At 35.9% G+C, this 72089-nt stretch overlaps 2 long non-coding RNA genes and 2 pseudogenes across 4 annotated transcripts; 2 read left to right on the top strand and 2 right to left on the bottom strand.

Annotated features, from left to right (window-relative positions):
• Nucleotides 1-21838: 21838 nt before the first annotated feature.
• LOC114255752 (flavonoid 3'-monooxygenase CYP75B137-like) lies at nt 21839-24160 on the bottom strand (annotated as a pseudogene). Its single transcript, XR_014344911.1, has 2 exons — nt 23164-24160; nt 21839-23044 (listed from the first exon to the last, which is right to left on the bottom strand). The product of XR_014344911.1 is annotated as a flavonoid 3'-monooxygenase CYP75B137-like (transcript).
• Nucleotides 24161-25427: 1267 nt separating this feature from the next.
• On the bottom strand, nt 25428-47728 carry LOC114255751 (flavonoid 3'-monooxygenase CYP75B137-like; annotated as a pseudogene). Its single transcript, XR_014344904.1, has 2 exons — nt 46750-47728; nt 25428-26311 (listed from the first exon to the last, which is right to left on the bottom strand). The product of XR_014344904.1 is annotated as a flavonoid 3'-monooxygenase CYP75B137-like (transcript).
• Nucleotides 30589-31739, top strand: LOC145802983 (uncharacterized). The gene is made up of 3 exons (XR_014344905.1): nt 30589-31077; nt 31159-31224; nt 31316-31739. It is a non-coding gene; the product is annotated as an uncharacterized LOC145802983 (long non-coding RNA).
• Nucleotides 39279-41435, top strand: LOC145802984 (uncharacterized). The gene is made up of 3 exons (XR_014344906.1): nt 39279-39827; nt 39909-39974; nt 40066-41435. It is a non-coding gene; the product is annotated as an uncharacterized LOC145802984 (long non-coding RNA).
• Nucleotides 47729-72089: the final 24361 nt, after the last annotated feature.

The following is a 72089-nucleotide window of genomic DNA, read 5'->3' as shown; positions in this document are numbered from 1 at the left end:
TAAAATTAAATATTTGTTGTAAATAATGTTATCACGCAAATTTTTTTTGTATCTTGAACTTTCAAACCACATAGGATTTTTTTGGGTATGATTTATTTTTTTGATTTATTGCAAAATACGTGAAAAAAAGAAGAAGAAGAAGAGATGTGATTTAATAATAATAATAATAATAATAATAATAATAATAATAATAATAATAATAGTAATAGTAAGTCAATAAGTAACTTATTTGAGGGTGTCCTCAAAAGAGGCCATAATTTTCATTTTATATAAATTCATTTTTTTAAAAAATAAAATTTACACATAGTCATCAATATTTATTAAATAAGACTAATATAAAATTGTATTTTACAATTTCAAATTAAATTCTATGAAGAGATATCGGTCTGTATTGTAATCTAACTAATTACTATCTTGTGCAAAAAATAATAATAATGATGAAATGAACCTATAGGACTATTTTGGAAAGATTGTTAAAAGTCAACTTTTAGTTTTTAATCCATTTTGGGTCATATTATCTCATATTTTTTACACATTTTTTTTAAAAAGCTTAAAAAGTCAAAGAAAACAAATAATTTTTAATCATTTTTCCAAAACCATCCATAAAAGATAATTGTAGTAAAAGAAAAAAAAAAGGATTATTATTATTATTATTATTATTTTTTGGTAGGTAAGTAAGTCATAAATTAAAGATAAAGGAATACAAATACAAGGGGCATACCCCAGGCCCTACAAAACAAACACTATACTACAATGAAAAAGAAAACAAAATACAAATGGGCAACACCATAGCACACCTATTCAAAAAAAGCAAAAGGAAAGGGGCCCACCTGATAAACAGAGCAAAACGTATAGAACAAAAATAAGGCACTAGAATGATATGTTCATGGGCCCCATGGAGAACATGAGGACCATGAACATACATATAAGCAGATGGTAGCCTAAAGAAAAGAGAACAAATAACCCTACACAACCCGCTAAAGAAGTCCCCAAAAGCTTGAGAAGTTACCTAAGTTCTAAACAGAAATATACATGTCAAGAGAATACATCCTCTTCAACCCAAAAAAATGCTTCCAGCAGCCATACACCGAATTTATCATACATCCAAAATCTGATGCATAGACTGCTTTCATGTATTCCAGCAATCACTAAAAATAACACCATGCTTCCCCCAACTAGGTTGTGGTACTTTAAACAGGTTCAGGGGACTCATACAGACAATATGAGGACCATGAACACATGCCGCAACCACAAGAACCTAGTACAAAAAGGAGGCAAATAGATTTCCCTTGCATAGCCCGTAAGCGTAGGCAAAACTAGCAAAATTATACAGTTTGAATACAAGCATTTTTCACAAATGGGTCCAAAAATTCACCAAATTGCATGCTACTAGCGTCCAGAAAACCGTAGATCTGCCAGCATCAACAACAGCTGCAACACTCATCCACAAACTCAGATGATTAGTAAAACCTATCCAAGTGTGAAGATAAAATGAGAACAGCCAAATAGAGAACTGCATATGCCCAAGATACAATAGTATGTGTGTGAGTGATTTTTCGATCACACTACTAACTTAGTATTCAGCTGGAGAGTATTGGCAGAATAGATAACACCTGGCTGGCTTGCAATAGAAAGAGAAGAGTCCGGTGGTGGTTCGTCTACCCGGGGGCACTCCGACGATCAAGTCACTATATTTCTCAAAGATAATCAATAATGCTAAACTCATTGTTCAGAATATAAGTTGCGTACCTTAGACCCATCGAGAGTGCCTTTCTTTTATAGTTACCTCACTCCTAGTCCCCATAGAAGCCTAGCTTCAATGGACTTTTGCTTAGTCCTTATCCTGGACTCTTCTATAGATAGAGATAAACTCCCTAAGAGTATTATCCTTGTCCACACTAAAGTCCTTCCTTATTCTAGGACTCTTGTGCCTTATCCGCTTATCTCAGATTCCGATATCTTCGAAGATAACCTCGGCCTAACTGAGATCACCTCGGCATCATAACCTGCACACGTGGCACCTCGGCTGACACGTCGGCGTCACCTTGGCCACGTGTTGGGACTCAAAAAATACATCCCCACAACTGCCCCCTAGGTTCTATTACCTCGGCATTTTGAGGTGATGGAACCTATATCACTACTTCCTGCCAGTATGTCGGCTTAAAGTCTTTTAGCCGAGATCAACATATAGGCTGACATGCCTTTTACAGAACAAGAATTTCCATTGAACTCCTTCACGCGTATGAGCTGTCATGCATCACAATTCAACCGTTTCAGCCACGTGTCCTTCTCTTACTGGATCGTACTTGGTACGTGCTTCTAAATCGTCTCGCATATACGTGCGCCGTCTGACGCACACGTTTTAGGCACATTAATTCTGTTTTGCCGCCGTTTTAAGTTTTAACAAAACTTTATCCCTCTCTTCGTCGCTTCACTTTTTGTTCAATCCTCTAGCTTTTTCTCTCTCTAGCTCTTAGCTTTCTCAAACCCTCCATTGTTTAAGCTTTCTTAGCTTTGTAACTTGCTCCGTTCACCACTTCCGGCGAGATTTTCACCGATCCTCTGCCTTTACAACCGTTGTCAAACTTCGGCAATCCCCATTCTGACTTCTATTTTCCTGGTAAACCGCTGTTCCTTATTATTTTATTTCTTGCAGCTCTCTAAGAAGTTTTACTTCATTATTTTGGTCGTCATTGCTGTTTTACTCAAGTTTTTGATTTATGAATCTTGTATCTGAATGTGTTTATTTCACAACCTAGCTCTTTGCCCATATCTTGAATACACACACTGTTCACAAATTTTTTGCACTTTTGCCACTGTTCTTGACTTCATACCCTTCGTTCTTGCGATGTTCTTGATAGCCCATCTTTGTTCTTGAATCTGAATCGTATTCTTGTTTCTGTTTGCCGTGTTTTTCCTAGATTCTCGTCTTCAATCCTTGCTTCCATAGATCTAGGTTTGGGATTTGTCTGTAGAACCCACGAATTTTTAGGAAAAAATGAAACGATTCCCACACATTCTTACCCCAGTATTTGCTTAAGTTTTTGCCGAGGTCCCAATAACCCTCTAGAATACTTTCTTTTGAAATCCATCTTTTCCTAGTTAAGCCGACATCATGGGTAAGTGGAAACATAGGGTAGATACCCCGACCAAGTTATATCACTTTAGGCGTGAGTTTGATATCCCTGCCGACGTCCATCTGAGGTTGGCTGGGGAGGAAGACTCTATCATGCCCACAGCTGATTCCATTCCCCTTTTTGTTGTAGCTTTCATCGAGTGCGGACTTCAGCTCCAACTCAATATCCTTTTTCGCGAGAGCATTCACTACTATAAGTTGAACCCAATGCAGCTTGCCATAAACTCCTACCGAGTTATTAATGGCATCATAGCCTTAGCCAAACAAGAAAACGTTAGGGTTACCTTAGCCAATATCCAGTTTTGCTATACCATGTATGGCCGTAAAAAAGATACAGGCTACGTTTACTATCTCAAGCTGAGATCTACAGAGTACAAAATCGTAGCCGACCTCCCAGACTCCAACAAGGGAGCTAGAGACGACTACTTCATTACCTCGGGGAACTGGGAGTTCGCACCAGATGAGGACCTCCATCTTTACCCTCTTCCTCGAATCGTTTTTGTAGAGGGTAATTGTAAGAGCCCTGTGTCCATATTACTTGTTTGTTTCAAAGTCTTCGATACTCTATTTGTTTCTAATGTCTGTTTTTCTTGCAGCTCTTCCTCAGCCACGAAAGGGCTTCCGTCAGTCTTTCTTTCCCAGCAAAAACTTGAGGAAACTTTTGGATCTTCCAGTCCACAAACGGAAGGCCCCTCTTCTGCTTAATTTCACTCCTACGTATAAGTCAGCTCTTCCCGACGTCTCCAAAAAGAAGAAGAAGAAGAGTCTGTCTCCTCCTTCTGCCACAACTCCTCAGACTACCTCTACATCTCAGCAAGATCAAGGATCGACCTCTGATCCAGCCGAGCAGCCGTCAACCTCGGCTCCTTATCTGATCCCAATATCCCAGTGCCAACGTCAGCGACGAACTATTTTTGTTGCTGAAATGGGCTGCCAAAAAGAAGTTACTAAGGATCTCTTAGCCAGCATTCCTGATTCTGTTGATGCTCAATCAGTGCCAACCCAACCTCCAAAGCCAAAGCAAAAAAGGATAAAGAAGGCTCAGCCGAAAGCAAAGGTGACTCAGGTTGACACTGAGGACACCTTGCCGATCTCCAAACTGGCTGAGAGTGATAAGTCCTACTCTGCCATGGAGAAGAGGCCTGCCGAGGCCCATCCATTCGAGTTTGCCCGATTAAAGAGGCCGAGGTCATCCGCTACAACCACCTCGGGGTCTTCAAAGCGCGATGTCCCCGGGGCCCCCCAAATTACATTGGAAGATAAGCCAGTTATGGCTAGTGACAGTGCCGACGACATTAATGTCGCCGTCGCCCTTAGTACCGCCCTGCTCATTCCCGGCGATCTCGACCGAAACGCTGAGATGAGCGAATATGAGAACTATGCTCTGATGCTCCAGCACTCTGTTCAGGTAAGTCTTTTTATTAGGAAATTTTTCTTTCTTTCTCTTCATTACATACAATATTTTCTAATAACTTCTGTTTACTTTCAAGCCATCTAACATGCTTATTCTTTCTCAGTACAGTCTTTCGAGAACCGGGAGAAGCTGGCCGAGAAGAAGAGAGAAGTTGCTAGTTTGCAAAAGGCCAACAAAAGCTTACAATAAAAAATGAAGAAGTTGGAAGACCAAGCCGAGGCTGCCATTAAGGCCCAAAATGTCGCTGAAGAAAAAGCAGAATCCGTCGAGGCCATTAAGAAGGTTCTTGAGTCTGAAAAGTGAGAGGCCGAAGAAAAAATGACCCAGGCCCAGAAGGAACTTCAAGACGCCCTGGCCACAAAAGAGGCCGAAGTCAAGGCCGCCGACGAGAAGGGCTATAACGAAGGGGTGGCCGATGTCACGGTAGAATACGAAAAGCAAGTGAAGCAATCATGCAACAAAGGTTTCACCCTTGGTTGGATGTCTCTTCTAAAAAGGCTTGAAGTCCCAGAGGACTCTCCCTTTAGGAATGCCGACGCTATTCGTCTTCCGTTCCCTCCAACTCCAAGTCAATCCGCCGACGAATCTGAGTCCGAAGAAGAGACTTTGGTGAGGAAACCAAAGGAGACTGCTGGGATCAAGTCCCCTTCTTTGAATGAGCAGGTCCTGACTCAAGATGAGGAGGGTGATGAGGTGCCCAAGGAAGCTACCCCTGAGCAGGCATCATTGGACGTGCCTCTTGCCGACAAAAGCCTTGATCAAACTCTTCAAGAAATCGATGTTGAGCTTGCGGCTGAGAAGGCGGCCGGGATGTGCTCCCAGTAGTCTTCCGAGGTCCAGACCCAGCTTGCTAAGGAGCCTGAAGAATCTTAATTTTGGTGTCTTTTTCCTTCGTTTTTCGCCTTTTGTATTTCTTTGTTTTTGGGACAATGTAAACTCTTCGTATGGCCGATATGCCTTCTTATGAATACAACTTCCTTCTTTCTTGAATGCTTGTATGTTTGTCTTCCCTTTATTGCTCTTGTATGACTTTCATACTTAGAATAATTTTGTGACTTCAAAATGCTCCTTAGTTTTGTGCAACCTTCTCGGGGTGAAACACCTCGGTAATACAAATTGATGATTTACCTCGACAAGTACCTAAGTATCTTTCATGGTACAACCTTGGTTTCACTTGTAAATTTTTTCATAAAATTTCAACAAGTGTTTAACCTTAGTCTAACTTCAACCTGTAAAACTTTTCTCAAGTTTCAATAAGTGTTAGACGTTATCTCGGTTTAACTTCAACTTGTAAATTTTTTAAGTTTCAACAAGTGTTAAACATAATCTTGGTTTAACTTCAACTTGTAAACTTTTTAAGTTTCAACAAGTGTTAAACATAATCTCGGTTTAACTTTAACTTGTAAACTTTTTAGGTTTCAACAAGTGTTAAACATCATCTCGGTTTAACTTTAACTTGTAAACTTTTTAAGTTTCAACAAGTGTTAAACATCATCTCGGTTTAATTTCAACTTGTAAACTTTTCTCAAGTTTCAACAAGTGTTAAACATCATCTCGGTTTAACTTCAACTTGTAAACTTTTTAGGTTTCAACAAGTGTTAAACATCATCTCGGTTTAACTTCAACTTGTAAACTTTTTAGGTTTCAACAAGTGTTAAACATCATCTCGGTTTAACTTCAACTTGTAAACTTTTTAGGTTTTAACACGTGTTAAACATCATCTCGGTTTAACTTCAACTTGTAAACTTTTCTCAAGTTTCAACAAGTGTTAAACATTATCTCGGTTCAACTTCAACTTGTAAACTTTTTAGGTTTCAAAAAGTGTTGAACATCACCTCGGTTTAACTTTAACTTGTAAACTTTTCTCAAGTTTCAACAAGTGTTAAACATAATCTTGGTTTAACTTCAACTTGTAAACTTTTTAAGTTTCAACAAGTGTTAAACCCATTTTTCTTCTCTCTCTCTGCCCCCTGATGTGAACCTAAGTTCCACTTGGGTTCTCATTATACACGTATTCTAGAAACAACGTTATGTATTTTTATCAGTCACAAGTGTAAAAACAAGCTAAAACTTTATTTATTTACTTCGGCAAAAATGACAAAAAATTCTAATGCTAGAAAAATTTCCAATTGCAAGTGTTCCAAGGCCTTGGCAACTCTTTGCCCTCATTATCTTCAAGCCGATATGCCCATTGCCCAATACCGAAGTGATTCTGTAGGGTCCTTCCCAGTTTGGGCCAAGCTTGCCCTCCCTGGGATCCTTCTTGTTGCCGACGAATTTTCTCAAGACTAGGTCGCCGACTTGAAACTCCCTTGGGTTGACTCTTTTATTGTAAGCCCTGGCAAGCTGCTGCTGGTATGCTGCCAGTTGAATTGCAGCTCTCTCCCTTCTTTTTTTCTAGTAGGTCCAGATCTCGGGCTAAGAGTACGTCATTAGTCCTGTTCTCTACTCCCTGGGTTCTGATCCTAGGGAAGCCGACCTCCAGCGGAATGACAGCTTCTGTGCCATAAGCCATGGCAAAGGGGGATTCCCCTGTTGATCTTCTCAGCGTAGTCCGATATGCCTAGAGCACACTTGGTTGTTCATTCACCCACTTTTCCTTTGCTTCCTACAGCCTCTTCTTTATCCCATCCAAGATAACTTTGTTGGATGCTTCTGCTTGTCCATTACTTTGAGGAAAGCTTGGGGTTGAAAAATAATTCTTGATCTTGAATTTTGCACAGAAGCTTTTGATTAACTTGCTGTCAAACTGTGTTCCATTGTCAGCAACTATTGCTCTCAGAATCCTAAATCTGGTGATGATATTCCTTCCTAAGAACTTTTTCATGCCCACATCTCCGATTTTGGCTAGGGACTCAGCTTCTATCCACTTGGTGAAGTAATCTGTTGCTACCAGCAGGTACTTCCTTTGTCCAGTTACTTGGGGTAGTTGCCTAACGAGATCCATGCCCCATTGGGCAAACGGCCAAGGACTGGATACTGGGTTTAGGTCTGCTGCTGGTTGGTGTATCAGTGGTGCAAACCGTTGACATTTTTCACACTTCTTGACATAGGCCTCTGCGTCCTTCTGCATGTAGGGCCACCAATACCCCCAGCGTGGCTGCCACAGATTCCTTCATGTATTTCATATAGAAAATCTTCAACTTGTGAAGGATGTACACACCTCAAAAGGGGTCCAGTGAAGGATCTTCTGTAGAGATGTCCTTCTGCTGTCAGACTGAATCTTGCCGACTTCATTCTGATCTTGTGAGCCTCTTTGTGGTCATCTGGCAGCTTCCCTTCCTTTAAGAATGCTATAATTGCATCCATCCAGCTTGGTCCCATATTTACACACATTGCTTCGTGCTCTGCGATCGGTGGTTCAATGCTCGGGCCCGATAGGTATTTGACCATTATCATCCTTGCTTTTCTAGGTTGTATTGCACTAGCCAGATTGGCCAGTGCATCGGCGTGATTGTTATCATCTTGGCTAACCTGATGTAGTCGACAATTCTGAAATAAAGCCACTAACCTATTGACTTCCTTTGCGTAGGCTAACATCCTTTCATCTCGGGCTACAAACTCGCCCGTTGTCTGGTTGACTATGAGCTGGGAGTCACAAAAGACTATCACTTCATCTGCTTCTGCTACTACTGCCAGCTTTAGTCTTGCAATCAATACTTCATACTTTGCTTCATTGTTTGAGGCCTTGAACCCCAATCGAAGGGACTGTTCCAATCTATCTCCATCTGGAGATACCAGTACTACCCCTGCCCCTGCTCCTTGTCGGTTTGAGCTCCCATCGACAAACCGTCGAAAGGAGTCGCCGATATAAATGCTGCAGGGTCTGAGTTTTTCCTTCTTCCTTTGTTCTGTTGCATTTGGCCGGGCTTCTCCCCGCTTGCTTGGACATCGTTCACTTTGGCTCAACGGAGCCCGATGTTCGATGGATCCTGGTGTGAACTCGGCCATGAAGTCGGCCAAAACTTGGTGTTTGATTGCTGTTATGGGTCTGTACTCCAAGTCATACTGTCCCAAGGCCACTGCCCATCTGATTATTCTTCCTATCAGGTCTCCTTGTTGCAGCATGGACTTCAAGGGGTGTTCAGTTAGTACCACAATTTTGTGGGCCTGGAAGTAATGGTTCAATTTCTTTGATGCCATTACTAAAGCTAGTGCCAATTTTTCTAAGGGTAGATACCTTGTTTCTGTATCGGCCAAGGTTTTGCTTACATAGTAAACAACCTTTTGCTCCCATTTTTCTTCTCGAATTACCACTGCGCTTACTACGTGTTCGGAGACTACTAAGTACAAAAACAACTCCTGTCCAGGTTTTGGGTTTAAAAGAACTGGAGCCGTGGTCATATACTTCTTTAGGTTGGCCAAAGTGGCTTCGCACTCCTCGGTCCATAGGAAGTCTGTGGCTTTCTTCACTAAGTTAAAGAAAGGTTTGCACTTGTCTAAGCTTCTGCTTATGAACCTATTCAGGGTTGCGGCCCTTCCAGTTAGCATTTGCACCTGTTTTGCCGACGTCGGGCTCTTCAACTCCAGGATGGCCTTAATCTGATCTGGGCTGGCCTTAATGCCCCTTCTGGTCACCAGGTACCCCAAGAACTTACCAGATCCGACTCCAAATGCACACTTCGATGCATTGAGTCGGAGCCAATATGTTTTAAGGATTTCAAATATTATTTTCAGATCGGCTAGATGACCTTCAGGTTCCTTGGTCTTCATGACCATGTCGCCGAAGTAAACTTCCACTGTTCGGCTAATCAGGTGTTTGAACATCTTGGTTACCAATCTTTGGTAAGTTGCTCCTACGTTTTTCAACCCAAAAGGAATCACTCTATAGCAGTATAGGCCTTTTGGGGTGATAAACGCAGTCTTCTCCTCATCTGAGAGATATATGGCTATCTGATGGTATCCCCTGTAGGCATCCAGGAAGCTCATCCTTCCATGCCCCCAAGTGGCGTCTACCAGCTGGTTGATCTTTGATAGAGGAAAACTGTCTTTGGGATAGGCCTTGTTCAAGCGGGTAAAGTCCATGCAGACCCTCCATTTACCATTCTTCTTATTTACCACCACTATGTTTAATAGCCATGTTGGGTAATTTACCTCTCGAATGGCCTGGCTTCCAGAAGTCTGTCTACTTCCTCTTCTACTACTTCAACGTGTATCAATGTCGATCTTCTTGCTCGTTGGATTATGGGTTTTGCCGACCTATCAACATTCAGTTTATGGCAAGTGACTTCGGTGTCAATGCCAGGCATCTCATAAGGTGTCCAGGCAAACACCTCAATATTTGCTCTCAAAAAAGCTTCTAACTCTTTTTCCTCTTCTTTGGCTAAGCCTGAGCCGAGAAGAAAGAAGCGTTCTTCATCCCCCTCCTGGACAAGGATTTTCTTCAGTGCCTCTTCACTCTTTTCGGCTGGCTTCTTGCTGACATCCTCTAGGACCTCCACGTCCTCGTCTTTGAACTCTGCCTTCTCTAGTTCTCGAATGCTGCAGGTGGATTTCATTGCTACCATGGAGCAATTCTTTGCCTGCAGCTGATCTCCTCTGACCTTTTCAATCCCATGCTCTATTGAGAACCGCAATAGTTGATGCAATGTTGAGGGAACAGCCCCCATTGCATGCAACCATGGCCTTCCCAAAATGATGTTTTAAGGGGAGGGTGTGTCGATTACGGTGAACTCTGTTGTTATCTTCTTGGTGCCTGCCTGCACCTCCAAGCTTGTTATTCCCAGTGGCCATGTCGGTGTTCTATTGAACCCGACCATTGGGCTATTGGATTGCTCCATATCGTCTGGGTGAAGACCGAGCTCCTTGTAACATCAGACATACATGATGTCACAAGAGCTACCTTGGTCAATCAGGATGCGCTTTACTTGGCATTCCCCAACCTAGAGGGATTCTACCAAGGCATCATTATGCGGATGCTGCACTATCTTAAGGTCGGCTTCGGTAAAGGACACTACTGGTCCTCGGCACTCTGCTGCCTGATGTCTCTTCTCCCCGACTTGGTAGACATGCTGCAGGTGTTTTACTTTCTGGGCCTCTTCCCAGATTTCGTTTTCGTTAACCTTCGAGTGAATTACATTAATTACCCGAGATCCTCCTACTTGAGGTTGCTGTGCTGGGGGAGGCGGAGCTGCTAGCGCCTGAGGCAGTCTTGCCTGTTCTTCCCTTGTTTTGGCTTCGTTGATAAGGTCTCTCAGATGACCTTGCCTCACCAAATCTTCTAAGTGTGTTTTTAGGGCCCTACAACCATGGGTCATATGCCCATCTTTATTGTGGTAAGCATAATGCCTGCCAAGGTTTCTCCCCATAAACTCTCCAGGTGCCCTCGCTGGTGCTCTGAAATAGGGTTGGTTCTGAATTCTATCCAGGACTTTGTGAATTGGGATTCAGAACACAGTCATTACTGCCTGTGTAGCCCTCAGTCCCATCTCTTGCTTGCTGGATCCGTTGTTACCTCGACCTCGCTTCGACGAGCCGTTTCCTTTTTCTTGCTTTGTCTCCTTAGTCCCCAATGTATCTTCCTCGGCTCTGGCATACTTCTCAATTCTTGCCATGAGATCTTCCATACTTTTTGGTAATGTCTTTGCCAAAGATTTTCGTAGTGGACAGTCGTCTTTTAGGCCATTCTTGAAAGATACGACCGCTACCTCTTGATTACATTCTGGTATTCGGTTGAACACCTCATAGTACCTTTTTGCATAGGCCCTAAGGCCTTTATCCTTACTGATCTTCAGAGCCATCAATGCGTCCACCCTCAGTGGCTGCAGCTTGTTTGTCACGAACCTGGCCACAAGCATCTCGGCCAAGCCTTCCCGAGTCTTCACGCTTCCCTTTGGTAATTTGTGGAACCAATCTGATACAATCTCCCCAAAAGATGAGGGGAACACTTTGCAGAGCAACGGCCCGTTCCCATTATACAACGCCATTGAATTCAAATATAATCCAACATGAAAGTTGGGGTCTGACTTTGGAACCTCGGCATACTGAATCTCTTCGGCGCCTCAAACTTGTCCAACTCCACCGAGAATTGTGTCCTCGGTTTATCTGGGGAGGTTACCTCGGCATCGGCATTCTGTTGCTTCCTCTTGAGGTAATCTCTCAAGTCCTCATTTGTCCGCCCAGGAGCTCGGCTATCTCCCGACTTCAGTCTTTTCGGCATATTACTCTCAGCTTCATTGTGCGCCCTTTTCGACCTTTCTCCATGAGTTGTGTCGAAGCACAGCTCCTGCCTTTGAACGTGTCGATGTTCTCTTGGGTCTGCTTCTTTAGTGCGATATGTCCTCCGTGATTCTTCTCTCCTCGACTCTCTTTGCCCGACCTCCTGGAAGGCCGGTGAGAGTGTTTTTCACTTCTGGTATGCTGAGGGGCTATTGGGATTTGCTTCTGCCCTCCCTTCTGGGCATTGGCTGTTGGAATCGACCTGTCCTGCAGTGGGTATGGTGGCTGCATGACATTACTTTGCATAATAAAATTGACGACCAATTGCAGGTCTGCCAATTTGTTTGCCATCTCTTTCACCTCTTCATCCCTCCACAGGCATCTATCCTTCCATACCTGGAGGTCGTCATCGTTGTAGTATCCGCTTCTATCTGGTTTCTTTGGTACGTCGCCATCCTGGCCGACGTCTTTCTTGCCGTGATTCTAGTTCTGAGTCTCCTCATTGCGATCATCTTTCTCCATATTAGGATCAACGTGTTTACCGTTCCCAACAAGGGTTTCGTCCCCAACCTTATCCTTATGTCCGTCACTGGCCATCTATTCTCCTTTCTTTCCCACAGACGGCGCCAAATTGTGTGAGTGATTTCCGATCACACTGCCAACTTAGTATTCATCTAGAGAGTACTGGCAGAATAGATGACACCTGGCTGACCTGCAACAGAAAGAGAAGATTCCGACGGTGGTTCGTCCACCCAGAGGCACTCGGATGATCAAGTCAGTATATCTCTCAAAGATAATCAATAGTGCTAAACTCACTGTTCAGAATATACGTTGCGTACCTTAGACCCATCGGGGGTGCCTTTCTTTTATAGTTGCCTCACTCCTAGTCCCCATAGAAGCCTAGCTTCAATGGACTTTTGCTTAGTCCTTATCCTGGACTCTTCTATAGATAGAGATAAACTTCCTAAGAGTGTTATCCTTATCCACACTAAAGACCTTCCTTATTCTAGGACTCTTGTGCCTTATCCTCGGATTCCGATATCTTCGGAGATAACCTCGGCCTAACCGAAATCACCTCGGCGTCATAACCTGGACACGTGGCACCTTGGCTGACACGTCGGCGTCACCTTGGCCACGTGTTGGGACTCAGAAAATGCATCCCCACAGTATGATATATATAATATAGGAACTAACATCACTCAACCCACAATATATAACCTTACACCACTTGGCAATAGATAGATAGCACACAATATGTAACCTTACAACACTTAACCCGCATATATGGTTTCCACCATGCACTGGGAAACTGATTAGACACCTGCAAAAACAATAAGAAATATATATATACAGATATATGTAAACATTAGAAGATTCTCTCGCTTTGGATAGTAGGAGGGATGGTATTTGTTCCTCACAAACTCAACCCACAGTGGTATATAGCAATCCTCACACCAGTTACGAAGAGATTGCAACAATAACAAACAATTAGAAACACACAATATCTACTCACTTCCACTCAACCCACATTTTCTGAACTCACAACACTTAAGCACCAGCTGCATCCACCATAAAACAAAAAAATGAAACAATAAAATGATATGAGACAGATACAGCCAGCAGCACGGCACAATTCTTAATCTTTGATCACGGCACGGGGTTACAATAGGATATGGTCACAACAGTGACACATTGCTAATATAGACGGATCCAGAGTACTAGTTTTGGAGGGCTAAAACACATGTAATTAGGTGTGTTTGGTTTGAGTTTTTTGGATTAAATTATTTGAAAATTGAATTTTTTGATTTTTGTGTTTTTTGGTTTTTAGTGAATATTTTTCAAATTTTTAACAATTTTTTTTTTTTACTTTTTTAGATGCATCTTACTTAGATGTATCTAAAAAGTAAAAAATTTGTAAAAATTAAAAAATACATAAAAATATAAAAAATGTACTGAATTCTCGTATTTTTTTTTGTATTTTTGGTATTTGTTGAATTTTTAAAAGGTTTTTTTCACATATTTTTTATTTTTTAGCTATATTTATGCTAGGCATGTCTAAAAAATAAAAAAAAAAATTGTTAAAATATTTAAAAAATCAGTAAAAACAAAAAAAATACGGAAAACAAAAAAAATAGAATTTTCTAAAAAATGTTTTTGAAAAACTCTGACCAAGCAAATTTTTTTTTTTAAATTGTTGAAAAAGTATTAAATATAAGAGAAAAATTAGTGATAAATTTAATTTAAAGAGAGTGTATGGTATTAAGTCCAGTGCATAGTTTTTTGTTGATGAGAAGTTTACACTTTATGAAATAATTTGATCAGAAGTCCTAAAAGATATTTTGTTTCTAATTTTACCCCTTAACTTTTTTTTTATCTATCTGACTTTTCGTTGGCGATCTATTCAAATTTATATCTGTCTGTTTAAATTTTTTGTCTATTTGTTCAAATTTATATTTATCTGTTCAATTTTTTTCCCGATCTGTTAATTTTTCTCCTAAATGCTATCTATCTATTCAATTTTTTTCTTAAATTCTATATGTCTATTTAATTTTTTCCTACCTATTGAAAATATGTGTCAAATTTTTTGTTTATCTATTGCAATCATCATCATCAACATAAAAAAAAAAATTTCTTCAATTCTGTCTCATACATAAAATGTGAAACAGTAACGAATATATCTATTAAATTTCCAACAATGTCCCAATATCAAATTATTTTCTAGCACCCACCAAATTACTAAAACAAACATCAATATCACAATTACGGTGCCCCAATATCAAATCATTTTCTAGCCCCAGTATCAAATCATTTTATAGCACCCACCAAATTACCAAAACAAATATTAATATCACAATTACGATGCACCAATATCAAATCATTTTCTAACACCCACCATCAAATCATTTTCTATAGCACCCACCAAATCACCAAAACAAACATCAATGTCACAATTACAATGCCCCAATATCAAATCATTTTCTAGTATCCACCAAATTACCAAAACAAACATCAATGTCACAATTATAATGGCAATATTAGAGAGAAGACATTACAGGGTTACAACATAATCACGATTCATAACAATTTAGTGTTTTTACATATCCGAAATCAACATATAGAAAGCAAGCTCAAAATATTCTCCAAATATTTAACTCATGAATCACAATTTAGCTCATTTGGAAATCAACATAAATGTTCTCCAAATATTCTCTACAAATTAAAAACCATCAAAAATGCAAAATTTAGGGGAAAAAATTCTCATCCATCTGTTTAAAAAATACAAAATCTCATCTATCTGTTTAAAATTTCACAAAATTGCTTTACATCTATTGGAATTATCTACTGCAACAGCACAACAACAAATCACACAAAGACAAACACAAATACACACACAAATAGATATATATATATATATATATATATATCAATATATTTTTTAGAGCCATTGAGCTTTCTAGGTCTTGGAGTTCCAGGAGACAAAGATAGCACTAGATGTAAAAAAATATCCAAACATTTAGATTTTTTGACGATCTAGATGTAAAGCTAGCACAATTAAAATTTAAACATATTGAACAACTAAATGTCTAAATGTAAAGATCTAGCTGTCAAGATTTTGCAAAGACGTACTCAATTTTTCATCAAATGCTTGAACAAGTAAAGATCTAGATGTAAAAGCTAACAAATGCTTGGAAAATCTATTGAAATTCTTGGAAAATCTTTAGAAACTGATCAAATGCTTCAAGATTGTCATCAAAATCAATCATACATCTAAGATCTTTGCATTTTTAAAGATTTTCCAAGCATCTAGATCAATTAGATGAGATCTATCAATTAGATGTCGTCGGACGTTGTCGTCGGAAGATGAGAGATCTGGATCTAGATTTAACGTCAGCGAAAACGGAGAGCGGAGTAGCTCTGACGGCAGTGATGATGAGAGAGAGAGAGAGGGCGAGGCAGCAGTGGCGAAGCCGCGGGGAGCCCGGCGGCGCTTCTTTCTTCACTCCTCCCTCGTCTCCGCCGGCCGCGAAGGAGTCTTCAACAGTGCCGAATGCGAAACCACAATGGCGGCACCACCGCTGATCGGCGAAAATGAATAAGGAAAGAGGGAGGGCCAGAGTGTGAAATCGCCGACGGTGATGAGCAGCTACGGGCGGCGACAAACGCAAGAGAGAGAGAGAGAGAGAGAGAGTAGAGGGAAGAAAAAGAGAGGAGTGAGATTGTAAGGGTCACTGGTCTGTATATTATACATATATCTATATAATAAAACAGAACAGTTTTTGAAAATGTATAAAATGTATCAGAGATGCAATTCATTTCAACGGTTGAGATGATTTGTTTTTAACCGTTGAGAGCTGAGATGCTTTGTGATATTTTCAACCTACTGCCAAAACAATCCCCTCTCCTTCGTGTCCCACCCACCCCAAACATTATTTGCATACTTCTCTTCATTTCTCTCTCTCTCTCTCTCTCTCTCTCTCTCTCTCTCTCTCTCTCTCTAACTTCTCAGGTCTCAAACTCTCTATCCTCAAAGATCTCTCTCTTCCTCTCCCTCCTCTCCACCGTCGCGCCGCCTCCAATCTCCTCTCTAACTTCTCAGGTCTCAAACTCTCTGTCCTCAGAGATCTCTCTCTTCCTCTCCCTCTTCTCCACTATCGTTCTGCTTCCACTATCGCGCTATCTCCATTGTCGCATCGTCTCTGATCTCTACCGACAGCAACTCTTCATCTCTTCTCCCTCCAAAATATTAGATCTCAACCCATTACGGCACCTTCGTCCTCCGTCCTCCGTCCTCCGTCCTCCGTCGTCGAGAGCACTATGTCTTCCCAAAGCAAACGTAGAGAAACTGTAAATCTCCATTTTTTTTTTCTTCCATTTAATTTATTATTATTATTATTATTATTATTATTATTATTATTATTATTATTATTATTATTATTATTATTATTATTATTATTAATTGTTGGGTTTTGATTGTTGTGAAATAGGATGGTGAGTGACTATAAGGTGGAGGCGATTAATGATGGTATGCAAGAATTCTGTGTGGATTTTCATGGGTCCAAAGACAGTAAATCATCTATACCTATCTCTGATTTTTATTTTTAATTTTATATTTTTTGAATAAGGGAGAACAGTTTTCTTTTTTTTCTTTTTTTTTATTCGTAAATTTTACATTTCGTTTGAATGGTTGCCCATTTTTTTTTCTTCCATTTAATTTATTATTATTATTTTAATTGTTGGGTTTTGATTGTTGTGAAATAGGATGATGAGTGACTATAAGGTGGAGAAGTTCTATGTGGATTTTCATGGACCCAAAGACAGTAAATCATTTATACCCATCTCTAATTTTATTTATTTATTTTTTAAATTTTATATTTTTTGAATAAGGGAGAACGGTTCTTTTTTTATTTTTAATTTTACACTTCGTTTGAATGGCTGACATTTTTTTATTTTTTATTTTATATTTTTTGAATAGGGGAGAACGGTTTTTTTTTAAATTTATTTTTAATTTTGTATTTCATTTGAATGGCTAAGATGATTCCTAATCAATATCTAACGGTTGAAGTATGTGCAGTAATTTTAGGATTGGATCTATGTTCTTCTTGCAGATTAATTTTTAATTGTTGTTGGTGTTGTGATGATCTGGGTGCTGTGAGTGCATATTGTTGTTGTTGTTGATTTTAGGATTGGATCTGTGTTCTTGCTGATTAATTTTTAATTGTTGTTGGTGTTGTGATGATCTGGGTGTTGTGAGTGCATATTGTTGTTGTTGATGATGAATGATGATGATGTAGATAAGATACATGTATAAGACTTGATTTGTGCAAAGTAAATTTTTGTAGCTAAAATTTATACATATAAAAGGCTCTGATCTATCCAAATTGATGATCATGATGAAGAGGTCGAAGAGTGTGGCAAAGAGGTCGAAGAAGTACTTGGAAGAGGCACATACAAATCTGTTTTATTTTTAATTTTTTATTTTTTTTTATGATAATGATGATGAACAGATAGGATTTGGTGATTATGTTGTTGTTGATGAACAGATAGGATTAGGTACGTGTTTGGGTATGATTTGGATTGGTGTTTGTGTTTCCAAATTGGTGAGCAACTTTGTGTTTGTGTTACGAATGTAAGAATGAAAGGAGATGTAAAGTTGCTAAACATTAGTAAAGCAACTTTATTGAAATATTTAGGTGAGTTGAAAGAGTAGTTTTTTTTTTTTTTTTTTTGACTCATTTTGTAGTATGGTATACAAACTGATCATTGGGTCTGAAATAATAATTGATCCTCATAAAATGGTTTTTAAGTTATTTTTAAGTGATTTTTCAAATGGTTTTCACTGTTTCATTGTGTTGGATTTGTGTTATTTTATTTTTATTGTTTTTGTTGATTAGGTTGTGTTTCAAAGATTTTGGTTTCGGTTTGTGTTTGTGTTTCTAATATTTATGTTTCTAAGATTTCTGTTTGGGTTTGTGTGATTAGATTTGCATTCAATGGAACCATAGAAAAGTTGGAAACAAAGCTTAAGAGACACAAAGCATTGGAACAAAGCATTGAAAATCATTATGTTTCTTTTCAATCAAAGCAAAAGAGACACATCAATTTGGGTTTGTGTTTCTAAGATTTGTATTTGTATTTGTTTTTCTAAACATTAAACTGATGTGTTTGTGTTGGATTTGCGTTTCTAAACCTTAAACTGATATGTATTTGGGTTTCTCTTTCTTTTTTTGTGTTCTGTTTCTTTTTCATTTTTTATTTATGCAGCTTTCAATTTATATGGGTTGGTGTTAAGTTCTATTGTTTATTTGGGTTGGTGTTTCTAAACCTTAAACTGATATTTTTTTTTTTTTTTTTTTTGTGTTGTCAGGCGAGGGTCGTGACATTGGTTTGTGGGGGCTGTTGACATTGGTTTGGGTCTCAACATTTTCTTTTTTCTTTTCTTTTTTTTCTTCAACCTCGCATGTCTCTCACGGGTCATTATTTTTGTTTTATTTTATTTTATTTCTATAATCCAATTTAAATTTTCACTCATAATTCATGGACTATTTCTTTATCTCTGTTGAAGACATGGTGAAGAAATTGAAAAGAAACAGAGTAAGGAAAGAGGTAGTGGTCGGTTTTCTTAATTGTGCTGCGCATTCAAATGCTTGGCCACTATCATATCTCTATTTATTTTATGTGCTATTCAAATTGTGTTGATATATATATATTTTTTTTCAATAGGAATGCAAAATGTGTTGATATATTATTATTTTTTTCAATAGGAATGCAAAAAAATATGTGTAAGATAGACCCCGTAAAGGACTGATGGCTACTTCTTTCTACTGACAAATTGCTTGGATTGCTAATGGTATTTATTTATTATTTATTATTTAGTAAAATACGTAAAAGATTTTAGATTGTTTAGATTGAAAACATGCAAATAGTTTAGATTGAAAATAAATCAGAAATTTAATATTTAAATTTATAAAATTATAAACTCAATAGTTTATTTTGTTACAAGTATTAAATTCTAAGTTTTTTTGGGGGGGGGGTAATTTTTCCTAAGTTTTAATGATACCTAAAATTATTCAAACAAGATTGGCTTATGTGTGGTGGCAGCACACAATGTTTCTAATATATTCATATTCCCCATGATTAATTAAATGTTGAGGATGCATTAAATTAATTAATTAATTGACATTATATGTAGAAATTATAACTACATTTTAATCCCAACATTATTTATCTCGAACATTATTTACACCGTATCTTCAGGCACGGACATACACTAGTATGTATATATATGACTATTTTGGTCATCCCATTTAAGTTTGTTCTTCTGAACAATATATTTTAGAGCGTACATTTTTAGCCAAAAAATATAAATTTAGATTTATGATATGAGTGGCCTAAATATAATACTATCAATTTTTACGAAAATATAATGGAAAATGACAAGTCTGCTTTCTAAACTTATTTTTTAGACCTAATGATTTGTAAGTGATATGATTGGTTGGAAATTAAAAATGATAGTATGAAAGAGTATTGCCTTTAATATCCTAATTAATTGTCACATATCAATGAGTTTGAAAATTAAATCTAATTTTTAACCTTGAATAACAATACTAAAATGTAATTATATATTTGAATTTGTTCTGGTTTATGCATTAATTTACACATTCTCACCTCGCCACTTGTTAAGGGAATTAATTCATGGGGGATTTGGTGATAGCCCCCTCACTATCTAATTTGTCTTTCAAAAGGACAAGAATTATATAAGTACTTTCAAAATCCTCTAATATTTTTAAACTTGTTTCTTTTACTATATTACCCTCATATCTATCAGCTTTCCTATTAAGCCATCTTCACTGTGCATTTCAGAGTAAAATTTTACTCTGTATAAAAGTAAAATTTTACTCTGAATAAGAGTAAAATGTTACACTCTGAAACTAAAGTAAAATTTTACTATGAATAAGAGTAAAATTTTATACTTTGAAACTAAAAGTAAAATTTTGCTCTGTATAAAAATAAAATTTTACTCTGAATAAGAGTAAAATTTTACACTCTGAAGCTAAAAGTAAAATTTTACTTTGTATAAAAGTAAAATTTTACTCTGAAAAACAAGTAAACTGTGAGACTCTGAAGCTAAAAGTAAAATTTTACTCTGTATAAAAGTAAAATTTTACTCTGCTTCTGTCAACTGAAAAAAATATAGCAATAAAACCAGAGTAAAATTTTACTCTGTATGAAAGTAAAATTTTACTCTGAATAAGAGTAAAATGTTACACTCTGAAACTAAAGTAAAATTTTACTCTATATAAAAGTAAAATTTTACTCTGAATAAGAGTAAAATTTTACACTCTGAAACTAAAAGTAAAATTTTACTTTGAAAAACAAGTAAACTGTGAGACTCTGAAGCTAAAAGTAAAATTTTATTCTGTATAAAAGTAAAATTTTACCCTGGTTCTGTCAAATGAAAAAAACAGAGCAATAGAACCAGAGTAAAATTTTACTCTAGTTCTATCAAATGAAATTAGATCATTCACAACCACTGTTCTTCTGTTTCTTCACAGTTACTTGCCTCTTTCGTATCACCTCTTTGGCTTCTCTGTTATCTATTACATATACACAATCCATATTGCTCACTCACGACACAAAAATTTATCAAAATCAAAAACAATTTTACAACAAAAAGTTGAGAGAACATAGTAATAACTCATCAATAGATCAATTTAAGAACTTAACAACACTATCCAAATGAAAAATCTCTCTCTCTCTTTCTCACACACACACACACGCGCACACACACACACACAAACACACACACACATATATATATATATATGAAAAATCTGAAGAACTGTATTCAAATATGAAAATTTTGAACAGTCGCGCGATTCGTCTCTGTACTCTTTCACAATTCGAATTCTTTGTCGAAAACTTGATCTAACAGGTCTCTCTTCTACTAAAAAATCATTCAAAACTCCAATCTTAAAGACTCAAAACATATATATATATATATATATATATATATATATGTGTGTGTGTATCGGTGCGATTTGCAGGAACTGTGTTTGATCAACGGTTGCGGATGAGGGATTCGCCGATTCTACAACGGTTCACGTAGGTCGATCTCAGGAGATTAGAGATCGGAATCGTTCATGGTGCACAGATTTGAGTTGAAACCCTATGTCGAAAGAGGGAAGAGAAGCTGGCGGAGGCTCTGGAGGATGATGAAGTCATAGAGAGGTAACGGTCGAGGACGAAGTCGACGGAGGGGTTGCCGACGGCGAAGGTGTTGCCGGCGTTGGAGAAGGTGATGACGGCGGCTTCGGTGCCGCACAAGTTGCAGAGCTTGCCAGTCTTCTTAAAGAGGCCATATGTGGAAAGGAAGAGAGTGGGGAAGAGAGTGAGTATAATAGTCATATAAAATATTTAAATAATAAATTTGTCTTTTATGCAACACTTTATAATTATGAGGGGGTTTAGAAAGTATAATTTTTTTCTTAGTCCTTTTAACAATGAAAGGAAGGTAAAGGGGGTTTATAGCCAAATTTCCCTTAATTTTCATTAGTATGTGTTAATTGTCACGTGTAAGTTCATTAAATTTTTTTTTAATGTAATGAACAGTTCAAAATTATAAGGAAAAAAAGTCTTTGAAAACAAATGAAATAGTCCTTTCAATGGGTCGATTTCTTTTGGCATTTTCATATGTTCGAAAGCACTGGCTCAAAAAATATCTGCAATGTTTGTATTCAATTTTGTCCCTAGTCTAAGTTCACGAACCCAATAAAACAAAACAAATGAGCTAGTTTTGATTTCTTTTGGCCTTATTTTCACTTTGAAAGATATATATCGAAGTGCCTTTTCTTATCAAAAAAGAAAAAAAGAAAAATATCAGAGACACCAAAAAATTGATGGCCAAGAGAACACAGTGCTTTGTTATGGTAACAATGCTGAAAAAATAATAATGACAAACAAGATAACGCTATTATATTTTAATTTTTAATTAAAGTATAGCATTATTACAAAAAGAATTGCATTAGACTTTTAAAGTGCAACCAATATTACAATATATCATTTTTACTTTACTAGTAGGTTGAATTCATTTATTTCACTCTATGTACTATTGTCGGTCCCATATTCTTCTAATCTTTGTTTTTAGTTACATGGGTAATATGTGATAGACATGAGACAGAGAGTGAAACAAATAGATGATCGATGGTCGTTCCTCACTTACTCGTAAAGTGTAGGATTGGATAGTCTGGGTGTTGAGATTGCCATGAGAGGCACTTTTTTCTTCAACACAATCCCAAACTTCTCTAAAAGGTCTAATTTCTCTTCCTCGGGCAATTTCCAGTCAAATGAGTGCAAAATTAAAGCCAATGAGAACAAGAACATTCTCTCAGCCATTGCTATGCCTGCACACATTCTTCTCCCAGACCCAAATGGGAAATAATTAAAATCAGCTCCTTTGTACCCTATTTTCCATCCAAAAACCTCTCTAGACGAAACTCCAATGGGTTTTCCCAAATCGAACGGTCCCTATGAATTGCCCATACATTGATGAAAACCCGAGCGCCTTTTGGAATTTTGTAGCCACCGATAATGCAAGTTTGGCTCGAGCAGTGAGGCACCATGAGAGAGAGGACAGGGTGCAATCGGAGGACCTCTTTTAGTATGGCCTATAAATAGGGGAGTTTGTTTATATGAGACTCTTCTACTATGCTGTCTTTGCCTACTACTGTCTCCAACTCTTGTTGTGCTTTTTTCATGACCTCTGGCTTGTTCATCATCTCTGCCATGGCAAATTCTATAGCATTGGAGGTTGTTGCGGTTCCACCCAAGACCATATCCTATACTCACAGATTGACATTTCGTTATAACGCAAAAGAAATTAGCTATTATTTTGTATTACTAAATGAATTTCATGACTTGCCATAAAGAATTTAAATTGGAAGAGACTAAAACATACCATGAACAAGACCTTGAGATGGGTCATGGTGAGAGGTGTTTTGGCATCTCCTTCATTCTTCAGCTGCAACAAAACCTATAAAAAATCCTTGGTCTGTCTACTACCCTTCAATCTTGGTCCTTTATCAGTTATTGCATCAAAAATCCTATTGAACCTCATAACTATCCCCAACGATTGCTTCTTCAGCCCTTGCAAATCAAACCGGGCCAAACTTGGGAAAAAATCCGACAAATTGGGCTTCCCCAAAAGCCCCATTGAATCCGCCACCACGACCTAGAAATCCGCCTCAATGCTAGCCCTTTCTTGCCCCTGAACCATTACACCCCACAACATGCTTGTTATTGCATTCAAAGCAGTCAGAAACATCTGTTGACCCACATGAACTGGAGACCCGACCCTGCTGTAGAGATATTTAACCGTATTTCAGGTCTCTCGTCAGCGGAGTTAGTAGACAGAGTCAAGGGTGGCGCTTCCGAGCACCTTCCGGACGCAAACCTTCCTCAGCATCTGTGACCCGGGCCCATACGGGCTAAAAACTATATCCGAATCACCTTTTGCCACTGCAGCATTGGCCAACTCTGGGACGTCACGGTTGGCGAAAGTGATGTCATGTTCCCGGAGCATTTCCCTGTGCTGCAGATGGCGAACTGACCATGATTCCCACCTTTGTGCCCATCGGGAGCCTCATGATCGGACCATAAGTCTGACTGAGGCTCACGAAACATGAGTGGAGCTCAAGGTCAAGGAATGGGAGTATTCCAACCACGGGTAGACCGCGTGGGCCTGGTGGTAGCGGTGGCTAATTCTTTTTGCTATTGTTTGTAAAGATCCATGTGTACCATGTGATTGCAAGGACGATGAGAGTGAATGGAAAAAGTACATTACTGGTGTCCCACCACCATGACCAAGCACCATAGAAGAGAGTGCATAGTTTGTTGAAGATATAGGTGGTGAGAAACATTGTAAATGAGCATTCTTGAAGTTGCCACTGTTGGATTGTTTTGAGCTTATAGTAGTGTGCACAAATCTATTTTACTAGACCACTGGTAACGACTCTCATAATTTTTCGTAACATATTTATTAATGTGTTATTATAGCTTATTAAACCAAGTTTGGCATTGAGTTACAATATGAATTCAATTGTTTTGGTTAGCAAGGGATCCTCTTATCTCCTCTCTTCTTTGTACTAACGCACTTTTCTATCATACGATTATATAATCAAGTGAAAGACATTCTCCGTGTGGTAAAAAATAAAAATAAAAAGATCACACAAACAAAGGTATGAGGTTATTAGGTTATCTTCAGATGATGTGCTATTTATTTAAAAATAAAAAGATTCTAAGATCACATAAATCAATCATAAAACTATAACTTTTTCACATATTTTGTGGGTCTCACACCTAGGTACAAGAGGTTGTATTTAATTCTGTAATTAATTTATGTATAAATAGAAAAACTGTTTATGAGTAAGGCTAGAGACACTAAGAGATTTATCAGTATTTTTATCAAATGTCTTATATGTGTGTGGATTCCACACAGGTGTGGGTCCTACACCATTATAAGACAAGGAAATGATAGTAATAAATTTTTTGAGATCCCTAACAATTTTCATCTTATTATTAAGGTGTAGGTGTTGTGGCCGATTAAATTTAAATCACCAAAGAATGAATTCTGATATCCTGTAAATTTTTTTAAAAACATAAAATTCAAAACCAAATGATAATGAGTGAACAAAATAAATGGAACAGACTTTGCGAAAGGTATGTTCAGGTATGATTTATTTCCCTCCTTGGCTTAGCAGTTCCAAATTGTTCAACATATGATAATACTCACTAACATTACATCTTGGCTCCATAATTGGTTCCACGTTTTAAAATGGACAATAACAGGCCATGTTGATTAAGAACATTAATGTGTCCAAAAAGATAATAACACATGATATATATGCCAAGCACATATGACACAAAAAAATAAAAAATAAAATACTGCGTTGATTGCGATCATCTACTAGCATAGTTTGCATTTGAGCTAGTAATTTATTTGTCAAGATCAAAATCATCATAAATTGCAATGGCATTACGTAATAATTTTCTAGATGGAATCTTTATAATGAATCAATTGCTTCTCATTTTTTCCTTTTTAATATTTAAAACTTCCCAAGTCAAGACAAGTTTGAATACATATTCTGTCTAAAAAATATATTATATGAGATGAGAAAAATAGACTTAGATTGAGAGTTATTCTGTCTAACAAAATAACAACACTTTAGTATTTGAAATGCACATTAATTTCAAAGAAAAGTCTGTTTACATAGGCATTGGACAATCAGCAATTCATTTAGAAAAATGAAAATTCAAGTGTAAAAATGAACATGAAGTTCTCAACTTTTGGGTAATTAATACAACATGCAATTGCATCGTCCTGGGACCTTCATTCCAAACATGGAACCTGCATCAAGCACCAGAACCTTTTTCTCTTATTTTCTTTCAGTTTTCTTATTTTTAGTAACAATCTTCTCTGGATTTTACTCATATAGCGCTGGGTCAGATAACCTTGGCGTTGGGATTACAACAAGAGGTACCTTCTTCTTCAACACAATACCAAACTTCTCTACCAAATCCAATTTCTCTCCTTCAGGCAATTTCCAATCAAAAGAGTGCACAAGCGAAGCAAGCGAAAACATGATCATCCTCTCCGCCATTGCAGTCCCTGCACAAATTCTTCTCCCGGACCCAAATGGGAAATAATTGAAGTCATTCCCACTATAATCCCACTTAGAATCCCCCAAAAACCGCTCTGGATCAAACTCCAATGGGTTTGTCCAAATTGAAGGGTCTCTATGCACAGCCCACACATTAACAAAAACACGAGCACCTTTGGGAATAGTGTAGCTTCCGACAATGCAGGACTCAGTGGGGCAGTGAGGCACCAAGAGCGGCAGGGCGGGGTGGAGGCGCAGAGTCTCTTTCATCACTGCGTATAAGTAGGGTAATTTATGAATGTGCGGCTCTTCCACTATGTTGTCTTTGCCACCTACTGTCTCGACTTCTTGTTGGGCTTTTCTCAGAACTTGTGACTTGTTCATCATCTCGGCCAAGGCAAACTCAACTGTGTTTGAGGTTGTGTCTGTTCCTCCGACAACCATGTCCTGTCCAAAAAAACATACCACATTTCAAAAATATACTAAATTTAGAACAATTGTGACGATCATGTCGTTCCTGTCTGAGCTGAATTGATGATTACTTTCGATATAATAACAGTACAATTTATTTTTTTTTTAAAAATGAAAAAGAAAAAAAAACGCACATAATGTGCATTCATTTTGGATGGGGTTCATAGTCTGCCAAGATGAATACAATGCTAACAACACTTTATTATATTGTTTTAAAAGATTTTGCGTTTGTGTTTCAATGATAAACATGTGAACTTAGGCAGAAGCAGTTACAACTACTTTTCTGCTCACAATTAATTTAAAATTTCAACAACATACCAATAAACTATAGTTTCTCACACTGATGATGGACTCCATTCCATCATCACATGTTATGGGATTGGTGTATCTAAACTTATCTTTGCTTAAAACTTATGTTTGAATTTTTCTATGCCTACACTATTTTCTATTCATTTTCTATCGGCTACCCACAATGACATCGAGACTTACATCATAATTCTGAGTAGATAGTAAAAAAAAAATCATAAAAAATAAAGGGTCTAAATTTTATTCTCTATATTTCTTTTGACAATAATAGAATAATGACACGTCATTGTAGTTAAATAAATGAAATTAAACTGAATTGCACATAATCATTCACTATATATATGGGTTAATTACATTTTATCCCTTGTGATTTAACTCAAAAGCACATTACCCCCTTCAAGTTTAAAAATATACACATAAACTCCTCATGATTTGGAGTAAAATGTAAAACTAACATAAATTGTTACAAATAACAATGTGTTTAACTCAACATTGATTAAGATGCGTGGTAACAATGTTTAGGATATAATTTGAAATCAACATTATTGTAATGCCCTCATCTCCTTGTTTCCTCACCAACAACTTATTATGTATTACCCATCATCATGAAAAACCCAACCCAGAACCACCATTGCTCTTAACACCACCACCACACAACCGGTGGCCACATCCCCTCTCATCCAAGCACTACCGTCATCACTCCTCGTGATTTCCTTTTGATTTGGTAAAGGTCACTACAACTGCCGAAATTAGAACAATGAGTTTAATGTATTTCAGGCAGATTCTCGAAGTTGAATCGCCGAAATTCGAACAAGTTTGTGTCTGTTCGAACTGCCATCTTGAAGCCTATAAATACCTCACTCATCCGGGAGTTGAATTGAATTTGAATTACAAAAACAACTAATTTTGAAATTAGAGTCGATTTAGAGTCAAATTCTTCGGAATTTTGCTCTGTTTCCAGGTTCCTACTTCCTCATTGTTTTTAGTATTGCGTATATTGTCTGTAAGTTCTTAATTTTTGTTGTGTACAAATTATAATTTGTTAAATTATTTTTGAATCATTCAATATTTTTCAGACCAAACAGAATACCTCCGTATCATCATATATGCCTAACAGTATTTTAGTCAAGGCTTCATAATGCAAATAGCAAAATAATTTGACAAAATTAATAGCATCGATAGGTTTACCGGAAGGAAAAAAAATTATATATACACACACAAATTTATATATATATATAATAAAATAAGATGTTTTTGAATTTGTCCTACACACATTTGTCCTACTAGGACATTTGGACGGCTTAGATCTATTCAAATTATAAAACAATGACTGAGATATATTTTTCAAAAAAATCCTACATGTACATTTTTCTATTTTCTCGCTTCTCTCTCTTACTTTTTCCTTTTCTCACCCATCCTTCCATGATCTCACATTCCTTTCTTTTCTTTTTATTTTTTTTTATTTTATCCCATTTTTATTTTTCTCTCTATTCGTTTATTTATTTTTATTTTTTTCTCTCTTTTTTTGTTTACTTATTTTTATTCGTATTATATGGAAAAGTTTACGATCCCTGAATTAGGAGCCAGATTTTACTGTATGCAGTGGAGATTAAATTAATAAATTTTATAGTTCACAAATTTAATGAATTTGAACAATTAATTATTATTTTTAAATATATTGAATACATGATAGATTTCATAAATTTAGATCTTATATGAATCTTCAACATCTATATAATAAAACATGATGGTTTTTAAATTTGTCCTAAACACATTTGTCCTACTAGAATATTGGACGGTTTAGATCTATTCAAATTATAAAACAATGGCTGAGATATATTTTTCAAAAAATATCCTATATGTACGTTTTTTATTTTCCCGCTTCTCTCTCTTACTTTTTCCTTTTCTCACCAATCCTTATATGATCCCATGATCCAACCTTCCTCTCTCTTTTCTTTTTTCTTTTTTTTTTATTTTCTATCATTTTTATTTTTCTCTCTATTTGTTTTTTTTTTTATTTTCTCCTTTTTGATCACTTATTTTTATTTATATTATATAAAAAAGTTTACGATCTCAGAATTAGGAGCCAGATTTTACTGTGTAGTGGAGATTATATTAATTAATTTTTTAGTGCACAAATTAAATGAATTTGAACAATTAATTATTAATTTTAAATATACTGAATACATGATATACTTCGTAAATTTAGATCTCATACGAATCTTCAACATCTATATAATAAGGCACAAAGCTTTTTGAAAAATATATCAAAATGTATGTGAGATACATTTTAATCCAATGGCTAAGATCAATCTCAAATATATATCAATGGTTGAGAAAGCTCTGTTTTTCAAACCAGATGGGACATCTATATTAGGTGGAAATGAGATTGAAAGGCTGAGATTAAGTTAAAGGTTGTATCCTTTTACCTTTATCGTTGGATATATACTTCAACTTTGAAACCCATTTCAAACACATTTCAGCCTTTTCGTCGTCTCTCTCTTCAAACCCATTTCAGTGTTTCTCTTCACCGTTGGATATACCCTTCAATTTTGAAACCCATTTCAAACACATTTCAGCCATTTCACCATCTCTCTCTTCAAACCCATTTCACTGTTTCTCTCTCTCTCTACAGTGGAAAGCCACAGACAAAGCATCGATCGAACGAATTGGGGCAACGATTACACTGAAGATCTCCTCGAATCAGGTCCATTTCTCTCTCTAATGCTCAATATACTTATTGGGTTTTCACTTCTCATCAAAATCTCATAAGGGAAACCCAACATCTTCTTAAGTCCTCCATTTTCCCTATCCTCAAATGGAAAACAGAGTTGATATTAATGATGAAGAAGAAGTTCTTCACATAGTCATGTTCCCGTGGTTAGCCATGGGTCACCTCATCCCATTCCTCCACCTCTCCACTACCTTAGCCACCAAGGGCCACCGCATCTCCTTCATCTCCACCGACGGAAACCTCCGCCGCCTCCCCCAAATCCCTCTCCGCCTCTCCCCTCTCATCACCTTCATCCCCCTCCCCTTCCCCGCCATCCTCAACTTACCACCCAACGCCGAATCCTCCATGGACGCACCACACCACCAAGCTCAGCTCCTCAAAATCGCCTTCGATTTTCTTAAACAACCACTCTCGGATTTTCTCTGATTACGCCTCTCACTGGCTGTCGGGACTTGCGGCGGAGATGGGTGTTTCGTGTGCTTTTTTCAGCCTTTTTAATGCTGCGACAATGGTGTTTTTTGGGCCTCCGGCGAAGGTGTTGAGCGGGGATTGTGTGAGGAGCAGTGCAGAGGATTTTCAGATTTTCTTCAATTTCAGATTTTCAGATTTTCTTCATTTTCAGATTTCAACCTATTACAACAGTCAATTTCAGATTTTCTTAAATTTCAGGTTTCAACAGGTCAGATTTTCTTCCTTCAGTGTATTGAAATATGATGTTGAGAGTGAGCGCCCTGTAAGAAATTGTACTTTTTGCTGGCCATCCTTTTGCCATTTCAATTTTTCAAAATTTTGCTTTGACAACATAAATTTGGTTTTATAATTTCATTTAAATATGGCACCTTTGAAATTGCATTTGGAACTTCAATCTTTTTTGAGGGGTTCTGTTTCTGTTACTGCCAGAAAAGTGTTATGTGAACACTCAAATTTTGATTGATTTTATTTTTCAAATATTTTTTTGATCTAACTGAAATAAAGATTTGGTCACTTAGAATATTATTATGTAAATTGTGGTGCAGAGAACTAAAGGTTTGGACACTTCGGAATTGCTTGAGCAGTTGCCAGCATTACAGCAGCTTCTATTTCGTGTTCTTGGTTGCCAGGTAACTTTTTTTTGCTTCACTCAACTGAATCAAACATAATGCTGTCTAGCTTTCAAATATGGCCTCTTAATGAAACTTTTGGGCAGCCACAGGAGAAACGGTTCATAATTTTGTGATTCAATTAGCACTCTCTATGGTGAGTGGAGTTTATAAATTTTCCCCCTGCTTTGTCCATGGATTTGCACTCTGTTTGGATGGGGTGATTTGGTGAGAAATGATAAGAAATGATGAGAGTGAGAACTCTCTTATTTTGCCTATTTCATTTCTCATCAAAAGTGGTGAGTGAGATTGGTGAGAAACAAGCTGATTAGTTATAAAAAATTTATAATAGTGAGATTGCCCATTAAAATTCCAAGGAAGAAAAATAAGTCTTTCATATCCATCTCACATGCATTGCCTTCATACCCATCTGAGTATGATAGTAAGAAAACACAATCATTTCCTGTCTTTCTCACCCACGATCCCAACGGAGTGTTATTGAAGTAACTTTTCAAATAGAATTCTTTTGACCTGACTGTCCTTACTTTTTTCAACAGCTTGCTTCTGAAAGCATTAAAATCTACAATGCTATCAGTGATGGTGTCGTAAATTTGGTCGACAAGGTAGAATGTGGCTTTGGATTTTTGAATGAGTAGTTTTGTTTTCAGCAAATCATGGATATTTGATAACATGCAATGTGACAGTTCTTTGAAATGCAACGACATGATGCTCTTAAGGCTTTAGATATATATCAGAGGTCAGGGAAACAGGTAAATAGTTCTTTGGAATTATTTCTAGCAACTACCTGCTCTTTTTTTATATATATGCGTTCTCTCCTTACGGGTATGATCATATCTTCAGGCAGAAAAACACTCCCTTTCTCCCCTTAGTTAGATATGAGGGTCAACTATTCCTCTTTTGGACTCAACCTACTGTAGAACCCACTGCGCTATAGAGGTAACGATCTAATTTATTGAGTTCCATTTAATTGAAATTTTGTGTTTTGGTTATGAGTTGTGGTTCCACATAATGTGTTTGCCCTGTGCGTTTCTAATTTATTTATTTTTACATTTATTATCAGCATTGTGTAGATATATTGTTTTAGATCTATTGTGAAACTAACTTTGGGATTTTGGAGATTGTTGTAGAGCTGCTGATGTGTCCTTGAGTTTATAATAATTATTTTTTGTATTGTTGATAACTGGCTTGGTTATTGTGTTTTCTGTTGTGTTTATTTTAATTATTGCCTAAGAAAAAGGGTAACCATTGTAAGGAAAGAAACCATCTCAATTGTCTTCTCTCTCTCCATTTATATCTCCGCTATATGTGTCAAGGTATGTCTCTATATCTACTTTCTCGATTAGCTTTTATTTTTTGTTGTATTGTGTGTCTATTATTTGTTACTTTTAGATGCATCACTATAAATATGGTCAGTTTCTTTCAATCTGTCATAGATTCATTGTTGCTGGTATAATTCATTTTTTTCTATTTTATTTTGATGACTAATTTTGAGTTTTTTGGTTATTGTTCAGTGAAGGGATTTTAATTTTTTGTTATGAAGTATATTGTTAATGCTATTTGAGTTTTTTTTTTTTTTTTTTTTTTTCCAGAGCTATTGTATCTATTGATGGTGTTAAATATGATTTTTAATTATAAATCTGTGTTGGGGGCGTTTGGTGTCAAACACATGCTCAAGAATCATTAAAAAGAAAAAAAGCCACAAAATGGCATAACAGGGCAGAAACATAACACATGCAAATTTGATTTTTTCTTCTGCATAACAGGGCACAAATCAAGGGTGTTGATTGTCATGCTTCTCTTCCTCCAAAATGAGTACTATTGAATTTTTGTAAAAAATTAATGTTCCTTTCTTTTTTTATTAGGTTTTGGATGATGTGTAATTATTGTGTGCTTTATAATTAGGTAATGAGTGCAAAAAATAATGATTATGGCAAATGCTACATGCATAAATCCAAATAAATTTCACTACTCTTTGAAAAAAGGGGCAATTTTCTTGGGTTTCATAGGGTTCAAATTGATTTTTTATTCTATATTTTTCAGATACTTTTGTGTTTGATTCAAAAAGGAAAAGTGTTCCGAGTCTTCAATGAAAGATAGATGCATTGGTTATTGCTTGCGTGAAAGTTTCACAATTTGTTATCAATTTAAGATGAGTAGTTCTCCTTTGTCCACATGGTTTAGTAATTTTATGTTTATTGCCCAAGTTAATTGATTAGATCTCCATCGAAGTCTTTGCTAATTCAATAAATCTATATAACAAAACAAGGGTGTTGATGGGGCATTTGATAAATTTGATGTTTTTATGTATATTTATTCAGATTCAAATTAGTTTAACTGGATAATTGATTAGTTTAATTGGATATTTTTATGTATTCAGATTCAAACTATTATTTACTAAATTTGTAGATTTTATTGTGAGAGACAATCAATTTGACAAATATACATTAGAGAGAGATGAAAATTGATGAACCATTATGAGATACGGAGAGGTTAGTTTCTAATTGCTAAACTATTTGGCGAAAATTGATGAAAATTGTTGAACTTGAACCATTTGACGAGACCTTTTTTTTTTTATAGAAAGAAATAGAGCTTTAATTTCTATGTTGTTTAATTTGTACATAAATATTCACTCAGTTTGTTATCCTACCATACAACATAACATGCCATGTATAGGACACAACACAATATAATATCCACTCAGTTTAATTTAATATTCACTCAGTTTGTTATCCTTTCTATTGAGTTGATTTTTGGATTCAATGATTTTGTCAAGGATCATTTACTCCACTTAGTAACCTAATAGATGCCAAGTGGGTAGATCAAGCACTACTAGGAGCACATCCTCCTTATTGTTCCTTTGCTAGGAAGGGAATGTAGCATCACCCGTAAACTGAGACAACTCTTCCTAAAAGCTGGTTAATGTTTTAAACTTGGTCCCTAAACATAATGATAGTCTCTTTGTTCTTGGTGCTGTTTATTCTAATTTTATATCTCTATTATGCTTTCAATATATTAGTCTTCATAGGACATAGCATTAGAACAATATTTTTTAATTTTATATTTCTATTATTGTTTCAACATTATGGTTTCAGGGCATAGCATTAGAACAATTAAGCCTAGCCTCATAATTAAATTAGATTGCCAATGGGTTTAGTGGCAAAACCAATATTTTGGCTTGGGGGCAACATTAAGCAAAAACCTAAGTTTATATTGCCAATGGGAATAATGGCAGAAATAATATTTTTGGCTTGGGGGTAACATTAAGCAAAAGCCTAAGTTTATATTGCCAATAGGTATAGTAGCAGAAATAATATTTTGGCTTGACAAAGTTTTGCCCAGTTTCACAGGCCTATTACACACTCAATTGTGTAGTTATGAATTATAATTAAAGAGCATGCATTTGTCTATTCTCTCTCTCAATTAATTGGTTTATTAGGGGAACTGTATACGTATCAATTTGCTTACTAATCGATAGTTGTAAAGAGCATGCATTTGTCTATTCTCTCTCTCAAATTGGCCCCTCTATAAAACATGTATTGGTATCATTTCGTCAACAAAAATAATTTTTGCTTATGTATGTAAGGTTGTGTTTCAATCATAATAACTTTATATTTCCCTCATCTTTTCTTTTTCCTTTTTAAATTCCTATCTAAATTTAAAATGATATTCTCAGAGGGGAATACAGTGAGGGAGGTGGTTGTGCAATACGATTTACGTCTAGATCAATTTAGTTTGCGGTTGACATTCAATTTCTATGGTCACTAGCATAAGGCACGAAGAAACCTCATCTTCATGTTATTTTTTTCTTTCAAAATGCAGCTTCTCTGTTTGATACTCAGTCTATAATTGGAGCAATTGTTATGTTTTATCACATAAATACATTTTTTACATCTTGAGTACTACTTTATTTGATAAATTGTTCATATTTTGCTCTTTCATGATAACGAAACTACATTGAGCTTTTATCTTGCGCAAGTTATTTTGGATAATATAAACATCTTAAAATCAGATTGAGCATGACTATGAAAAAACTTCAATCCAAATTTAAACACCTTAAGCGTCAATTCAAAGAGCTACTTTTGTTTAAAGTATATTAGTTGGTCTACTTTTGAAAATGCATTTTCATGGCATTGGTATGTCATGGGTGAGAGAGAACTTAAGAAAAAAGTGAAAAGAGGGTGTGTGGTTGCGCAATGAGGTTGTGGGATGACGGGAAATGGAAGTATAGGGAGAAAAAAAGTGCAAACAAGTTACTAGAACAGTGAGGGAAAGATATGGAGGATACGTAGCGGGAAATGGTTTGCAATTGAATTAATGGATTTGATTTAGTTTAAAAGATGAGATATAAGTTAAAATGATTACAAATGTACGTTGGCAAAAATATCAGTATGAACTGGATTGTTAATATTTAGGTTACATGCTAAATTTTATGTTCATAAATTTTTGTATTGGCTGGAAATTAATTATATTTGTTGAATCAATTTTTCTAAATGCTCTATTAAGTGTTTAGAGGCTAAAGGTTGAACTTCTAAAATCATGTTTAAGAGTTAAGATTTAATGTGATGAGAACCTGAAATTGAACTTTTTATTTGTGTTTGATGACTTTAGTTTTTGCAATTGTTATAAATAGTTGTATGTACATACATATACAAACCTCTTTCACTCTCTCACATTTGCATACTCTTCCCCTCCCCGCCAGCTCTTGATCCAAAGCCCTTTAGGATGGCTTCTTTGTTGATGCAATAAAGTTGTTATTGCATAGGAATACTTTTGATGGTTGATTTCAAAGTGGATTAAATATTTCAACAGGCCACAAAACAAAAATGAAAATCCACTTCTTTATATAATAAACCACAAGGGTTTTTGAAAATGTCTTACAGTTGTTTTTAATGGTTGAGATCAATCCTAATCAACATCTGACAGTTAAAAGTATAAGTTGAACAAAATGTGTGTTGATGCTAGACCTCTGGTTCTCGCCTACCAGTACCTCTGTCTATCACAAACATCTCTCTCCCTATTAAAAAGTTAGTTTGAATTCCTAGACTTGAACGAGAAGAAGAGCTCTATTGGTTTTGATATAAGTGGGATTACCTTAAAAGTTAGTTTCTTTACAACATAATTTGAAGAACGGAAAGAGCTCTACTTAGTTTACTATCTCTCTCTCTCTCACACACACACATACACACACACACACACACACTCACAACCTCTTTGCAAGTGACGATAATGGAAATTTTTTGTGAATTTCGTTGAGGGTTTCTGTCTTTGGGATTGTGCTTTGTACATAATTTAGTTGTATTTTAATTGTCCTTTTCTTTATGGTTATGTATAGCTCCTTTGCTGCTTCAAGTCTCAATTTAGGTGTACAGTCAGAAGATTGAATATCTTTATTAACTGGTTTTAGCTATGTTGTCGTTCACTTTCCCACATTTTATCTTGGTAATTTTTTTATTCTCTGGATGGGTTTGGGGATGGCCTGAACCACATAAAGCACTTGAAAACTCTAATGTTTAGGGAGGCAATTCGTTTTGTAGAAGACAAAATACAATAAATTTGAAAAAATGGGAGAATGATTTGATACAGTTGTACTGAGTAATATCCATACAATAACTAAAGATTTGATGCACTAATTTAGTCATCCATGAGATTCTTTTTTATGATAGCTATCACTTAAATATTGTTTTCAAGTCTTTATGAGTAAAAATGCAATTTCTCATGTCTCATTCAAACTTAGATCGAATCTTCATTTTGTTTCTATGTGCAACATTTGATTTTATTTGTGAAGTGATGATTGGTCCTTTATATCAAAGTAAAAAACTGATTTTTGCTTGCGGGATTATTGTTCAGATTCATTTTTTCCTCCCAAATTAGTTTTAGTGTTTGTTATGGCCAATACAAGCTATGTGTCTCATATCATCTCTGTTTTTTTTTTTTTTTCTTTTTGTTTTCCTCAATTTATTTGTCATGTGTTGCTTCATGCATTGTTGGGAATATAAAATTGTGGCCTCATCATGTCTTTCAAAGATTAAAGATTTTGTGTTTTGGAATTATATAGTAGTAGTGATGACACAAATTTTTGATTTTTTCGTGAATTTTGCAATGAATAGTTTGTGTTTTTTTAGGGCTTTTTAATTTATTTTTTATTATTTGATCTATTTACAGAGTTTAGATAATTGGAAAAATGGCGAGTTTATCAATGCGTGTTCTATGTTTGCTTCACTGTAGTAATTCATTATGTAGATCAAAGTGTTTGCAGAGGTTTGCCTAATTCATAATTTAGCTGCTATTGAAATTTGCTCCCTGGTTAAACTAGGAAGACTTCTATACAAGAGTTATCATTTTATTGTTAGGTTTCACTATGTAAAACCTATGTAAACTTCTCTCTTACATTCATGTTTAGAATCTTTGCTCAATACTATTCTTCATATGTGTTTCAGCCAATGATAGGGTCAGAATTATGCTTATCACTGGTATATTCAGAGCTATTAGAGAAGTACATGAATTTTGTGCTGAAAGAAGGGGATTAATTACAAAACAAATTGAAAGAAGAGTATTTGTTGCTATGACAATGTCCAAACCAAGCCAAACCAAATCAAACCAAGCCTTTAGTCCCATTGCAAAAAATTGTGAAACATGCAATTATCACTCTTAAACATGGTTTTGCTGCATTTTTTAGGTATTGTTCAAATTGAAACCATGAAATCATTTGATTCAATAATATTATATTAAGCTATTCATGCATTTTTTTATTGTTCTTAATCATTTTTATTATTTTGAAAAATCATTTGAGTTCATTTTGTTGTCAAATTAGAGTTGCTTTTGAAGAATCATTTTGTTGATTTCTCATTTTGTAGATTCCTCATAGCTATTGGGTTTTTAAAGCAAATTTAAGCGAGTGCTTTTGTTGCAGGTCGCTGATCCGTATTAGAAACGCTGGATGATTAATTATTATTTTTTAGTTAGATAGGATGATTGCGCTAAATGTTTTTGCCAATTTACTGTGTAGAAGCAATTTCAACTTCTTATTTGTGAAGTATTAAACTAGAGTGATATATCATTTTAAATTGATTTATTAATTGAATTTCGTAGCACGTGTGGTACCGGAAAAATTATTGACTGTGCCTTTAGGCACGGGTTATCCCTAGTCTATATAATAAGGCACAAAGCTTTTTGAAAAATATATCAAAATGTATGTGAGATACATTTTAATCCAATGGCTAAGATCAATCTCAAATATATATCAATGGTTGAGAAAGCTCTGTTTTTCAAACCAGATGGGACATCTATATTAGGTGGAAATGAGATTGAAAGGCTGAGATTAAGTTAAAGGTTGTATCCTTTTACCTTTACCGTTGGATATATACTTCAACTTTGAAACCCATTTCAAACACATTTCAGCCTTTTCGTCGTCTCTCTCTTCAAACCCATTTCAGTGTTTCTCTTCACCGTTGGATATACCCTTCAATTTTGAAACCCATTTCAAAAACATTTCAGCCATTTCACCATCTCTCTCTTCAAACCCATTTCACTGTTTCTCTCTCTCTCTACAGTGGAAAGCCACAGACAAAGCATCGATCGAACGAATTGGGGCAACGATTACACTGAAGATCTCCTCGAATCAGGTCCATTTCTCTCTCTAATGCTTAATATACTTATTGGGTTTTCACTTCTCATCAAAATCTCATAAGGGAAAACCCAACATCTTCTTAAGTCCTCCATTTTCCCTATCCTCAAATGGAAAACAGAGTTGATATTAATGATGAAGAAGAAGTTCTTCACATAGTCATGTTCCCGTGGTTAGCCATGGGTCACCTCATCCCATTCCTCCACCTCTCCACCACCTTAGCCACCAAGGGCCACCGCATCTCCTTCATCTCCACTGACGGAAACCTCCGCCGCCTCCCCCAAATCCCTCTCCGCCTCTCCCCTCTCATCACCTTCATCCCCCTCCCCTTCCCCGCCATCCTCAACTTACCACCCAACGCCGAATCCTCCATGGACGCACCACACCACCAAGCTCAGCTCCTCAAAATCGCCTTCGATTTTCTTAAACAACCACTCTCGGATTTTCTCTGATTACGCCTCTCACTGGCTGTCGGGACTTGCGGCGGAGATGGGTGTTTCGTGTGCTTTTTTCAGCCTTTTTAATGCTGCGACAATGGTGTTTTTTGGGCCTCCGGCGAAGGTGTTGAGCGGGGATTGTGTGAGGAGCAGTGCAGAGGATTTTCAGATTTTCTTCAATTTCAGATTTTCAGATTTTCTTCATTTTCAGATTTCAACCTATTACAACAGTCAATTTCAGATTTTCTTAAATTTCAGGTTTCAACAGGTCAGATTTTCTTCCTTCAGTGTATTGAAATATGATGTTGAGAGTGAGCGCCCTGTAAGAAATTGTACTTTTTGCTGGCCATCCTTTTGCCATTTCAATTTTTCAAAATTTTGCTTTGACAACATAAATTTGGTTTTATAATTTCATTTAAATATGGCACCTTTGAAATTGCATTTGGAACTTCAATCTTTTTTGAGGGGTTCTGTTTCTGTTGCAGCCAGAAAAGTGTTATGTGAACACTCAAATTTTGATTGATTTTATTTTTCAAATATTTTTTTGATCTAACTGAAATAAAGATTTGGTCACTTAGAATATTATTATGTAAATTGTGGTGCAGAGAACTAAAGGTTTGGACACTTCGGAATTGCTTGAGCAGTTGCCAGCATTACAGCAGCTTCTATTTCCTGTTCTTGGTTGCCAGGTAACTTTTTTTTGCTTCACTCAACTGAATCAAACATAATGCTGTCTAGCTTTCAAATATGGCCTCTTAATGAAACTTTTGGGCAGCCACAGGAGCAACGGTTCATAATTTTGTGATTCAATTAGCACTCTCTATGGTGAGTGGAGTTTATAAATTTTCCCCCTGCTTTGTCCATGGATTTGCACTCTGTTTGGATGGGGTGATTTGGTGAGAAATGATAAGAAATGATGAGAGTGAGAACTCTCTTATTTTGCCTATTTCATTTCTCATCAAAAGTGGTGAGTGAGATTGGTGAGAAACAAGCTGATTAGTTATAAAAAATTTATAATAGTGAGATTGCCCATTAAAATTCCAAGGAAGAAAAATAAGTCTTTCATATCCATCTCACATGCATTGCCTTCATACCCATCTGAGTATGATAGTAAGAAAACACAATCATTTCCTGTCTTTCTCACCCACGATCCCAACGGAGTGTTATTGAAGTAACTTTTCAAATAGAATTCTTTTGACCTGACTGTCCTTACTTTTTTCAACAGCTTGCTTCTGAAAGCATTAAAATCTACAATGCTATCAGTGATGGTGTCGTAAATTTGGTCGACAAGGTAGAATGTGGCTTTGGATTTTTGAATGAGTAGTTTTGTTTTCAGCAAATCATGGATATTTGATAACATGCAATGTGACAGTTCTTTGAAATGCAACGACATGATGCTCTTAAGGCTTTAGATATATATCAGAGGTCAGGGAAACAGGTAAATAGTTCTTTGGAATTATTTCTAGCAACTACCTGCTCTTTTTTTATATATATGCGTTCTCTCCTTACGGGTATGATCATATCTTCAGGCAGAAAAACACTCCCTTTCTCCCCTTAGTTAGATATGAGGGTCAACTATTCCTCTTTTGGACTCAACCTACTGTAGAACCCACTGCGCTATAGAGGTAACGATCTAATTTATTGAGTTCCATTTAATTGAAATTTTGTGTTTTGGTTATGAGTTGTGGTTCCACATAATGTGTTTGCCCTGTGCGTTTCTAATTTATTTATTTTTACATTTATTATCAGCATTGTGTAGATATATTGTTTTAGATCTATTGTGAAACTAACTTTGGGATTTTGGAGATTGTTGTAGAGCTGCTGATGTGTCCTTGAGTTTATAATAATTATTTTTTGTATTGTTGATAACTGGCTTGGTTATTGTGTTTTCTGTTGTGTTTATTTTAATTATTGCCTAAGAAAAAGGGTAACCATTGTAAGGAAAGAAACCATCTCAATTGTCTTCTCTCTCCATTTATATCTCCGCTATATGTGTCAAGGTATGTCTCTATATCTACTTTCTCGATTAGCTTTTATTTTTTGTTGTATTGTGTGTCTATTATTTGTTACTTTTAGATGCATCACTATAAATATGGTCAGTTTCTTTCAATCTGTCATAGATTCATTGTTGCTGGTATAATTCATTTTTTTCTATTTTATTTTGATGACTAATTTTGAGTTTTTTGGTTATTGTTCAGTGAAGGGATTTTAATTTTTTGTTATGAAGTATATTGTTAATGCTATTTGAGTTTTTTTTTTTTTTTTTTTTCTTTTTCCAGAGCTATTGTATCTATTGATGGTGTTAAATATGATTTTTAATTATAAATCTGTGTTGGGGGCGTTTGGTGTCAAACACATGCTCAAGAATCATTAAAAAGAAAAAAAGCCACAAAATGGCATAACAGGGCAGAAACATAACACATGCAAATTTGATTTTTTCTTCTGCATAACAGGGCACAAATCAAGGGTGTTGATTGTCATGCTTCTCTTCCTCCAAAATGAGTACTATTGAATTTTTGTAAAAAATTAATGTTCCTTTCTTTTTTTATTAGGTTTTGGATGATGTGTAATTATTGTGTGCTTTATAATTAGGTAATGAGTGCAAAAAATAATGATTATGGCAAATGCTACATGCATAAATCCAAATAAATTTCACTACTCTTTGAAAAAAGGGGCAATTTTCTTGGGTTTCATAGGGTTCAAATTGATTTTTTATTCTATATTTTTCAGATACTTTTGTGTTTGATTCAAAAAGGAAAAGTGTTCCGAGTCTTCAATGAAAGATAGATGCATTGGTTATTGCTTGCGTGAAAGTTTCACAATCTGTTATCAATTTAAGATGAGTAGTTCTCCTTTGTCCACATGGTTTAGTAATTTTATGTTTATTGCCCAAGTTAATTGATTAGATCTCCATCGAAGTCTTTGCTAATTCAATAAATCTATATAACAAAACAAGGGTGTTGATGGGGCATTTGATAAATTTGATGTTTTTATGTATATTTATTCAGATTCAAATTAGTTTAACTGGATAATTGATTAGTTTAATTGGATATTTTTATGTATTCAGATTCAAACTATTATTTACTAAATTTGTAGATTTTATTGTGAGAGACAATCAATTTGACAAATATACATTAGAGAGAGATGAAAATTGATGAACCATTATGAGATACGGAGAGGTTAGTTTCTAATTGCTAAACTATTTGGCGAAAATTGATGAAAATTGTTGAACTTGAACCATTTGACGAGACCTTTTTTTTTTTTATAGAAAGAAATAGAGCTTTAATTTCTATGTTGTTTAATTTGTACATAAATATTCACTCAGTTTGTTATCCTACCATACAACATAACATGCCATGTATAGGACACAACACAATATAATATCCACTCAGTTTAATTTAATATTCACTCAGTTTGTTATCCTTTCTATTGAGTTGATTTTTGGATTCAATGATTTTGTCAAGGATCATTTACTCCACTTAGTAACCTAATAGATGCCAAGTGGGTAGATCAAGCACTACTAGGAGCACATCCTCCTTATTGTTCCTTTGCTAGGAAGGGAATGTAGCATCACCCGTAAACTGAGACAACTCTTCCTAAAAGCTGGTTAATGTTTTAAACTTGGTCCCTAAACATAATGATAGTCTCTTTGTTCTTGGTGCTGTTTATTCTAATTTTATATCTCTATTATGCTTTCAATATATTAGTCTTCATAGGACATAGCATTAGAACAATATTTTTTAATTTTATATTTCTATTATTGTTTCAACATTATGGTTTCAGGGCATAGCATTAGAACAATTAAGCCTAGCCTCATAATTAAATTAGATTGCCAATGGGTTTAGTGGCAAAACCATTATTTTGGCTTGGGGGCAACATTAAGCAAAAACCTAAGTTTATATTGCCAATGGGAATAATGGCAGAAATAATATTTTTGGCTTGGGGGTAACATTAAGCAAAAGCCTAAGGTTATATTGCCAATAGGTATAGTAGCAGAAATAATATTTTGGCTTGACAAAGTTTTGCCCAGTTTCACAGGCCTATTACACACTCAGTTGTGTAGTTATGAATTATAATTAAAGAGCATGCATTTGTCTATTCTCTCTCTCAATTAATTGGTTTATTAGGGGAACTGTATACGTATCAATTTGCTTACTAATCGATAGTTGTAAAGAGCATGCATTTGTCTATTCTCTCTCTCAAATTGGCCCCTCTATAAAACATGTATTGGTATCATTTCGTCAACAAAAATAATTTTTGCTTATGTATGTAAGGTTGTGTTTCAATCATAATAACTTTATATTTCCCTCATCTTTTCTTTTTCCTTTTTAAATTCCTATCTAAATTTAAAATGATATTCTCAGAGGGGAATACAGTGAGGGAGGTGGTTGTGCAATACGATTTACGTCTAGATCAATTTAGTTTGCGGTTGACATTCAATTTCTATGGTCACTAGCATAAGGCACGAAGAAACCTCATCTTCATGTTATTTTTTTCTTTCAAAATGCAGCTTCTCTGTTTGATACTCAGTCTATAATTGGAGCAATTGTTATGTTTTATCACATAAATACATTTTTTACATCTTGAGTACTACTTTATTTGATAAATTGTTCATATTTTGCTCTTTCATGATAACGAAACTACATTGAGCTTTTATCTTGCGCAAGTTATTTTGGATAATATAAACATCTTAAAATCAGATTGAGCATGACTATGAAAAAACTTCAATCCAAATTTAAACACCTTAAGCGTCAATTCAAAGAGCTACTTTTGTTTAAAGTATATTAGTTGGTCTACTTTTGAAAATGCATTTTCATGGCATTGGTATGTCATGGGTGAGAGAGAACTTAAGAAAAAAGTGAAAAGAGGGTGTGTGGTTGCGCAATGAGGTTGTGGGATGACGGGAAATGGAAGTATAGGGAGAAAAAAAGTGCAAACAAGTTACTAGAACAGTGAGGGAAAGATATGGAGGATACGTAGCGGGAAATGGTTTGCAATTGAATTAATGGATTTGATTTAGTTTAAAAGATGAGATATAAGTTAAAATGATTACAAATGTACGTTGGCAAAAATATCAGTATGAACTGGATTGTTAATATTTAGGTTACATGCTAAATTTTATGTTCATAAATTTTTGTATTGGCTGGAAATTAATTATATTTGTTGAATCAATTTTTCTAAATGCTCTATTAAGTGTTTAGAGGCTAAAGGTTGAACTTCTAAAATCATGTTTAAGAGTTAAGATTTAATGTGATGAGAACCTGAAATTGAACTTTTTATTTGTGTTTGATGACTTTAGTTTTTGCAATTGTTATAAATAGTTGTATATACATACATATACAAACCTCTTTCACTCTCTCACATTTGCATACTCTTCCCCTCCCCGCCAGCTCTTGATCCAAAGCCCTTTAGGATGGCTTCTTTGTTGATGCAATAAAGTTGTTGTTGCATAGGAATACTTTTGATGGTTGATTTCAAAGTGGATTAAATATTTCAACAGGCCACAAAACAAAAATGAAAATCCACTTCTTTATATAATAAACCACAAGGGTTTTTGAAAATGTCTTACAGTTGTTTTTAATGGTTGAGATCAATCCTAATCAACATCTGACAGTTAAAAGTATAAGTTGAACAAAATGTGTGTTGATGCTAGACCTCTGGTTCTCGCCTACCAGTACCTCTGTCTATCACAAACATCTCTCTCCCTATTAAAAAGTTAGTTTGAATTCCTAGACTTGAACGAGAAGAAGAGCTCTACTGGTTTTGATATAAGTGGGATTACCTTAAAAGTTAGTTTCTTTACAACATAATTTGAAGAACGGAAAGAGCTCTACTTAGTTTACTATCTCTCTCTCTCTCACACACACACATACACACACACACACACACACACTCACAACCTCTTTGCAAGTGACGATAATGGAAATTTTTTGTGAATTTCGTTGAGGGTTTCTGTCTTTGGGATTGTGCTTTGTACATAATTTAGTTGTATTTTAATTGTCCTTTTCTTTATGGTTATGTATAGCTCCTTTGCTGCTTCAAGTCTCAATTTAGGTGTACAGTCAGAAGATTGAATATCTTTATTAACTGGTTTTAGCTATGTTGTCGTTCACTTTCCCACATTTTATCTTGGTAATTTTTTTATTCTCTGGATGGGTTTGGGGATGGCCTGAACCACATAAAGCACTTGAAAACTCTAATGTTTAGGGAGGCAATTCGTTTTGTAGAAGACAAAATACAATAAATTTGAAAAAATGGGAGAATGATTTGATACAGTTGTACTGAGTAATATCCATACAATAACTAAAGATTTGATGCACTAATTTAGTCATCCATGAGATTCTTTTTTATGATAGCTATCACTTAAATATTGTTTTCAAGTCTTTATGAGTAAAAATGCAATTTCTCATGTCTCATTCAAACTTAGATCGAATCTTCATTTTGTTTCTATGTGCAACATTTGATTTTATTTGTGAAGTGATGATTGGTCCTTTATATCAAAGTAAAAAACTGATTTTTGCTTGCGGGATTATTGTTCAGATTCATTTTTTCCTCCCAAATTAGTTTTAGTGTTTGTTATGGCCAATACAAGCTATGTGTCTCATATCATCTCTGTTTTTTTTTTTTTTTTCTTTTTGTTTTCCTCAATTTATTTGTCATGTGTTGCTTCATGCATTGTTGGGAATATAAAATTGTGGCCTCATCATGTCTTTCAAAGATTAAAGATTTTGTGTTTTGGAATTATATAGTAGTAGTGATGACACAAATTTTTGATTTTTTCGTGAATTTTGCAATGAATAGTTTGTGTTTTTTTAGGGCTTTTTAATTTATTTTTTATTATTTGATCTATTTACAGAGTTTAGATAATTGGAAAAATGGCGAGTTTATCAATGCGTGTTCTATGTTTGCTTCACTGTAGTAATTCATTATGTAGATCAAAGTGTTTGGAGAGGTTTGCCTAATTCATAATTTAGCTGCTATTGAAATTTGCTCCCTGGTTAAACTAGGAAGACTTCTATACAAGAGTTATCATTTTATTGTTAGGTTTCACTATGTAAAACCTATGTAAACTTCTCTCTTACATTCATGTTTAGAATGTTTGCTCAATACTATTCTTCATATGTGTTTCAGCCAATGATAGGGTCAGAATTATGCTTATCACTGGTATATTCAGAGCTATTAGAGAAGTACATGAATTTTGTGCTGAAAGAAGGGGATTAATTACAAAACAAATTGAAAGAAGAGTATTTGTTGCTATGACAATGTCCAAACCAAGCCAAACCAAATCAAACCAAGCCTTTAGTCCCATTGCAAAAAATTGTGAAACATGCAATTATCACTCTTAAACATGGTTTTGCTGCATTTTTTAGGTATTGTTCAAATTGAAACCATGAAATCATTTGATTCAATAATATTATATTAAGCTATTCATGCATTTTTTTATTGTTCTTAATCATTTTTATTATTTTGAAAAATCATTTGAGTTCATTTTGTTGTCAAATTAGAGTTGCTTTTGAAGAATCATTTTGTTGATTTCTCATTTTGTAGATTCCTCATAGCTATTGGGTTTTTAAAGCAAATTTAAGCGAGTGCTTTTGTTGCAGGTCGCTGATCCGTATTAGAAACGCTGGATGATTAATTATTATTTTTTAGTTAGATAGGATGATTGCGCTAAATGTTTTTGCCAATTTACTGTGTAGAAGCAATTTCAACTTCTTATTTGTGAAGTATTAAACTAGAGTGATATATCATTTTAAATTGATTTATTAATTGAATTTCGTAGCACGTGTGGTACCGGAAAAATTATTGACTGTGCCTTTAGGCACGGGTTATCCCTAGTAGTCATATAAGACAAAATAAGTTATTTTAGTCAAATATGACAAAATGTCACATTCAATCTATAATCATTTTATTTTTTTCTCACAAAAATTAAAAAAAAAAACTAAAAAATTTATCCTTTTTAACTTCAAATTAAAATAATTAAAAAATCAAAAAGTCAACTAACATCCTAAACCAACCCTATATATATTATGATTTTTAGAAATAATATTATAAGTTTATTCAATTCCGTGAGTTTAACATAACTAATTCAGCAAAAAAAAATTATAAAAAAATAAAAATAAACAATAATACATTATCAGATGAATCAAACTAACATAAAATTTAAAATTAATAATTAAAATTGAGTTAATTGAAACCGAAAACTAACATACCATTAGCAAGGCTTTGAGGTGGGTGATGGTGAGAGGCGTTTTGGCGTCTCCGTCGTCTTTCAGCTTCAACAAAAACTGCAAAAAATCGGCACTCTCCTCGGCGGTTCCACTTCCATGACCGTCCATTTTCAGCCTTTGATCAATTATATTCTCGAAAATCCGATCAAACCTCTTCCCAACCCCTTCATCTGCTTCTGTACCCCCTGCAAATCAAACCGGGCCAAACCCGGAAAAAAGTCTGACAAATTGGGCTTCCCCAACAGCTCCGTCATCTCCGCCACCACCTGCTGGAACTCCGGCCCCATCTTCCCCCTCTCCTCCCCCTTCACCGTCCCTCCCCACAACATATTCGTTATCACATTCATCACCGTCAAAAACATCTGCTCCCCAAAACGCGATCCGACCCGACTATAAAAGTACTGAATAGTCCGCCGGAGCTCGCGGCGGCGCAGGCCGTAGACGGAGTCTAAGGTGGCGTTGCTGAGCATTTCGCGGACGCAGACTTTTCTCAGCATCCGCCACTCGGGTCCGTACGGAGTCCAGACAATGTCGGAGCCGCCGTACGCCGCCTCACGGCCGGTGACGGGGACGTCACGGTTGGCGAAGGTGACGTCATGGTCTTTGAGGATTTGGCCGGAGATGTAAGGGGAGGAGATTACGATGCCGATTTTGGTGTCAAGGCGGAGAGTGAGGATGGGGCCGTGGGTTTGAGAGAGCGTGGAGAAGTGGGTGTGGAGTTTTGGGTCGAGGAATAGGAGGCTGCCGAGGATTGGGAGGCCGAGAGGGCCTGGTAGGAGTGGGGGGTCAGGGGTTGTGGGTTTGAGGTATAAGAACCGGGAGAGGGAGAGGAGGAGGAGGAGGGTGGTGGTGAGGAGGAGGAAGGGGAGGGTGGTGTTGGTGGTGGTGGTGGTTTGAAACCACCATGAATAGGTTTCAGAGAAGAGGGTGGTTAGCTTTTGAAGGATGGTGTGGGATGATAGGAATGCGCGAGGATCCTCTAGAGTGCCTTCTCTAGAGTGATCTCCTAGAGTGAACAATCCAAGGGCTGAGATTCTTCCTCGCCAAAACGACGTCGTTTTGGCGTGTAATTTGAAAAAAAAAAAAAAAAATTCCTCAGATTTCAAAACAGAGAAGGGCTGAGAGAAGAGAAAGAGAGAGAGAAGGGCTGAGAGGAAATGAGAAGAGCTGAACAATCTGAACAATCTCCTTCGCCGATCTCCATGTCTGCCGACGTTGCCTTCGTCTTCGATCCGTCGACGAGCTGAACAATCTCCTTCGCCGATCTCCATGTCTGCCGACGTTCCATTAACATGAAAATCAAATATATGAAGAACATTGCTGAGACCTTTGAACCACCCATGAATTAAGGCTTCTAAAGGTTCACTGCTACACTTTCTTCTTTGGTTTTTTAGGGTTTTGATCCTAGAGATTTTATAGCTAAATTCTATGAGCAACCCATGATTGGTTTTCCAGAAAATTGAAGAGAAAGTGAGGGACAGAATGTAGATAGAACAACACCACGTTGCTGCAGAGAATTCCAAAGAGATCAATTAGAGAGTTTGGAACGTTGTGTTGATCATCGCGAACTCCAAGAACTCAATCCGTGAGTAGTTCAATGGGGAAAGAAAAAGAAGAGAACAGAGACAAATCTGAATTTTTTTTTTTTTTTTTTTTTCAAATTACACGCCAAAACGACGTCGTTTTGGAATGGAAGAATCTCAGCCCTTGGATTGTTCACTGTAGGAGATCACTCTAGAGAAGGCACTCTAGAGGATCCTCGCGCGATAGGAATGGTTGGTTGCGTGTGTGGTGGCTTGTACTTGAATCAACATTATCAGACTATAATATACTATTGGGAAATTTGATTGATTGGTTACGCTGTAGTCAGTCGAGCGATTTAGATTTCGTTTGAAAATAATTTATTTTAGTAAAACTTTTTTTTGTTTTTAATAAAATGATATTGGAATAAATAGAGAGAGCGATGTGAAAGTAAAAAATGTTAGAGATTTCAAAATTTTTATTAAATATCTTACATGATGTGGGTCTCACACCACATGAGATATTTGATAAAACTTTTAATAGAATTTTTGGTTCTCTAACATTTCAACTTTTGGTAGAATTTTTGGTTTTTACCCTTACTCAGTCATAATTTATAGTGACTTTGTGATATTTTAGCTAAAAATGAAGACTGTCAAACGAGACCTTAAAAAAAAACTTTAAAAAGAAAAAAAGTAGGGATTTGAGTTCACACACCCATTTTTTTTTTTTTTTTTTTTTAAAAAATTTTCCAGCCAAATATAGTGTTAGGCTCTTCTCTTTTTTCATTTCTCAACTTAACCAAACATTGTTTGTAATTGAAATCCTATCAACTTGTTTTGTTATAGTTTTCAGAAAATAGTTTTCAGAAAATTTTATTTTTTATTTTTTGTACTTTAATGTTTCAATGAATTTTTTTAATATTTTAACCAATCATTTAAATTTTTAGACACACTAAACGTAAATACACTAGTATAATATTTGTGAAATTTTTTTTACAAAATACACTAAATACCAAAAAACTATATATAAAAAAAATAAAAATTCAGTACATTTTTCGTATTTTTGTGTATTTATTATTTTTTTTAAATATTTTTTCACAAATATTTTACTATTTAGATACATCTAAGAAAGATGCATTTAAAAAATATTCACTAAAAATAAAAATAAAAAAATGAAAAATAAAAATCTTGATTTTCAGAAAACTGAATTCACTGATTAACTCTTTCCACTTTTCTTTCTATTTCATGTTCCCTTTCCATTTCTTTCATTAAATCTTTCAACCAAATACAACATTAAGATAATATATTTCATCGGGAAAAGAATAATTTTGAACTATAAATTTTGTTTTGAAAATCTTATCCAAAAGAAAAGTTATAATTTTAAAGCACTGGTTTGGCATAGTGGATGTTTGAGAGATTGTTATTTTAGTAGGTTATTTTAATTTTTAATTATTTTATTAAGTTAAAAATAGTTAGATTTTTTTTTTTTTTTTGATAATTGGATGTAATGTTTGTGAGAGAAAAAATAAAATGATTATAGATTTAATGTAATATTTTATTTTATTAATTATTTTAGCCTAGTTTATCTTTTTAAAAATTTTAACCTAAAAAAATACAAACATTCAACTTGCCAAATACCTCAATAATGATTTAAAATTAAAATAGACATAAAAAAATAAAATAAAATATTATATCTAAATTATAATTATTTTATTTTTTCACACATAAAATTAAAAAAATATATATTAAAAACCCCAACCTAAACGAACCGAAAGTTGATAATAGATGGAGACAGATTCCCTCCCGCCAGATAATAGACGGAGACAGATTCCCTCCTGCCGCTGTTTATGTTCGTAGAGTTTATGGGTCTTATTCGGATAGATTATTTTATTAAATATTTTGTATATTTATTGCCATTATTACAACAAAAAAAAAAAAAGGTGATTTAGTATTAAAAATAAAATTATCATTTATTTATTTCACGGCAAAAGTAATAAATGAATAGATTACGATTATCAAATTTATCTAATTTTATATATGAATAAATATATAAATTGTCCAACTAAATAAACAATTCAAATTATTAATAACAAAACTCGTAATTAATTAAACGAATCTAAATAGAAATCTTCCTCTATAGTGTATATACTAATCATAATTATAACTTGTTAAAAACAAAAAAAAACAAGAACGGAATTTTAACGAGAAGTTATTGATTGGTCCAAAGACAACACCATGTGACACTCTATATGCATTATGATTGGTACGATTTTGTGTTAGGTGATTAGGGAATATGAGAAGGTATAATAATTCGTGATTGGTAAGGATCATTGCTGCATAGCGCCTCAAAATCAACTAATAATTTTTCGATGAGTAATATTAGGGATATCAAAATTTCTATCAAATTTTTTATCAAATGTCTCACACGGGGTGGATCCCACACTTATGTGGTCGGATCCACATCCATGTAAAACATTTGATAAAATATTTGACAAAAATTTTGGAACATCTAACATTTCACTTTTTCGATTCTAACCCTTAGTTGTTAGGTTTGTGAGCCCCATCACCTATCCTATTTTAATGACTTGATTTGAATTATTTATTTTTTATATTTTTACTTATAATATATAGGGATATTTACTAATAAACCTCATCTCACAAACAAGTACTCCAATTAGTCCTAAGTTTTTTTTCTATTAATCTGTTAAGTTCTATTAGTGAATAGTTTCTTTCCGTGTGGCCTTATTTTTTATTTTGGTAATGTTTTGGTTGACAACTATACTCTTTTATTAATGTGACATGTATTATGTGATACTCCAATATGACAAGTATTAATGTGACACTCAAAAAAAAAAAATTAAAAACCCCTTAGTGTATTTTTCCTAAACGTGACAACGTGACAAGTATAATGTGACACTCCACAACTTTTACTCCAAAAAAAAAAATAAAAACTTCTTAGTGTACTTTTCCCAAATGTGACAATGTGGTGGGTATGATGTGACACTCTAAAAAAAATAAAAAACTCTTTAGTGTACTTTTCCTAAATGTGACAACGTGGCGAGTATGATGTAACACTTTAAAAAAAATAATAACTCCTTAATATACTTTTCTCAAACGTGACAACGTGGCGTATATGATGTAACACTCTAAAAAAAATTTAAAAACTCCTTAGGGTACTTTTCTCAAACGTAACAACGTAGCGAGTATGATGTGACACTTTACAAAAAAATTAAAAACTCCGTAGTATACTTTTCCAAACGTGACATGTGACACTCTAATGTAGCGGGTATAATGCGACACTCTAAAAAAATTAAAAACTCTTTAATGTACTTTTTACAATGTAACACTAATGTGGTGGGTATAATGTAACACTAAAAAACTATTTAGTGTACTTTTGCCAAATGTGACACTCCAATGTGGTAGACAAATGAGTCATTAGATATCCAAAAGGACTAAATGGATCATAAGAAAAAATATAGGACTATATGGATTACAAATCCAAAATATAGGACTTATTGCTCAATCTCCCTAATATATATGAAGAAAATAATAAAATTTGATAAATATAATCATATAATTTTATCAGATTTGTCATGATAAAATTTTAAGATAAACTGCCTAATTTTAAAAAATAAATAAATAAATATGATATCATTATTTATGAGAATCCTAATCCAAAACATTTTGGAAGAGTAACATTTTTTTAGTAAATAATAATAAATTATTTTAATGGATGTTTTGATACCAATTCTAGAAAGACTTTTGTAAAAAATTTTACTTTGTATAATTTATTTATTTATTTGCCTATTATTACTCAGGCTTCGTTTGGGAAGATAGATTGGATTGGATTGGATTGGATTGGATCGAGTTTGGGGCTATTTTAGTCACAACAAGACGAAATATGCTTTTTAACCCAATAAAATAAAATATACATTCAACACATAACTATTACACCCTTTCTCTTACAAAAAGCCAAAAAAGTCAAAAAGTCCCAGGCTAAAATAGTTAAAAAGCCAAAAAGTTAACCCACTTCCCAAACCAACCCTTAGGCCCCGTTTGGGGACTTACTTTTTAGCCAATTAGCCAAAAAGTTACTAAATTAGTCAAAAAGCCAACAACTCATACAAAAAAGTCAAAGATTCTCTTTTCTCTCTACTTTTTGCACATCTTTTCGTAATTAGCCAAAAAGTCATCCCAAACATACAAGTTTTTTTTACCTACCTTTTTAGCCAAATAGCCAAAAAGTTACTAAATTAGCCTGTTTCCAAACGAGGCCTTAATATATTATTACTTTTACGTTGTGTTTGGGAAAATAAAATAAATAAAATTGATACATTTAACAAATTCATCTAGGACTGAATGAAAATTTTGATCTAATGGGTTAGAGTGAGAAGCTCCTCCTCTCTAGAAACTTTCATTTCTAGGGCTTCTGCTTTCAATACTTCATTGAACGGTTGGGACCTCACTTTAACCATAGATATCACTCTTAACGTGTTTGAACCTTCGAGAGCTGAGGATTCCGCTGTGACCATTAGGTCACTTGGGCTTAATGATGTTGAGATTAAGGATATCGGTGGACCTATTGTGTTAGAATCTAAGTGTGAGAAACAAGCAAGTCTTTCGACAACAGATTCTGAGAAGGGTGTTAGCGCAGGGACAAGCGGTACAGCGGGTTCAATTCAAGATATTTCAAATCGATTTAGTGACCTCATCGCATAACTTCGTCAAGATTCTCAATCGACTCTGGTGGTTCCAAACCCAAAGTGGTCTGTTATGAACAGTTAGGAGTTGGTTAGGAAGGTTACTCTTGTAATTCCAATCACTAAATCTGTTAGGGCAATTAGGGGTTGGTTATTGTAATTTCAATTACTGAATCTGTTAGGGCAGTTAGGGGTTGGTTATGTGTATAAATATAGGAGGGAATACACTGCCCATTTCATTCATTGTATTGTTTCATAACATGTTTGTTGGGTTGGAATAAGAGCACCAAATAACTTTTTTCCTTCTATATTTCTTCTTCTTCCATTTCTAGTCATTACATTGGTATCAGAGCAGGCATTTCTCGGCCTGTGAAGCGATCAATTTTCAATGGCAGATGGGACTAGAAGTCAAGATCTCAAGAGACTCGAAGATTCCTTTCGAATTTTGAAGGAACAATAAGTCAATTCTGCAAAAGAAATGGAGGAAATCAAGAACACTCTAGTAGAAATCAAGGAGTTCATGGCAACAGTGACTTTCAAGTATGATCAGGTGGCGGATCATGTGTGTGGGAAGCAACGCGAATCTGTACCTAGGGTACCCGAAAATCTAGGGTTGAGTTCCAATCAATTCAAAGCAGAGTCTTCCCAATCTTAACCTTTCGCTGGGTTTGGAACTAGGTATGCCAAGATTGACTTCCCTAAATTCTTTGGCAATAATCCGTCAGGTTGGGTTTACAAATGCGAAAGATTTTTTGAGTATAAATGTGTTGAAGACAATAATAAGGTGAAAATGGCAATCTTGAATTTGGAAGATAGGGCTCTGCAATGGTATCAATGGTTTGAGAAAACACACGTTTTGGTTAATTGGGATCTATTTAAAAATGGGCTGATTTCTCGTTTTGGTTCTGATGTATATGAGGATGTTGTTGGTGAATTAACCAAATTGAAGCAAACATCATCTGTCAGGGATTATCAGGAACAATTTGAGATTCTTGCTAACAAAACCCAAGGCCTACCTGAACATTTCTTTACTAGTTGCTTCATTAGTGGATTAAAGAAGGAGATACGAGTCAATGTCTTGATGTTTAAACCTATAACTACCATGCAAGCCATCGGTTTAGCCAAGTTACAGGAACTCAGTATTAAGGCAGTTGCCTAGAAAACCAAGCTACCACTAAGAACTGGAGAAAATTTTTCGTATGGACAATCCAGACCTAATTCTTTTCCTACCATTCAAAGAGAGTTACCAAAAGAGTTGGAGGAAAAGAGGGCAAAAGGGTTGTGTTTCAAGTGTAACGAAAATTTCACATGGGGACATCAATGCAAGCAAAAGCAGTTGTATGTTTTGGATTGGGACCAAGAGGACTCCGATCAAGAACCTACACAGGAGGAGGAAAGTGAGGAAGTCCTGGAACAAGAAGGTGAGTTGTAGATTTCTATTAACGCAATAACTGGTTCAGTCTCTTACAGAACCATGAGGGTACATGGGTTGGTCAAGAAACAAAAAGTGGTGATTTTGATTGATACTGGTAGCACCCATAACTTTTTGAACCAAGAAGTGGTTAAGAAAGCAAGTGTAGAGACTGTTGACACTGATCCTTTGATAGTGTTTGTTGCTGATGGAACGCAGATGACCAACAGTGCAGCTTGTAAAAGGTTCAAATGAGAGATGCAAGGGGTGGTCTTCCAAACAGACATGAGGGTTTTGGAACTCAAAGGGTGTGATATGGTGCTTGGGATTCAATGGTTGGCTACACTAGGTCTTGTGCAATGAGATTTCAAAAATCTCAGTATGGATTTCACCCTCAACAATAGGAGGCATGTTTTAAGGGATGGAAAGCAAGGGGAATCCAAGTTGGCGGATGCTGCACACATGTAGAAATTACTACAGAAGAAACCTCACAGGTTTGTGGCTTACATTTATGCTATACAAGCTATTTCTCCAGCAGTAGCTAATGTACCTGTAGTGGAGCAATTGTTGCCCAATTTACAATAGTATTCCAAGAACCCAAAAGCTTACCTCCAGCAAGAAGCCAAGACCACCACATTTCCCCAAAACTAGGTGCAGAACCACCAAACATACGACCTTATAGGTACCCTTATTTCCAAAAAACTAAGATAGAAAAACAAGTTAAAGAGATGCTTCATTCAGGGGGTCATTCAACCAAGTGTTAGTCCTTACTCAGCACCTGTTTTGTTAGTTAAAAAGAAAGAAGGAACTTGGCATATGAGTGTTGACTACAGGGCTTTAAATACCATTACTGTGAAGGATAAGTTTCCAATACCAGCAATTGATGAGTTATTAGATGAGCTCTGTGGTGCTTCTTTCTTTTCTAAGCTTGATTTGAGGACTGGATATCACCAAGTTATAGTGCATGCCTCTGGCATACCAAAAACAGCTTTTAGGACTCATGACGGACACTATGAGTTCCTAGTCATGCCTTTTGGGCTGACAAATGCACCCTCAACTTTTCAAAGTCTCATAAATGAGGTCTTTAAGGAATATTTGAGGAAGTTTATCTTAGTTTTCTTTGATGATATATTGATTTTTAGCAAAATTTTGACCGAGCACTTATCCTATTTAAAGTTGACCTTGCAACTCTTACAAAAGCACAACTTGTTTGCTAAAAGGTCTAAGTGTGTCTTTACCAAACAAGAAGTTGAGTACCTTGGCCACTTGGTCTCCGACAAGGGTGTTTCTGTAGATGCTAGCAAACTTGAGGCCATGGCTAACTGGCCAATTCCTAACACCCTCAAACAGTTACGAGGATTCCTTGGTTTAACTGAATATTACAGACGATTTGTGAAGAATTATGGGCAGATTTCAGCTCTATTAAACAATTTGTTGAAAAATGAGTCTTTTAATTGGACTGATGAATCAACATCAGTTTTTCATGCTCTCAGGTCCGCTATGATGACTTTACCAGTCCTGGCTCTCCCTAATTACACCAAAGAATTCATTATTGAAACAGATGCTTCAGATAGAGGGTTAGGAGCAGTACTAATGCAGAAGGGGCATCTAATTGCATTTTGGAGTAAAGGATTGTCAGGGAAATATTTGACTTTCTCCACCTATGAAAAAGAGTTAATGGTTGTAGTCTTAGCAGTCCTCAAATGGAGGCATTGCATGCTTGGGCGACATTTCATTATCAAGACTGACCACCAAAGCTTGAAATACCTATTAGAGCAAAGAGTTACAACCCCCTTCCAGCAAAAATGGATTGCCAAACTACTTGGCTATGATTATAAGATCACCTACAAGCATGGAATAGAAAACAAAGTGGCTAATGCGTTATCAAGGAGGGAAGATTTGTTTCCTGCCACTGTAAATGCCTTACTGGCAGTAGATTCTACTTGGCTTCCCACAATCAAACTCAGTTGGCAAACTGACTTGGCATTACAACAGCTTATAACAGAGTTAGTGCAGGACCCCAACTCTCATCACAGTTTCTCTTGGGCAAATGCTACACTAACTTACAAAGGAAGTCTAGTAGTGGGGAATTCACTGGATCTCAAGAAGCAACTTATGGCTGTTTGTCATAGCTCATCTATGGGGGGCCACTCAAGTATAGACAAAACCACTAGACGGATCAAAAGGACCTTTTATTGAAAGGGATTAAAGAAGGATGTTCAGCTTTTCATATCTGAATGCTCAGTTTGCCAGAGGTTCAAAGGGGAAAATGTTCACCCACCTGGGTTACTTCAACCTTTACCAGTTCCTGAAAAGGTATGGAGTGATATCTCTATGGATTTCATTGAGGGTCTTCCTAAATAACATGGACAGACCACTATCTTTGTGGTGGTGGATAGGTTAACCAAATATGCCCATTTTATGTCATTATCTCACCCTTATACTGCTAAGGATGTGGCACAATTATTCCTAGACAATGTTTACAAACTTCATGGCCTTCCAAGCACCATAGTTTCTGATAGAGATATTGTGTTCACAAGTCTGTTTTGTCAAGAATTGCTTAGAGTTTTGGGATTGAGCAATCCCTTAGTACAGCTTACCATTCACAGTCAGATGGACAAACTAAAATAGTGAACAAGTGTTTGGAAAATTATTTGAGGTGCATGTATGGTGATTGCCCTAGGCAATGGTCAACTTGGCTGTCCTTGGTAGAATGGTGGTATAACTCTTCTTATCATTCCTCAATCAAAACAACTCCTTTCTATGCAGTTTATGGACAGCCACCACCATATCACAATTTCATGAACATTTGAAGGTCACCAGTAGCAGCAATGGAAAATTGGGCAAGGGAAACGACTTCCATTCTGAGAATGATTAAAGAGAACTTGCAGCAAGCACAAAACAAGATGAAACATTATGCAGACAAATTAAGAAGTGAAAGAGAATTTACAGTTGGTGATTAGGTGTATTTGAGATTACAGCCCTACAAACAATCTTCCTTGGCTTTGCAGAGAAATATGAAGCTATCTCCATGTTTCTATGGACCTTTCCATGTCATTGCAAAGGTGGACACGGTAGCCTACGCGCTGGATTTGTCTAGCTCTGCCAAATTACATCCTGTTTTCCATGTTTCATTGTTAAAAAAAAAGTTGGGACAGCAAGTCATTCCTATTCCAACTCTTCCTCCAGTCAGTGATGCAGAAATGTTACAAATGGAACCTGTGGCTGTGTTAGAAAGGCGGATGGTCAAACGAAACAACAAGGTAGTAGTGCAATGGTTGGTTCAGTGGTCAAGAACATTTCCCGAAGATGCTACCTAGATGGACTATGAAGAGTTCCACTCACAATTTCCAGATTTCCAGCCTTGAGACAAGGCTTTTTTTAAGGAGGAGGAAATGTTATGAATAATTAGGAGTCGGTTAGGAAGGTTACTCTTGTAATTCCAATCACTAAATCTGTTAGGGCAGTTAGGGGTTGGTTATTGTAATTCTAATTACTGAATTTGTTAGGGCAGTTAGGGGTTGGTTATGTGTATAAATATAGGAGGGAATACACTGCCTATTTCATTCATTGTATTGTTTCATAACCTGTTTGTTGGGTTGGAATAAGAGCACCAAATAACTTTTTTCCTTCTATATTTTTTCTTCTTCGATTTCTAGTCATTACATGGTTCGATCTGGTAGATGGAGAAGAGAGCTCTAGGTTTTTGAACCTCCCTATTACAGAATCGAGTGGTGCTAGTAGATCTGATGCAATGACAGAGCAGCGGTTGCAAGCTCGGGCTACTACATCGGATGTCGGTGGATTAGGCCTGTCGAATTTGGATGGAAAAGCCTCTGAGACGAGCAGTAATGTTGCTACTTTTGGAAAAAAAAATTAACCTTAAACATCCTCTACAAGATATGGCCTCAAACCGTGACCCGATTGGAGGAAATGATAGAAGAGGTGGGGTATATCGTAGGGGTCTTGGTGGAATGGGGCACTTTGGAGCAAACCGTGGTCAGCACCCTCAGGAGCAGAGAAGTTAGGCTAAGGTTGCTTTAGAGCCATCCAAAAATGAGGTAAAATTAAAATTCATTGTTCCAGTTGTTCATCAAGATCCAAGTTTTCAAAACAATATTACTGTGATTGATATGTCTGTACCATCCCCATTAGCTAAATGGGAATCATGTCTGATTGGATATTTCATTGATCGTACACTTCCCTTTAACTATATCAAGAGTAGTGCTTTCAATATGTGGAAGAATTTAGGGCTTTTGGAGGTATGGGTCAATATTTTTGAAAATCAAGATAGTTGTAAACAGGTTATTGATGGAGGTCCTTGGTATATTGGCGGCATTCTTTCGATTTTGAAAAAATGGCACAGAATGATGAAGCTAACTAAGGAAGACCAGGGCACTATTCCTATTTGGGTAAAACTTCACAATGTTCCCATGGAATTTTCGGATAGTGAGGGGCTTAGTCGTATTGCAAGTACTATTGGAGTACCTCTGTTAATGGATCACCTTATAGCTTTCGAGAACCAGATTTGTTTTGCAAGAGTGTGTATCGAAATTAAGAAAAATTCAATCTTGTCTGAGGAATTCTTTATAAAATATGAGGAGGGCATTGTGAGAATTAAAGTGAAGTACCAGGGTGTACCTGTAAGATGCACTCAGCATGGGGTATTTGGTCATGAGACTAAAACCTGTGTGTCTGCCCAAGTTACACAATTTATAGCTCTACAAGAATCTTCTAAGAATAATCCAATTAATGAAGAAGGCTGGACTAAAGTCAAAGATAAGGGGAAAAGAAAGGTCGGTTACCTGTTGTTGTTCTTCCTGCTTTATCAAGGGAGGACGAGGTAGCGGAGGTAGCTATCAAGATTGCTGAAACAAACATAGCCACATCCCATTCAGATGTTCTTCATTTAGCACAACAAGTGAATCCAGTGGCTGTAGTTATAATCAAGGAGGTGGAGAAGGAGATTGGACAGTCTTGGCAGGAAACACTTGTTATAGCAACAAAAAAATAAATCACCTGCAAAAGAAGAGGTGGAGATAGCAAAAAAACATAACTCTGGCAAAAGTTCCAGCAGCTAGAGGAAGAAAAAGAAGTAATTTTGTTATCTAATTGTGAATTTTTTTGTGTTGTTTCCCATGACTATTAAATTTTCTTCTTGAAATATTAGAGGGTTTAATGACCCTTCTAAACACAAAGCGGTTTTTGATTTGGTGAATAAAGAGGATATTAAAATCATGGGTATCTTGGGAACAAAAATAAAAGCTGAAAATGAGAATAAAATTTTTGATCTAAGGTTCAAGACTTGGAAATTTTTGTCAAATTCACGATCAAATAGTAGTGCTAGGATATAGGTGTGTTGGGATCCAATTTTTTTTGATATTCTTAGCATTAAAATGACTAGTTAGTTCATATTTTTGCAAAGTTACTGTTTTTGAGGGGGGATATCAGTTTTTTTGTTGTTTTTGTTTATGCTGAAAATAAACATATTTTGAGGCTTCCTTTGTTCTCTGATTTGTTGAATATCTCTAAGTGTCATTTTGGTACCCTTTTGATCTGTTTAGGGGATTTCAATGCGATTAGGTACGATCATGAAAAAGTTGGGGGAAGGGCCAACTGGGACAATACAAAAGAGTGTTTTAACAATTATATTCTTGACTCTGATTTGTCTAATCTTTCTTATTGTGGGTGCCAATTTACCTGGCCAATAAAAGTGTAGAGGGGGATTTTATTGTCTCGAAAATTGATAGGGTGTTAGTGAATGATAACTAGTTGACCATTAATCCTAAATCATCTGCTAATTTCCTGCCCTCTGGTATTTCTGACCACTCTCTGGCTGTCATCACTATTGATCCCAACTCTGGAAATTTCAAGAAACCTTTTAAATACTTTGATTTCTGGGCTACTCATCTGGATTTTATTCCCAAAGTGTATGAGGTGTGAAACAAGTATGTTAAGGGGTGAAAACTCTCAAGCCTATTTTGAAAAACTTAAACAAGAAAGAGTTTAGTGAGATCTCTACCAGAGTGATTGAAACCAAGTCTAGGCTGGATAGTATTCAGATAAAACTCGATAAAAATCCCCTGGATTCTAACCTTCAAGAGAAGGAGAGGACTCTGTACTCTAAGTTTGTGGACCTTTGTAAGGTCGAGGAGAGCTTGGCTTACCAAAAGTCGGGAGTTCAGTGGTTAGGGTTGGGTGATAGAAACTCTAGATTTTTCTTTCGCACCATTAAGGGAAATGTTGATAGTGGGAGGATTAATCAGGTTATTTTGAACTATAGGGAGAAGATCACCAAATCTGAGAATGTGATTTCAGACTTTGTCAACACATTCTCAGATCAGTTTGGAAAACCCTTTGAGGACAATTACAATGGCTATGGTAGAATTAGCTCTCTAGTGAAGAATAAAATTACTCTTTCCTAAGTTGAGTCTCTTGCTAGGGATGTGACTGATAAAGAGACTCATAATGTTTTCTGAACCATGAAAGCTAACAAAGCTCTTGGACCTAATGGGTATTCTATTGGCTTCTTCAAACATTCTTGGGGGATAGTGGGTAGAGAGGTAACTGAAGCTATTAAATCCATTTTCAAATCTGGTGAACTTCTTCAACAAATTAACAGCACCACCATTGCTCTTATACCTAAAATCCCTGATATGGAGAAAGTGGGGGAGTATAGACCTATTTCTTACTGCAATACTATGTATAAGTGAATATCCAAAAATATTGCAAATAGACTTAAGGTGGTTCTTTCAGCTCTTGTTAACCCTGTTCAATCTGCATTTGTGCAAGGGAGAAGAATTTCTAATAATATCTTTCTCTCTCAGGAATTAATGAGAGGTTACCATAAAAAATCCCCTTCTCCTAAGTGCACCATGAAAGTCGATATCATGAAAGCTTATGATAATGTTAGGTGGGAGTTTGTGATTGATGTGTCAAAGGCTATAAATTTTCCTCTCATCTTTATTAATTGGATTGTTGCTTCTATGACTAGCCCCTCTTTCTCCATTTGTATTAATGGTGGTCTGTATGGGTATTTCTGTGTCTCCTTACCTTTTTGTGTTGGTTATAGAGGTGTTACGATTCTTGCTGAAAAGGCTTCCCTCCCCGAGTTTAAGTATCATTGGAGATGTAAGAAAAACAAGATTATTAATCTTTGTTTTGCTGACGACTTGATGATCTTTTGTAAAGGTGATGTTCCTACGGTTGTGGCTATTAGAGAGGGTTTACAAGAATTTCAGTCTTTGTTTGGACTCTCTCCTAGCCCTAACAAGAGCCATGTCTTTTTCTCTGGCTATGAGAAGAAACTGAGAGATGAGATTCTTGATGTGACTAGGTTTGCTGAAGGCTAGCTTCCTGTTAGATGTTTGGGGGTTCTCCTCATCTCTTCTAAAGTCAAACCAGCTGATTGCCAACAGCTTGTGGAGAAAATCACAAAGAGAATCAAGAGTTGGGCAAACAAATGTTTATCCTATGCTGGTAGAGCCTAGTTGATCTAATCCATCCTTTTTTTCCATGAAAGTGTATTAGACCTCTCTCTTTATCCTTCCCAAAAAGATTGTTAAGGATATTGAGAGTTTATTTCATTCCTTTTTTTGGACTAGTAGTGACCTCAAGAAGCATGGGGCTAAAATTTCTTGGGATAGAATTTATGCTCCTAAGAATGAAGGTGGTTTGGGTTTTAAATTTGTGGAAGTGTGGAACAACGCGATTGTGGCCAAACACATTTGGTTCTTATTTTCCAGGGATGAGCAATCGATGTGGTGTTAATGGGTTAAATCCTATCAAGGCTAAAAGTTATTGGAAAATGAAGGTTCCATGTGACCCCTCCTGGGTTTGGAGGAAGATTTTGGCACTTCGACCCATTATTTATCCCTTGATCAAGCATGTTATTGGGGATGGTCTGAACACTTTCTTGTGGTATGATAATTGGCACCCCTTTGGCTCTTTGAAGGATAAATTTGGGGAGAGAATTATGTATAACACTAATCTTAATAGTGAGTCCAAATTCAAGGAAATTGTCTATAACTAGACTTGGAAGTGGCCCATGGCCAACACTTAGGAGGTTAGAGATCTTATTGATAATACCCCTAGTACCTTGTAGCCTGGCCCTAGACCTGATAGGGTTGTTTAGACCCCTAATAAGCATGGTACTTTCTCTATTAATTCCACTTGGAATATTTGGAAGAATGCTTTTAACATTGTTCTTTCGGCTGCTTTGATCTCTGGTCCTTGTAATATCCCTAAGACAAGCTTTGTGACTTGGATGGCTATCCAGGGCAAATGTATCACTGGTGACAGAATTGTGATATTTGGCATTGATCAACCATTTGTTTGTGTTTTTTGTAACTGTGTTTGTAAGGATCATTGTCACTTGTTCTTCCAATGCCCATTCTCTGAAAAAGTGTGGACTGGTCTGCAGTCTAAGATTGTTGTTTCTTGGTCCAATTTGCCTTGGCCTGGTCTAGTAACTTTCTTGACTCACTAGATCAAGGGTAAGTCTTTGAAGGCCACTATCTCTAGACTTGTGTTTACTTGTACTGTCTATCACTTGTGGTTAGCTAGGAATAACAGAATTTTTAACCAAGCCTTAATTCCAGAAAAGATGGTTATTAAATTGATTGTGGACATGATTAGATTTCCTATATTGTCTTTTGCTAACATGAAAAATTGCCCTGGTGACAGATGGTTATTGAACACCTGGAGACTCCCGCAGTCTATCTTAAAAGACTATTCATGCATGGAAGGAGACATAAGTAGAATGAGTGAAAATGGGAGTTCAGAAATGTGAGTTGAGTGAAAGTGAGCAAAAGTGTGAGTTTTTCTAATGATTTGTTTCTTGTGTAGCTCTATGTTTGCTGGAATAAAGATAAATTATTACCAATATGGGTTGAGGGATGTGAGCACATATATAATACAAACCTGTCACTGCCCATAAAGTTTAATTCTAACATACTACATATATAGCCATACTTTATCTTTTTTACAGGTGTAGGAGGCTACGAAGGTTTATGTTGCAACCATGCTGCGTACGTTGAGTGATGTGAGCATATATATTGTGTGCTTGTGTTTTTCTTGCCAAGTGCTGTGAGTTTCTAAATAGAGGGTTGAGTGATGTGAGCATTTTTGTTATCTGTGCTGGTGATTGTAATATGGGAACACTACATATGCTAATACAACCTTGTCTACTTAGGGTGTTCTTTTGTAATATCCTATATTGGACAGGTTTTATTAACATAAAGTGGAAGAAAGCTGGGCATTGGGACTGCTGGAATCTAAGGCAGCTGGGTATACTCTGCTGGATAGAAGCTAAAAGTATAGATGGCTGCTGGGAGCGCCTAAAGTGTGAAGAAAGTTTTACTTTAAATTGTATATATTTGTCTAGTGCTTGTTTCTGTCCAGATAGGACCTCCTTTGGCCTACCTGTGCAGGCTGTGCTAGGGTCTACTATTTTGATGTGTCTTTTTTTTTCTTTTTTCTTTTTTTTGTTGTTGTTAATTTGGGTGGTTGAGAACGTTAAATGTGTTCATGTTCAACATACAATCTATATGAGGTTCCTGAACATATGAAAATCCTTAAATCTGAATAGATGGATATTTTGTGTTGATTGCCAAGGCGGTTTGTAAGGCGTAGCAGGTTAAAGGATCAACTCTACCTCCATCGAGTAGTTTGTTCTACGTCATTTTTATTCATAGTCTAATCTTTTAGTGGTTGTGTTAGTCTTGTCAGGTGGTTCCAATTTTGCTTCATTGCTATATTGACAGGTTATGTATAGCTTCTGTTAGGGCCTAGGTATGCCCCTTGTATTAATGGATCCTCTTGTTTTTAATTTATGACTTATTCATCCAAAAAAAAAAATTCATCTAGTTTATTTAAATCCAAGGAAAGATGAGGGTGCTAGAGACCAGTCGAACACAGTCCAAATGAACACGATGATTCAAACAACAATGTCAAGTAGCAAAGAAATTAATGCCCAATGAAAATTTATTTCAAGTGTGAGTTTATTACATAAAAATTAGCTGAAGCATAATCACATCTTTTTGAAAATATATATCTAAGTAATTTTTATGGATTCCTTGGAAATGCAGAATTGGAAAGGGATCTTCTACCTCTTCACAATTTTGTCGTATATATATAACATATTTAAAACACATTCACGATAATAAATGTGTGAGTTATTTCTTGGAACAGGAGGATTGAATTATGAATTTACTTATTTATCATTAATTTACTTATCGATCTGTTTGAATTCTGAATTTACAAAGAAAAAAAAAACAGAGAAAAGTTTTGTGTTTGGATAGATTTTCAAACTATAATTCCACCCTTACATTCTAATACCATGTTTGTGTTAGGTCGATGAACCCTAATAAGTACTGTTCACTCAACCCTACTGTTCACTCAAACATTGGGTCCAATAAGGGTTTGGGGGGGTACTTTCATAATTCTCATGTGCTTCGGTGTAACCCTAATTCTGTACTAATAAATAGATGAAAGGGCGCCTTTTCTAGGTTAAGAGAGAGTTATATTTTTTTGATCATAGTAAAAACTACAGCAGCCGTGGACGTAACCCTATTCTGGGGTGAACCACATAAATCCTTGTGTTTCTTGTGTGTGTGATTTGTTTGATTCATTAATTTCTTTCTTGTTTGTTATTTCGTGTCTCACTGATCTTGGTTAGAAAGGGTCAATTCCTAACAACTGGTATCAGAGCATTGGTTCGAGTGGGAGCGATGACTACAAACGAAAAGGTTAGAATCAATAAATTCAATGGCACAGATTTCGGATTTTAGAAGATGCAGATTGAAGACTACCTGTATCAAAATAAAATATTATGAGCCCCTTTCAGGGATGAAACCAGAAAAGATGAAGAACGATGAGTGGACTCTTCTTGATCGCCAAGCGCTAGGTGTTATTCGGCTAACGTTGTCTCGTAACGTTGTATTTAACATAACGAAGGAGAAGACTACAGCAGGTCTCATGGCGGCACCCTCAAACATGTACGAAAAACCTTCTGCCTCAAATAAAGTTTATTTGATGCGTAGATTGTTTAGTCTGAGGATAACAAAAGGTGCTTCGGTAGCTGAGCATCTGAACGAATTCAATATTGTGGTAACACAATTGAGTTCTATATCTATTGAATTTGATGATGAGATTAGGGCTTCGATTCTTCTATCTAGTTTGCCAGAAATTTGGAATGGTACTGTAATGACAATGAGTAATTCTTTAGGGAAAGAAAAGTTGAATTACAATGATATGCGAGATTTAATTTTGAGTGAAGAAATTCGCAGGAGAGAATTAGGGCAAACATCAGGTTCTGCCCTGAATACAGAAGCTAGAAGAAGATCAATAAGAAAAAAACTGAACCGCAACAAATCAAAATCCAAATACAGAAGCAAGTCAAGAACTAGAGATGGACAGAGTTGCTGGAACTGTGGAAAGAAGGGACATCTAAAGGGAGATTGCCCGACATTGAATAAGAACAATGGTGATCAAAATCAAAAGTCTACTAATGTTGCAACAGAGGAGATTCATGATGTTTTGATCTTAAGCATTGACAACCCTCTTGAATCTTAGATTTAGATTCTGGGGCATCATTCCATTCTACTTCACAGAGGGAAATCATGGACAATTACATTGGTGGTGATTTCGGGAAGGTTTGTCTGGCTTATGATAAACCTTTAAAGATTGTGGATAAAGGGGATGTAACCATCAAGTTTCCAAACAAATTTGTTTAGAAGATACAGAATGTCAGACATGTGCCTGGTTTGAAAAGAAACTTGATTTCTATTGGACAACTTGATGATGAAGGTCATGTTGTAACCTTCATGGGTGGTTTATGGAAAACCAAATGAGCCATGGTTGTTGCTCGTGGTAAAAAAGAAGGCACCCTTTACATGACTACGAATAATAGGGATGCAGTAGCAGTTGCCGGTGAGAAGGACAACTCAAATCTGTGGCACCAAAGGCCTGGACGTATGAGTCAAAAAGGGATGAAAGTACTTGCATCTAAGAGGAAACTGTCATATTTGAAATCGGTGGACATTGACTTTTGTGAGGATTACTTCTTCAACAAACAAAAGAGGGTCAATTTTTCAAAGGATGGCAGGAAACTGAGTTCTGAAAGGTTGGAGTTGGTTCATACAGATGTGTGGAGACCTGCACCAGTTTCATCTCTTGGAGGATCATCATACTATGTTACCTTTATTGATGACTCAACGAGAAATGTATGGATTTATTTTCTAAAACATAAATCTGAAGTTTATACTACTTTTAAGAATTGGAAAAGCCTTGGTGGAGACTGAAACAAGTTTGAAAATTAAGTGCTTGAGATTAGGTAATAGAGGGGAATATGAGAACAATGAGTTCAAGAAATATTGTGCAGAAAGTGGAATTAGAATAGAGAAGACTGTTCGAAAAACACCTCAACAAAATGGCATTGCAAAACGCATGAATAAAACTCTGAATGAATGTGCTAGAAGTATGATGATACATGCCAGATTACCAAAGATATTTTGGGCAGATGCAGTTAACACTGCAGTATATCTAATTAACCATGGTTCTTCTGTTCTATTGGATGAAGAGCTACCGGAAGAAGCTTGGAGCGGTAAAGAGGTAAATCTTTCTTTTTTGAAGGTATTTGGCTGTGTTTTATATATGCATATAAATTCTGCTGATAGAAGTAAACTTGATCCAAAATCTGTTAAATGTACTTTTATTAGGTATGGCGTTGATCAATTTGGTTATCAGTTTTGGGATGATAAAAATCGAAAAATAATCAGAAGTAGAGATGTCATATTTAATGAGAAAGTAATGTATAAGGATAAGGATAAGTCTGCATTTGAATTTGAATCTGTTACTTGTCATGAGCATGTTGAGTTAGAGGAGATTAGTGAGAATGATTTGAATAGTAGGATTCAGAATAATCCTGAAAATCTTATTCCACAAATTGAACCACATACTCCTACTCCTAAGTTGAGACGATCAGAAAGAAAGTCTAAACTTACACAGCGTTGGTCTCCATCTTCATATTATTTGTTGTTGTCTGATGGGGGTGAACTCGAAAGTTATGATAAGGCTTTGTAGGTTGATGATTCAATCAAATGGGAGTCAGCTATGCAGGATGAAATGGATTCACTCATGGCAAATCAGACATGGGAGTTAACTGAATTACCAGTGGGTAAGAAAGCTTTGCACAACAAGTGGGTCTACGGGATTAAACAGGAACATGATGGGAGTAAAAGCTACAAGGCCAGATTGGTTGCAAAGGGATTCCAACAAAAGAAAGGGGTTGACTACACTGAAATTTTCTCTCCAATTGTGAAGTTGACTACTATCAAATTGGTGCTCAGAATTGTGGCTGCTAAAGATTTGCATCTTGAGCAGATAGACATGAAGACGGCTTTTCTCTATGGTGATTTGGAGGAGGAAATTTACATGAAGCAACCACAAGGTTTCTTGGTACGTGGCAAAGAGGAGTTTGTATGCAAACTTCAAAAAAGCTTGTATGGTTTGAAACAGGCCCCAAGGCAGTGGTACAAGAAGTTTGATGGGTTTATGTGTAGCAACGGTTTTATAAGATGTCAAGCAGATTATTGCTGTTATTTCAAGAGGTTTGACAAAAGCTATATTATTTTGTTCTTATATGTTGATGATATGCTTATCGCAGGATCTAGCATTAAAGAGAAAAAAAGATTGAAGAAACTTTTGTCCAACCAATTTGAGATGAAGGATCTTGGAGTTGCAAACAAAATCCTTGGTATAAGGATTCACAGGGACAAGGCAAATGGTACTTTGAAGTTGTCATAGGTTGAGTATGTCAAGAAAATTCTCAAGAGGTTTAGCATGGATGGTGCAAAACTAGTAAGCACTCCATTGGCTAGCCACTTCAGACTTACCAAAGAGCAGTCTCCAAAGACCGACGAAGAGCAGGCTTACATGGAACGTGTTCCATATGCTTCAACTATCGATAGCATAATGTATGCTATGGTTTGTACTAGACCAGACATTGCACATGCTGTGAGAGTGGTTAGTAGGTACACGAGTAATCCAGGCAAGCAGCATTGGAAGGCAGTGAAGGGGATCCTTAGATACTTGAGTGGTACTACACACATGGCACTTGGTTTCAGACGAACCGGCATTGGGTTACATGGTTATGTTGATGCAGACTTGGCTGGTGATATGGATAACAGCAAGAGTGCTATTGGTTATGTTTACACATTGGGTAGTACAGCAGTGAGTTGGATTTCACAGTTATAGAAGATTGTGGCTCTTTCTACAACAGAGGCTGAGTATGTTGCTATTACTGAAGCTGAGAAGGAGATGACTTGGTTACAGAATTTCCTAGCAAAGTTGGGTAAGACGCAAGAGATGAGTATTTTGCATAGTGACAGCCAAAGTGCTATTCATCTTGCAAAGAACCCGGCTTTTCATTCTAAGATGAAACACATTCAGCTGCATCACCATTTCATTCGTTCACTTGTAGATGATAGAGTCTTACCTCTTGAGAAGATCCAAGGCAGTAAGAATCTAACAAATATGTTAACCAAGACAGTCACCATTGACAAACTGAAATTGTGTGCAACTTTAGCTGGCCTTCAAGATTGATGAAGGAATATCGAGTTGTTGCGGCGTTCCTTTATGTGATGAAGATGATGGAGAGCTTGTGTTATTAGGTTCCAAGTGAGAGATTGTTGGGTCGATGGACCCTAATAAGTACTGTTCACTCAAACACTAGGTCCAATGGGGGGTTTGGGGGGGTACTTTTGTAATTCTCATGTGCTTCCGTTAATTCTATAATTATAAATAGATGAGAGGGCGCCTCTTTTAAGGTAAGAGAGAGTTATATTTTTCTGATCATAGTAAAAACTGCAACAACCGTGGACGTAACCCTATTCTGGGATGAACTATGTAAATCCTGTTGGAACAATCTTCTATGTAAAATAAATAATTTGAAACCAAATCAAGCAAATAAAATAAATTACTTACAAAATTTATTTACCAAACTGAATAAATATTTAAAAGATCAAGTTGAGTGTGTAACACTCTATCCTTAAGACAAATTTGCCCCGCTACGGTGCTTATGGAAAAATGGCGACTATCTTTCAGGATACAATGATCTTTACAAATTGTAGTAGTACTCTAAATAATTTGTACAGCAAACAAAACCTGCGTTGTATACTCTCTTAATTTTTCCTAAAAACTAGTATGAAGAGAATTTATGCAAAGGAGTAATACCGAAAGGGAACCAAGAAAATTTTAGATTTTTTTTAGGTTGTAGAAATCTGCTGGAAAGGACTGGTATTTATAGCAGATTGGTGACCAAACAGATCTACCCGAACAGATGCAGTTTTGAACCAAACAGGTATGACATTTGAATGAATAGATACAGTTCAAATTTGAGCAGATCTGCAGCAGTTTGAATCTGTATAACTTCTGGCATTTTTAAACTTGTTAAAAGACAGTTTATCTGTTGGGAATTTCGAACTGGAAAAGGCACAATTGTGGACAGAAAATTTGAATTTGAATTTGGTGCAAATTTTGAATTAATTTCCCGCAAGAATTTTTTTTGAAAAAATTCAAATAAATTTTTGTCCAAAAAATTAATATTAGAACTGATTCGAACCACAACCCACATCCGCACTTGGCACGGCTCGGCTCGAGCGGCCAGTCTGACGGACAGACAGCGACGGTACAAGCGCGCGTATGTGGTGTTTTGAGCCAAGGTTCACTTTGTCCATAACTCCTCCCTTCTATAAACTTAGGGTGCCCCTTGGGGCCCAACCCAAGTGTTGCCACCTAGAACTTATATACACACATAAGTTTTCTTAAGTTTCTAACGTGGGATAACTATTTCAAGAAAACTCACATTTTACTTCTTCAATTGTTCATTCCACGAACGCGAAAACGACGTCAACTTCCCATTCACTCATAAATGGTTTTAATGAACTGTCTTCACCGTGTGACTTGCCATGCAGTAAGGAACACGTCACCTCTTTAGACCTACCTCAAAAGACGTGTGGACCCCACTCAAATTTGGGCTCAAAGTTAGCCCAAAATAAGCCTATAAAATCATATTTTTACCAACAATCCCCCACATGAATGGAATTTTATGGAGAGAAAATGCAACAACATGATCTAATTACAGAGAGTACAGAAATCGGGAATATTCTGCAAAGGATAGGTAGCTTTTGGCTTTGAACATTCTCTTGTGAGACACTATCGGATTTACTAGCTAACCAGTGAACATTATATCTTGAACTGTTCAACCATTTGTGTAAACCAAGATAATAGAACTCACACAGTATATTACCAGACACAGTTTAGTTCTCACTATTGTGTTCATTTTTGCCCTGAATAACCTGGTCTTTCATGAGTGCTCTAGAGAATTGTAGCCCTTCACAAATCTCATAGAACCGGCCCAGTTCACACTCATATAGGTGATTCTTATGAAGAGTGTCCTACCATTCTCCACTAGGTATATCTAGATATAAGAATCATTAAAAGTATTACTTAACTTAAAACACTGTAGACATCACTTGTTCATCATAGAAATGGGTAAGAGTTTGACTCCATAGTGATTCTTCTGAGTTATACACAACTCGGTTATCCCTTTGAACCTAGATCTTGGGATCTCCAGTCAACTAGGTTAGGTTACCGTTGTGGTAACTCTTATTTAATAGGCTTAAATCCTATTCCCCTCGATGAATTCTCAACTAACTCTCTTGCTAACCCTTTGGTTAGTGGATCCGTTATGTTGTCTTTAGACTTCACATATTCAATGAAAATAATTCCATTATAGAGTAGTTGTCTCATGATGTTATGTCGACGATGAATGTGTCGTGACTTACCATTATACATATGACTATGTGCTCTACCAATTGCTGATTGACTATCACAATGTATGCATATAGCAGGCACTGATTTTAGCCATATTGAAATATCTTCAAGGAAGTGGCGAAGTCATTCTGTCTCTTCCCCAGCTTTATCTAAAACTATTAATTCTGATTATATAGTAGACCTAGCAATGCAAGTCTCTTTGGAAGATTTCCAAGATACAACCACCCCACCAAGACAAAATACATACCCACTGGTGGATTTTTAGTCTCTAGTATCCGATATCCAGTTTGCATCACAATATCCTTCAAGTACTGCTGGATATCTAGTATAATTTAACCCAATGTTACGAGTAAATCGGAGATATCTTAGAACCCTTATAATAGCTTTCCAGTATTCTACTCATGGATTACTCGTATATCTACTTAATTTACTTACTTCATATGCTATATCTAGGCGAGTGCAGTTCATCAAGTACATTAAGCTTCCAATAATTTGGGCATACTCTAATTGAGAAATACTTTCCTGTACATTCTTAGAAAGAAACAAATTAACATCCACAGGTATTCTAGCAAGATAATCATCATCTTTGCTAAATTTGTCAAGTATTTTCTTAATGTAATGTAATTGTGACAAAGCATAACCTTCTGATATTTTGGTAATTTTTATACAAAGAATTACATCAGCAATCCCCATGTCTTTCATGTCAAAATGTTTATTCAACATTTTCTTAGTAGTTTTAATCATGTCATTATTACTACCTATAATGAGCATATCATCCACATAAAGACATATTATAACATAGTTTTTGTTTGTGTTTTTAATATAAACACATTTGTCACATTTATTAATTTTGAA

Source organism: Camellia sinensis, chromosome 11 (assembly GCF_055761805.1).
Source record: "Camellia sinensis isolate YWXY chromosome 11, ASM5576180v1, whole genome shotgun sequence".
Classification (NCBI taxonomy): Eukaryota; Viridiplantae; Streptophyta; class Magnoliopsida; order Ericales; family Theaceae; genus Camellia; species Camellia sinensis.
This window is presented reverse-complemented; position numbering and strand designations above follow the sequence as displayed.